General features: G+C 38.5%; 3 protein-coding genes across 3 annotated transcripts; all 3 read left to right on the top strand.

Annotated features, from left to right (window-relative positions):
* Positions 1–30,611: 30,611 nt before the first annotated feature.
* LOC143027421 (uncharacterized) lies at positions 30,612–31,757 on the top strand. Its single transcript, XM_076188706.1, has one exon. The coding sequence runs from the start codon at positions 30,612–30,614 to the stop codon at positions 31,755–31,757; it is 1,146 nt and encodes a 381-aa protein (XP_076044821.1).
* A 167-nt stretch (positions 31,758–31,924) lies between these two features.
* Positions 31,925–33,975, top strand: LOC143027420 (uncharacterized). Its single transcript, XM_076188705.1, has 3 exons — positions 31,925–32,804; positions 33,203–33,349; positions 33,710–33,975. The coding sequence occupies exons 1-3, from the start codon at positions 31,925–31,927 to the stop codon at positions 33,973–33,975; spliced, it is 1,293 nt and encodes a 430-aa protein (XP_076044820.1).
* Positions 33,976–34,032: 57 nt separating this feature from the next.
* Positions 34,033–42,574, top strand: LOC143027419 (uncharacterized). Its single transcript, XM_076188704.1, has 4 exons — positions 34,033–34,774; positions 34,964–35,756; positions 35,937–36,129; positions 42,518–42,574. Exons 1-4 carry the CDS (start codon positions 34,033–34,035, stop codon positions 42,572–42,574), a joined length of 1,785 nt encoding a protein of 594 aa, XP_076044819.1.
* The last annotated feature ends 29,515 nt before the right edge of the window (positions 42,575–72,089 follow it).

The raw sequence follows: 72,089 nt of genomic DNA, 5'->3' as shown, positions 1-72,089 counted from the left end.
TTTACCTAGTTGTATTTACCTAGTTGTATTTTACGGGAAGGGGAGCTATGCTCGTGGGGTCCCGTCTTCATATCTCATTTTATCTAAACTATTTTTAAATTCATGTATTGTTTTTGCACACACCACTTTCTCATCTAACTTGTTCCAACTGTCTATTACTCTGTGAGGAAAGCTGTTCTTTTTCAAATCTCTTCTATAGCTGTCTTTTTTATTTTCTTTCCGTGTCCTCTTGTATTTCTGTCATCCCATTTTATCAGATTCTCTCTATCAGTAATTTCTATGCCTTTCATGATTCTGTAAATAGCTATCAAATCTCCTCTCTCTCTTCTTTGCTCTAGTGTCTGTAGTTTAAGTTTTTGTAGTCTCTCTTCATATGATAGTTTTGAGAGTGTCGGTGCCAGTTTTGTGATTGCTCTTTGTATTCTTTCAAGTTTTTTTATACATTTTTTTGTACTTGGTGACCATATCGTTGCTGCATATTCTAATCTTGGTCTTATCAGGGTGATTAGGATTTTCCTCACCATTTCTTCATCCAGGTATGTAAATGCCACTTTGATTGTTCTTATTAAATTATAAGTTTCTCCAAAAATCTTATTTATATGTTTCTCAGGTGACATATTATTCATAACAATGACTCCCAGGTCCTTCTCATTTTCTACTTTTTTTATTCCTTCTTCTCCCAAATTATATGATCCTGTTATTCTATTTTTGCTTTTTCCAAATTCCATTATACTACACTTTTTTGTATTGAACTCCATCTCCCACTTCCTACTCCATTCTTGTACTTTATTTAGATCCCTCTGTAGTGATTCACAATCTTCTTCAGTTTTCACTCTTTTCAGTAGTTTTGCATCATCTGCAAAGAAGCTCATATAGCTTTCAATTCCTTCATCCATATCATTAATATATATAGCAAACATTATTGGGGCCAGAACTGTTCCCTGCGGGACACCGCTTATTACTTCATTCCATTTTGAGTGCTGATCTCTTATCACTACTCTCATTTTTCTTTCTTGCAAAAAGTCTTCCATCCAATTTAGCAATTTACCTTGTATTCCTCCTTCATATTCTAATTTCTTAAGCAACTTCTTATGTGGTACTTTGTCAAAACCTTTTTTTAGGTCTAGAAATGCACAATCAGCCCATCCATCTCTTTCTTGTATTATATCTATTAGCCTTGAATAGAAACATATTAAATTGGTGACGCATGACCGTCCTTGTCTGAATCCAAATTGCCTTGGATTTAGTACGTTGTTTTTTTCCAAGTATTTTACCCATCTACTTTTGATAATTCTTTCACATATTTTTGCTATTGTACTTGTTAGAGAGACTGGTCTATAGTTGGTAGGTTCTTCTTTATTTCCTCCTTTATATATAGGTACTATATTTGCTTTTTTCCAATCTTCTGGAACTTTTCCTTCTTTTAAGGAACTGCTTATTATGCTATGTATTTTGTCTGCCAGTTCATTCCTGCATTCTTTCAGAATCCAGTTTGCTATTTCATCTGGCCCATGCGATTTTCTGACATCAAAATTACCCAAGTGTGTCAATATTTCATTCTTTGTTACTTCTATTTCTTCCATAGGGGGGACTTTTTCTTTCCACTCAATCTCTTCAGGTTGTATATTTTCCCTTGTAAACACTGATTTAAAATGTTTGTTCATAATTTCTGCCATTTCCATTTCCTCAGTGTATTCAACTCCTCCTTGTCTCAATTTCTCCAAGTCTTGTTTGTTTTTCAGTTTATTGTTTACAAATCTGTAGAATAGTTTTGGTTGATCTTTACACTTTTCTATAACATCTTTTTCATATTTTCTTTTTTTCTCTCTGCACTTTTGTACATATTCATTTCTATAACCAGTATATATTTTCCATTTTTCAGGTCTTCTGTCTTTTTTCCATCTGGTCCAGGCTTTGTCTCTTTTGTCTTTTAACTCCCTACAACTTTTGTTGTACCAGCATTTTACATATTCTTTTTCTTGTTTTTGTCTTGGGACATACTTTTCCACTCCTTTTTTGTAAATTTTTGTCAAAATATTCCATTTCTCTTCCACTGATGTTTCTTCTTTGTATATTTCTTCCCAGTTTTCTTGTTGGAAGAATTCTCTTATTTTATCAAAGTTTGTTTTTTCATACATCATTCTTCCTTTTCTATATTGTTCATTTCTTTTCACATATTTTTCTTCATTAAGTTCCAGTTCAATCAATATGTGGTCACTTTTACCTATTGGTGTTTTATATTCAATCTTGTCCACTATTCTAGGTTCAGATGTAATTATTAAGTCTAGCCTCGATGGTTCTTCTTCATTTCTATACCTAGTGTTCTCTTGTATCCATTGTGTCATTGAATGGTCAGTAATCATCTCAAGTAGAGCATTTCCCCATGAGTCATCACCACTCTTTACTGTCATTTCTTCCCAGCAGATTTCTTTGCAATTAAAGTCGCCCATCATAACTATTCTTCCTCCGTCTTCCATTATTTTAGTTAATGCTATCTTTGTGTCCTCTAGCATACTTTTATATTCACTCTCCTCCCATGAGGCTGTTTTCGGAGGCACATAATTGATCACAAATTTTCTGCTCTTCTTATCTCTGTCTTCCACTTCTATCATAATCATCTCTACTGTATTCTTTCCATATATGACACCTTTCACGTTTATATCCTTCTTAGTCAGGAACATAACTCCACCCCCTTGCTTTTTCTCTCTGTTTCTAATCCAATAATTGTATGCATCATGTCCTACACTGTTGGGTGGTAGTGGGCCTTTTAATTTTGTTTCTACAATTCCCATTATGTCCGGTTCTTTTTCTTTCAAATAATCATTCAGCTCATTCAATCCTGTTATTAATCCATCTATATTTGTGTAAGACACTCTTAGTTTTCTGCCACTTCCATTGTGTTCTCTGTTTCCCTTATGTTTTTCTTTTGTATGTCGAACTTCCTTAGTTTCATGTTCACTACTCTCCAATAGAATCTCTCTTTCTCTGACTCCGTTCTGTTCTCGTTTTTTGTCTTAGCTTCCAGTCTTTTCTGCTTTTCTTCCTCTCTTTCCTCTTTATTCATTTCTCTTTTTATCCATATCTTTTTGTGTTGTTCACTTGTTGCTAGTTTCCCTGTTTTGGATAAGATATTCTCTGCCGTTGTTTGTGACTTGAATTTAATCTTAATTGGTCTGGTCTTGTCTGTGCTATACTTTCCGAGTCTAAATTTCTCTTCGATTTGTTTCATAATTCCTGGTTCATCTTCCTGAACTGATTCTAGTAATTGGCTTACTTTTTCATTTTCCTCTTTGATTCTTGTGGTTCTATCTGTGTTGTGTTTCTCTTCCATTCCTAATATAATTATACATTTCTTCTTGTCTGCTAAATCCCTTACTATATTCTCCTTTTGTCTCATCACTTTAATAACTGAGTCTTCAGTATGTTCTTTCAATTGCTGTTTGACTATGTCAGTGAATGAAATCTTATTTCCTTCTTGGGTTTGCTTCCAATTTTTACTTTCTTTAGCTATTGTTTCTCTGTTTTCTTTACTATTCTTCTTCAATTCCTCATTCTCCCCCTTTACCTCTCTTAACTGTCTTTTTAGTTCTTCTATTTCATCAGTTAAGTTTTTATTCGCCTTTTCCAGTTCTTCCAATCTTTCAACCCTTTTTAAAATGGTGTTCATATGACCTAACCTACTCTCCAAGTCCTCGATCACCTTATCAACCTTCTTCTCTAGTCTTGTCAGTCGGGGGGGGTTTGTGTCCCCCCCACTCTCTTTAAATCCCTTGAAAATATTCTCATCACTTTCTGCTATATTGCTCCTATCTATACCTCTAATCTTCACATTCCTATTAGACATGTTATCATCCAACTCGTCTTGGGGTCGTTTGTCTACCTTACGGCGGCCCGTCAGGGCCATTTCCTCCACCTCCTCATTACCTTCCATTTCCCCAGCAATCCCTCCCCCTCTCCTCTTTCCTTACTTTCCCACTACCTCACGAGCAATTTCCCCCCCCCCCCTGCAAATACAAAAAGGCACTTCTCTTTGCGTTGGTATCCACAATCTGCACTTTTCTTCAGAGCGTTCTTCAAGCCGTCCGTTCGTTGAAAGTGTGTGTGTGTGTGTGTGTGTGTGTCTGTGTGTTTTCACCTTTTTGGATCACGTGTAGGACTCGTGATCGACAGCTATTTCCCTCCCGGAGGAGAGTTCAGAGCTCGTATGACCGATCTATGGGTAATGCTATGACCTTTCACACACACACACACAATACATGAATTTAAAAATAGTTTAGATAAAATGAGATATGAAGACGGGACCCCACGAGCATAGCTCCCCTTCCCGTAAAATACAACTAGGTAAATACAACTAGGTAAATACACATTATTTAAAAATAGTTTAGATAAAATGAGATATGAAGACGGGACCCCACGAGCATAGCTCCCCTTCCCGTAAAATACAACTAGGTAAATACAACTAGGTAAATACACACACACAACTCCCCGCCCATGAGAGTCAGAGTAACGACCCGAAGCACAGCGATACCGAAATAATTTCGGCCCTGGGCAGGATTCGAACCAGGCACTGCAAGCACCACCGTCCTTCCAAGTCCAGCGCTCTACCAACCGCGCCACCGAGTCGTGTGTGTGTGTGTGTGTATTTACCTAGTTGTATTTTACGGGAAGGGGAGCTATGCTCGTGGGGTCCCGTCTTCATATCTCATTTTATCTAAACTATTTTTAAATTCATGTATTGATTTTGCACACACCACTTTCTCATCTAACTTGTTCCAACTGTCTATTACTCTGTGAGGAAAGCTGTTCTTTTTCAAATCTCTTCTATAGCTGTCTTTTTTTATTTTCTTTCCGTGTCCTCTTGTATTTCTGTCATCCCATTTTATCAGATTCTCTCTATCAGTAATTTCTATGCCTTTCATGATTCTGTAAATAGCTATCAAATCTCCTCTCTCTCTTCTTTGCTCTAGTGTCTGTAGTTTAAGTTTTTGTAGTCTCTCTTCATATGATAGTTTTGAGAGTGTTGGTGCCAGTTTTGTGATTGCTCTTTGTATTCTTTCTAGTTTTTTTATACATTTTTTTGTACTTGGTGACCATATCGTTGCTGCATATTCCAATCTTGGTCTTATCAGGGTGATTAGGATTTTCCTCACCATTTCTTCATCCAGGTATGTAAATGCCACTTTGATTGTTCTTATTAAATTATAAGTTTCTCCAAAAATCTTATTTATATGTTTCTCAGGTGATATATTATTCATAACAATGACTCCCAGGTCCTTCTCATTTTCTACTTTTTTTATTCCTTCTTCTCCCAAATTATATGATCCTGTTATTCTGTTTTTGCTTTTTCCAAACTCCATTATACTACACTTTTTTGTATTGAACTCCATCTCCCACTTCCTACTCCATTCTTGTACTTTATTTAGATCTCTCTGTAGTGATTCACAATCTTCTTCAGTTTTCACTCTTTTCAGTAGTTTTGCATCATCTGCAAAGAAGCTCATATAGCTTTCAATTCCTTCATCCATATCATTAATATATATAGCAAACATTATTGGGGCCAGAACTGTTCCCTGCGGGACACCGCTTATTACTTCATTCCATTTTGAGTGCTGATCTCTTATCACTACTCTCATTTTTCTTTCTTGCAAAAAGTCTTCCATCCAATTTAGCAATTTACCTTGTATTCCTCCTTCATATTCTAATTTCTTAAGCAACTTCTTATGTGGTACTTTGTCAAAAGCTTTTTTTAGGTCTAGAAATGCACAATCAGCCCATCCATCTCTTTCTTGTATTATATCTATTAGCCTTGAATAGAAACATATTAAATTGGTGACGCATGATCGTCCTTGTCTGAATCCAAATTGTCTTGGATTTAGTACGTTGTTTTTTTCCAAGTATTTTACCCATCTACTTTTGATAATTCTTTCACATATTTTTGCTATTGTACTTGTTAGAGAGACTGGTCTATAGTTGGTAGGTTCTTCTTTATTTCCTCCTTTATATATAGGTACTATATTTGCTTTTTTCCAATCTTCTGGAACTTTTCCTTCTTTTAAGGAACTGCTTATTATGCTATGTATTTTGTCTGCCAGTTCATTCCTGCATTCTTTCAGAATCCAGTTTGCTATTTCATCTGGCCCATGCGATTTTCTGACATCAAAATTACCCAAGTGTGTCAATATTTCATTCTTTGTTACTTCTATTTCTTCCATAGGGGGGACTTTTTCTTTCCACTCAATCTCTTCAGGTTGTATATTTTCCCTTGTAAACACTGATTTAAAATGTTTGTTCATAATTTCTGCCATTTCCATTTCCTCAGTGTATTCAACTCCTCCTTGTCTTAATTTCTCCAAGTCTTGTTTGGTTTTCAGTTTATTGTTTACAAATCTGTAGAATAGTTTTGGTTGATCTTTACACTTTTCTATAACATATTTTTCATATTTTCTTTTTTCCTCTCTGCACTTTTGTACATATTCATTTCTATAACCAGTATATATTTTCAATTTTTCAGGTCTTCTGTCTTTTTTCCATCTGGTCCAGGCTTTGTCTCTTTTGTCTTTTAACTCCCTACAATTTTTGTTGTACCAGCATTTTACATATTCTTTTTCTTGTTTTTGTCTTGGGACATACTTTTCCACTCCTTTTTTGTAAATTTTTGTCAAAATATTCCATTTCTCTTCCACTGATGTTTCTTCTTTGTATATTTCTTCCCAGTTTTCTTGTTGAAAGAATTCTCTTATTTTATCAAAGTTTGTTTTTTCATACATCATTCTTCCTTTTCTATATTGTTCATTTCTTTTCATATATTTTTCTTCATTAAGTTCCAGTTCAATCAATATGTGGTCACTTTTACCTATTGGTGTTTTATATTCAATCTTGTCCACTATTCTAGGTTCAGATGTAATTATTAAGTCTAGCCTCGATGGTTCTTCTTCATTTCTATACCTAGTGTTCTCTTGTATCCATTGTGTCATTGAATGGTCAGTAATCATCTCAAGTAGAGCATTTCCCCATGAGTCATCACCACTCTTTACTGTCATTTCTTCCCAGCAGATTTCTTTGCAATTAAAGTCGCCCATCATAACTATTCTTCCTCCGTCTTCCATTATTTTAGTTAATGCTATCTTTGTGTCCTCTAACATACTTTTATGTTCACTCTCCTCCCATGAGGCTGTTTTCGGAGGCACATAATTGATCACAAATTTTCTTCTCTTCTTATCTCCGTCTTCCACTTCTATCATAATCATCTCTACTGTATTCTTTCCATATATGACACCTTTCACGTTTATATCCTTCTTAGTCAGGAACATAACTCCACCCCCTTGTTTTTTCTCTCTGTTTCTAATCCAATAATTGTATGCATCATGTCCTACACTGTTGGGTGGTAGTGGGCCTTTTAATTTTGTTTCTACAATTCCCATTATGTCCGGTTCTTTTTCTTTCAAATAATCATTCAGTTCATTCAATCCTGTTATCAATCCATCTATATTTGTGTAAGACGCTCTTAGTTTTCTGCCACTTCCATTGTGTTCTCTGTTTCCCTTATGTTTTTCTTTTGTATGTCGAACTGCTTTATTTTCATGTTCACTACTCTCCAATAGAATCTCTCTTTCTCCGACTCCGTTCTTTCCTCGTTTTTTGCCTTAGCTTCAAGTCTTTTCTGCTTTTCTGCCTCTCTTTCCTCCTTATTCATTTCTCTTTTTATCCATACCTTTTTATATTGATCATTTGTTGCTAGTTTCCCTGTTTTGGATAGAATTTTCTCTGCCGTTGTTTGTGACCTGAATTTAATCTTAATTGGTCTGGTCTTATCTGTACTATATTTTCCGAGTCTGAATTTTTCCTCAATTTCCTTTATAATTTCTGGTTCATCTTCCTGGACTAATTTTAATAAACTGCTTACTCTTTCATTTTCCTCCTTGATTCTTGCGGTTCTATCTGGGTTATGTTTCTCTTCCATTCCTAATATAATTATACATTTCTTTTTGTCAGCTAATTCTCTTACTATATTCTCCTTCTGTCTCATCACTTTAATAACTGAGTCTTCATTATGTTCTTTCAATTGCTGTTTGACTATGTCAGTGAATGAGACCTTATTCCCTTCTTGGGTTGTCCTCCAATTTTTAGCTTCTGTATCTATTTTCTCTCTGTTTTCATTACTATTCTTCTTCAATTTCTCATTCTCCTCCTTTACATTTCCTAACTGTCTTTCTAGGTCCTCTATTTCTTCAGTTAAGTTTCTGTTTGACTTCTCTAGTTGTTCCAACCTTTCAATTCTTTGGAAAATGGAGTCAACATTACCTAACTTACGTTCCAAGTCCTCTATCACCTTATCAACTCTCTCCTCTAGTCTTATCAGTCGGGGGGGAGGGGTTGTGTCCCCCCCACCCTCTTTAAATCCCTGGAACATATTCTCGTCACTTTCTACTGTATTGCTCCTCTCTATACTTCTAATCTTTACATTTTTATTAGACATTTCATCCTCACTCAGCCTTTTGTTTACCTTTCGCTTGTCTGGCTGGGCCAAGTCTACTCCCTCCTCATTTCCTTCCATTTCCCTCAGTAATCCCTCCCCTTTTCCTCTTTCCCTACTTTCCCACTACTCCACGAGCAATTTCCCCCCCACCCTGTAAAAACACTAGGCACTTCTCTTTGCGTTGGGATCCACAGACTTCAGTTTTCTTCAGAACGTCATCCAAGCCGTCCATTCGCTGAAGTGTGTGTGTGTGTGTGAATGTTAATTTTTGTATAGAAAATTACTGATAAGTATATTTTGCATGCACACAAACTGTTTGAAGATTTCAGTACATTTAAGAAGAAAATATTGCTATACCACATTATCGTTTTTAACATATACATATATTCGAATCACGTTGACAACACATCTATTGCCCAAGTTCCTCTCATGAACAAATCAGTGCGATGGCTCAGTATCAATATTGGTGGGCGTGGCACGAACAACAACAAAATCCTACACACCGGTATGAAAAAGACGATAAGAAAAACTATCGAAGCTGCATATATCAATACTTTTAAATCAACCAATCATAGCAAAGGATTTGTAGATTTAGCACACACAACAGCAGGATTAATCATCGAGGGGGCACAAACGGTGGACTCTATCCCAAGGTGACCAGTGAGATGACCCGCTTAGTATATCAACAATGTATTCCAATTTGCCTGTACCATGATCTCTCTGAAGAAGACTCTGTCGAATCTTTAAGGAATAAAGTACTTCTGCTCCTTCCTGGAATTTACCTATACCACACTTGCCATAAATATATGATATAATATATAATATGTAGTATATTATATACAATAATATGATATACATAATATGATATAATGCTAATACGATATATATATACAATATGATATAATATTAATAATATGATATTTATATGATATATATAATATAGTATAATATATAGTATATAATATATTGTATAATATATAATAGTTATTATATAATATATAATATATAGTACTGTATATATTATATAATATTTTATATAATATATAATATGTAATATATAATACATAATACATAATATACAACATATAATATATAATATGTAATATATACTATATAATACATAATATATAATATATGATATATAATATGTAATATGTAATATATAATATACAATATATAATATATAATACATAATATATAATATATAATATGTAATTTGTAATATATAATATACAATATATAAGATATGATATATAGGATACAGAATATATGATATATCATATATGATATAGGATATAGAATATATGATATAGAATATATGATATATAGTACATAATATATAACATATGATATATAATATATAATACATAATATATAATATATAATACATAATATATAATATAAATATATAGTATGTAATTTTAAAAGTACAATATACATATAATATATGTAATATAGTATAATATATAATATACAATATATTAAATAATATATAATATAAAATATATAATATAGTATAATATATAATATACAATATATCAAATAATATATAATATAAAATATATAATGTATAATATATAGTATATAATATATAATATATGATATATAATATATAATATGTATTAAATTATATATTGTATAATATATAATATACAATATATAATACATAACATATAATATATATTATATAATATATAATATTTAATAAATAATATGTAATATATAATATATAATACATAATATAGAATATATGATATATTATATATAATATATAACATATAATATAGAATATATAATATGTAATATATGATATCTAATAAATAATATATAATATGTAATATATAATATATAATACATAATACATAATATAAAATATATAATATATAATTTATATTATATAACATATTATATGATATGATATATAATATATAATATATGATATATAATATATGATATATAATAAATAATATATAATATATAATATATAATAAAGAAAAAGGTAAAGGAGGCAAAGAGGAGAGCAGATGTAAAATGGGGTAAGAGTATGACAGAAAATTTTGAAAGTAATAAAAAGATGTTTTGGAAAGAAATTAAGAGAGGAAGAGGAGGCAAATCAAGTAGAGAAGAAAAGGTAAAAGGTGCAGATGGAGAGATGATAATGGAGGAGAAGGCAGTAAGGGGAAGATGGGCAGAATATTTTAGGGAGTTGCTTAATGTGAAGGAGGATAGGGAGGGAAAGATAGCTGCAGTGGGAAATGCTAAGAAAATGAGAGTGATGAGTGAGGAAAATGGAGGAGAAATAAGGAAGGATGAAGTGAAGGCAGCAGTTAAGATGATGAAAGCAGGTAAGGCACCTGGTATGGATGGATGCCATGCAGAATGTCTTAAAAAAGGTGTAGTGATGGTGGACTGGTTGGTGAGGTTATTTAATGTTTGCTGGAGAGAAGGTAGAGTGCCGGAGGACTGGAGGAGTGCTTGTATAGTTCCACTTTACAAGGGAAAGGGGGACAAGTGTGAATGTAGTAGTTTCAGAGGGATTAGCTTGTTAAGTGTAGTTGGGAAGGCTTATGGGAGGATCTTGATTGAGAGATTAGGAGAGGAAGAGAGGGAGTAATTGGTGAGGAACAGTGTGGGTTTAGGACAGGTAGAGGTGGTGTAGATCAGATTTTTGTGGTAAGACAGATATGTGAGAAAGCTATAGGAAAGGGGAAGGATGTTTTCTGGGCCTTTATGGATCTGGAAAAGGCTTACAACAGGGTAGACAGAAAGGCACTGTGGGAGGTTATGCGGATATACGGGATAGGAGGAAAGCTTCTCGGAGCTGTCAAGAGTTTTTATGAGAGTAGTAGAGCTTGTGTCAGGATTAGAAATGGAGAGAGTGAGTGGTTCGAGGTAAAGGTGGGACTTTGTCAGGGATGTGTTATGTCACCCTGGCTGTTCAACTTATACATGGATGGGGTGGTGCGAGAGGTGAATGCAAGGGTAGTGGGTCAGGGATTGGAGATGGTTAAGGAAAATGGAGAAAAGTGGGAGGTGAGCCAGCTGTTGTTTGCGGATGACACTGCGCTTGTGGCAGGATCGGAGGAGGGATTGAGGAAGTTGGTGACAGAGTTTGGGAGAGTGTGTGATAGAAGAAAGCCGAAGATAAATGTGGGTAAAAGTAAGGTGATGAGATGTACAAGGGGTGAAAGTGGCAGTAATCTGGAAGTGAGCATCAAGGAAAAGCAACTGGAGGAAGTGGATAGTTTTAGATACTTGGGTGCAAATGTGGCAGGAAAAGGAGGAGTGAAGGTGGAGGTAGAATGTAGACTGAGAGAAGCGAGGAAATGCCTTGGTGGATTAAAAAGTGTAATGAGGAATAGAAATTTGGGAATGGATGCTAAGAGGAGACTGTATGAAGGAGTGATTGTGCCAACAGCACTGTATGGAGCAGAAACATGGAACATAAGAGAGGAAGAGAGAAGGAACTTGAATGTGTTTGAGATGAAATGTCTGAGAAGTATGATGGGGGTTACTAGGCTAGATAGAGTGAGAAATGAGTAGGTGAGGAGGAGAACAGGGGTGGAAAGGGAGTTGGGAGATAGGGTTGATGAAAGAGTATTAGGATGGTTTGGACACATGGAAATAATGAGTGAAGAAAGACTAGTAAAGGAGGTATGGAAGGCAGATGTGGAGGGAGTGAACATGAGGGGACGTCCTAGGATGAGATGGATGGATGGGGTGAAGGGGGCTTTGGGGAAGAGGGGAATGTCTGTTGAGGAAGGACGGGAGAGGACAGAAGACAGGGGTAAATGGAGAATGGTTGTATATGGAAAATGTTGTGATGCATGGGGTGAAATGGACGGGGGAATGGGGGGTGAGGTAGTGTGTGTGAGCAAAAATTTTGACGCAGCCCGAAGGGATTTCTCCAAGTCCTCTCCTTTATATGGGGGGACGGAGAGGGGGGGTCGCTGATTTAATGAAGTGGCCTTGCTGCGGATGTGCTGTGTCCTGCGACACTGCTTCTGACCCAGGGCAGTGGACAGGGTGCAGGGATGACCCGTCATCTAGGAGGTGCTAAGATGGGAGGGAGGGTGGAGGGGTGTGGAGTGTTTTCGGGGATGGAATGGGTGGGAATGATTTTATGCCTTGTCCTTTTTGGCTACCTCCCTGGTAAGGGGGAAAAAAGCCTTGGTATATGTATGTATGTATATATATATATATTCCTCTTTTCATTTGTTTGGTTTTCTTCGTCCATTCCACCTACCTTCCCGTACCACATCTTTAGGTTCTTGTCTGCTTTCTAAATTCACGTTTAAGTTTTTTTTTTTTTTTTTTTTTAATTTTCTTTCTCATTCTTCCTCTCCATCCTCCCCCTCCTCCTTCTCTTCCTCCTCTTTTTCCTTGTCCTCCCTCTCTTCCTTCTCCTCTTCCTATTCCCTCTCCTCTTCCTTCTCTTCCTCCTCCTCCTCCTTCTCCCACTCCTCCTTTCCCTCCTCTATCTCCTTCTCCTCCTCTTCATCCTTCTCCTAAACCTCCTCTTCCTTCTCCTCCTCTTCCTCCTCCTTCTCCATCTCCTCCTTTTCCTACCTCTTCTTCACCTCCTCCTCCTTCTTTTCCTTCTCGTCTTCCTCCTCCTCTTCTTTCTCCTCCTCCTCCTTCTCTTCCTTCTCCACCTCCTCTTCCTTCTTCTTCTTCTCCTCCTTCACTTCCATATAACCAACCGTTGCAGATGTATAACTTATTGTTGCCTATTGTATTTCTACATACAATAGTACGCTGACAAGGAAGATGATGCTTCGTAAGTAGAATTGTATTAATACTATAACAACAACTAAAGATGTATTTGCATGTTTCTGATATGGTCTGTGTCTAGGAGACGGAAAGGAGAGAGAGAGAGAGAGAGAGAGAGAGAGAGAGAGAGAGAAAGAGAGAGATAGTGAGATAGGTAAATAGATACATAGGCAGAGATATATAGACATATAAAGATAGGTAGATCGATCGATAGATAGCTAGATAGAGAAAGAAAGAGAGATAGATAGATAGATTGATAGATATATAGATAGAGAGAGAGAGAAAGAGAGACAGGCAGAAAGAGATATAGATAGGCGGAGGAAAATATAGATATAGATAGATAAAGAGAGAGATAGATAGATAGATAGACAGATAGAGAAAGAGAGAGAGAGAGATAGATAGATAGACAGATAGATAGATAGATATATAGAAAGAGAAAGAGAGACAGGCAGAAAGAGATATAGATAGGCGGAAGATATAGATATAGATACAGATAAGATAGGTATATCGATAGATATAGATAGATAGATAGAGAGAAAGAGAGACAGAGAGGGAGACAGACAGACAGAGAGAGATAGTGAGATAGATAGGTAAATAGATACATAGGCAGAGAGATATATAGACAGATAGATAGATTAAGATAAGTAGATTGATCGATAGATAGATAGATAGATAGAGAAAGAGAGAGATAGATACACAGATAGATAGATAGATAGATAGAGAGAGAGAGATATAGATAGGCGGAGGAAGATATAGATATAGATAGAGATAAGATAGGTGTATCGATAGATAGATAGAGATAGATAGAGACAGAAAGAGACAGAGATAAAGAGAGAGAGAGAGGGAGACAGACAGACAGACAGAGAGATAGTGAGATAGGTAAATAGATACATGGGCAGAGAGATATATAGACAGATAGATAGATTAAGATAAGTAGATCAATCGATAGATAGATAGAGAAAGAGAGAGATAGATAGACAGATAGATAGATAGAGAAAGAGATATAGATAGGCAGAGGAAGATATAGATATAGATAGAGATAAGATAGGTGTATCGATAGATAGATAGAAAGAGACAGAGAGAGAGAGATAGAGAGAGAATGGTCACAGAAGAATAAAGGAGGGGAAAATGGGCAACAAAGGTTAAGAAAAGAAAAGGAAAGAAAAGACAAAGATGGTGAGAGAGAGAGAGAAGGAGAGAGAAAGAGAGAAACACCAAGGATTTAAACTCTTCATTCTTGTGTCACATGTTACGTGTGCATACACGCAAGCACGTACGTACGCACACACCGGACCTACTAATTTGAGACAACTGACAACATGCGACAACTTCAGACAACAACATTTTTTATTGCGACAACTAATATATTTTCCACTTTTTTCCTCAAAATTGTAATGTAGTGGGGGATTTACATCTATGTTGTTAATTCTGTGGTATTTGGAGACCAGAAATTTAGCGATTTCCCTCAGACTCGCACTGCCGAATATGCGTCAACAAATCGAGCCATTTCTAACATGACCGCACGAGGTGTCTGTAAAACGGAGCTGCGGTCGGCACATGCATTTGGGCGGGGAGTTTAGAGTTTAATAATACATTATAGATTCCCAATATTGGAGAAAACCTATAAAAGGAGGACCTGTGGCCGAAAAATCGAAATCAGGAATAAAATTAATTGAATTGAATTGTCTCCATTTTGTTTTTATTAATTTGTGTCATATTGTGCCCTTCATCATCATCATCCTAAAAGGCGCCGTGATCCTGTTAACTTTGAGCATGGAGCATAATTCAACAGTTGAGATGACACTAATTACTGAATTCGCATCACTTCGCAATCGACAGTTGATATACCTAACAGATTTCTCATCACTTTTTCATGTTCATCAATTCATCATCGCCCTGACATAGGTTATGCAATTCAAAAAGTGAAAATGAATTTTATCAGACGGCTGAAAAAGAAATATCGCCTAATCAACAAAGCACTAAAACGGGTGAATGTAAGAATTCGCAGTAAACCACTTGGAAAATAAGACACTTAGATCCGAACGTTTTCGTCAAATCAGACATTTTCAAGGAATACAGAATGATAGAAGGAATGTTTAATCAAACTGGATTCAATTATGTTTCTATCTAGTAAAGAAGTACAAGAGACAATTTCTAACGTGTACAAATATTCCACTGGACAATTGACCCGATCTCGCACTATACCTGTGTTGATTGAACGTAAGTTTAGGTTTATACATGATGTTATTAAAGGAATGTTTAATCAAACTGGATTCAATTATGTTTCTATCTAGTAAAGAAGTACAAGAGACAATTTCTTTTGAATTTTTCCTATCAATGGAATGGTTGTGATCTCTAACGTGTACAAATATTCCACTGGACAATTGACCCGATCTCGCACTATACCTGTGTTGATTGATCCTGGTACCTAACTATTTTTCAGTTTGACCATTGATTGGAAAAATTCAAAGGAACTACAAGAGACAAAAATTTTTTTTTAAATTTTCCAATCAATGGAATGTTTGTGGTCTCTTAACGCGTACAAATATTCCACTGAACAATTAACCCGATCTCACACTATACCTGTGTTGATTGATCCTGGTACCTAACTCTTTTCCAGTTTGACCATTGATTGGAAAAATTCAAAAGAAATTGTCTGTTGTAGTTCTTTACTAGATAGAAATATAATTGAATCCAGTTTGATTAAACATTCCTTTAATAACATCATGAACGTAAGTTTAGGTTTATACAAACTTGATAATTTTATTGTTAAGAAAATTGTTGATCATGTAGCAACTCACGGTATGTCACCGCCTTGATACTCTCGGAAAATTTGTCATGTGTGACCTCACATATTTCTGTCTTGTCTACTACCTTTCTATATATATATTCTCACCTATCTGTATTCCTTGAATATGTCTGATTAGACGAAAACGTTCGGATCAAAGTGTCTTGTTTCCCAAGTGGTTTTCTGTGAATCGCCTAATAAATATGCCAGCTAAAAGGAAGATGAAAGTAAGGTGGCCATGTGGTGACTGTGGTAGGACGACCTGTGCTTCTGATGCCATATTTTGCGAAAGCTGCAGGGTGTGGTTTCACTGTAAAACAACGTGCCAGAATATATCGCCAGAAGATTTCGAATTCCTAAGGAATACAGAATTGGGGTACTGGTACCAAGGCTGTCTGTACACTGGAGACAAGTTTCACTACATTGTAGCACAGCAAAGATTGATGGATGCAGCCGAAGACAAAGACAAAATTCTAACAGCCGCAGAGAACAAGTGTTCCTGAGAACAGCCAAGAAAGAAATGGCCTACTACGACGGCACAGCGAAGTTTGATTACAGGATATTAAAGCCAGATCACAACTCTAGGAATATAATCGAACATCTTGGAGGAAAGTGCCAAAGACGGATGCCTGTACACGTGACTGGCGATGGAAGTTGTCTTTTCAATTCCATTTCCACAGCAATAACTGGCACAGAACAGATTGCGGATTAATTACGTTTCCGATGCAGTCTCGAAATGATATTGAATGCGGACATCTATCAAAAGAATCACGAGGGCGACGAGGAATGGCATGCGTTATGTCCATCATATGATGATGCAAAGATGGATTGTATTCGGAAGAAATATTCATCAGCTTGGACGATGGAGGCAGCAGCAACAGTAATCAAGAGGTCGATAATTTCCGTGTATCCAGCAATGAATGGACCAATGGATCCTGCAATCCGTACATTAAATGTTGAATTTAAGTCACGAAATATGCCAGGAATAAAACAATCTGCAATCAACATCATGTGGACATCTGTGGCCGCTACTGGATTAAAACGCGCAACATGGACACCGGATCATTTCGTGCCCCTTCTTGTTAACGAATCGACGATCGACTCACGATACGTAGTGGATTTCCCACCACTAAGGCCAACACCAAATCACCCCAGGTCATTCGCGGAAGAGGATACGAGAGAACCTGATGTATTCGAAGTGGGGAACAACCATTTAATAGGGCAAAAAGAGCAGGAAACACTCGACCTTGAGGATACTGAAGCAGTTGTGGATACATCGTGTAACGCAGAAAAAAAAAAAATATTGGAAAGGGTGGGAAAATACGATTCAGATGCTGTTGGATTTGTGGATTTGTGTACGGCTGATAATGGTACAGAGTCGGACGATGATATCGAAACAGATGGAGAATGTATAACAGGCGATGAACAAGAAACTCGCGCAACAATCGGGACTCCCATTACAAACTTCATCGATCAGGATAACCTGTTGTGGATATTGTGTTCTGAAACTGAGAAACCATTAGATTCAATTCCATCCGGTCGGAAGGAGAATGTTCGTATAGTGATAGACGATAAGGATAATTATGAACGAAGGAAAAAGGGGCAGCGTAGTGTTCTCACGGATAATTGTGGTGTGTGTGAAGCGTCGGGAATGTTGACAAAAACGACCTATTTCGTTTTCAACCATGGTCGACTGGATTTTACCCTTAAAAGGAAAGGTGTTTATGGAAAAATTCTTAAAAAGACATTTACACCATTTGTGCCACAGCCAAACGAGGATGATGTCGCCATAATGAAACGGTACTATACAACGCTAAAACGAGATTCAAATTACAAACGTAGGATTACTTGGTTTGAAAAACTCCCCTGCGGTATACCAAACGCAGACATCGGTGTAAAACGTGCATAAGCAGAATACGTCGGGAAATGGCCACATACAACGTCAACACACAGGAAATTCGAATCGAACGAGGAACGAATACACGAAAACACAAGAGAAAACAATGAAAAGGATAAAGGACTTAGTAAAACACGTGCCGCCACGTGAGGCATATACGCAAATGGTTTTGGAGGACGCTGACTGTGCGCCAAGAGATTTGAAGCAAGTTCAGAATTTAAAATACAACAGCAACAAAGAAAAGGGATCACACAAACAAAATGACGCTGACGATATCCTTAGTGTTCTCAATAGGATCGACGATCACGCGTTGATTCAAGAAGTTATCCGCACCAAAGGGAAGCCGCCTTCAATTGTTCTATACACTGACTCTCAAATTAGGGATATAAATAGCATGTGCGACAAAGAAATTAAATTCGCAAGTGCGCTCGGTGTGGACAGAACATTACAACAAAGGATTACAAAGGCGGAGCATGCCGACAGAAGACCTTTTGGTCCATATCTAGGTCGGATGCGAAAAAAATCGTAATAAAATAATAAATAAAAACTATAATAATGTAAACAACAAATAAATGCATACAGTCGAATAATAAACAAACAGGTAAATAGTAAATAATAATAAATTAACATATAACTAATAATAAATGAAAATCAGACTGACAAATGATAACAAAACAAAAACAAATAATATAAAATAAATTATAATCATTACAGTATCTTGCTTAGGTGTTTATGTAAATGATTCTTAAAGCTTCGAACTGAATTACATTGCACTACCTGTGCAGGAAGTTTATTCCATTCACTAACTACACGGTTGGCAAAGTTGTTTCTACCTACTTCCAAATTGATTCTATTTCTGGACAGTTTGAGACCATTGTTTCTTGTCCGATTCTCATTCAATGTGAAAATTTGGTCACTTTTGATGTCAATTCCCTTTAGAATTTTAAAGACCTGTATCAAGTCACCTCTGAGTCTACGCTTTTTTAGGGAAAACAGATTCATATGTTTTAGTCGAATTTCATATGATTTATTTTTTATATTTGGAATCAGTTTTGTGGCTCTCCGTTGTACTTTTTCCAGTCTGTCAATGTCTTTAATGAGATTCGGTGACCATGCGGAAACAGCATATTCCAAATGTGGATGAACTAACGATTTATATAGCTTGTTAATGAGTGATGGACTTTTGGAATCAAAAGATCATGCAATCAGTCCTAGAATCTTATTTGCTTTCTCAGAGGCTGAAATACACTGCTTAGATGATTTGAGGTCGTTACTGATAATTACACCGAGATCTTTTTCACTATCCACTTTTGTTAACGAATTTCCGAATAACTTGTAATCGTACTTACTGTTATTTTTACCTATGTGCATTACCTTGCATTTACTTGTGTTAAATTTCATTAGCCACTTTTCAGACCATTGCTGTAATTGATCTAAATCTTCTTGAATATCTAATTGGTTTGAGTGATCATTTGCCACTCCGCACAGTTTTGTATCATCAGCAAATTTGGAAACAGTAGATTTTAGTTCATGGTCTATATCATTTATATATACTATGAATAGAAGTGGCCCAAGAACGGAACCCTGAGGAACTCCACTTGTAACATTTTTCCATCTAGAAGTTTTTCCATATAAAACAACTCTCTGTTTTCGACCATTCAACCAATTACTAGTCCAACCTAATAGGCTACCACTTATTCCGTGTAAAGCTAATTTAGTAAGTAGTCTTTGGTGTGGGACGGTATCAAAAGCTTTTGCAAAGTCTAGATATATTAAATCTATATTGTTTCTTTTGTCATAATTCGAGATAACTGTGTTGTAGAATTCGAGTTAGTTAGTCACGCAAGAACGTTTCCATCTGAAACCATGCTGGCTATCATTTATCAAACGGTTACTTTCTAAATGATGTTCGATAGCATCTCTGATGATAGTTTCCATTATTTTTCCTACGATTGAAGTCAAACTTATAGGCCTAGTTATTTGGCTTCTTTTTGTCACCTTTTTTGAATATGGGAGTAACGTTAGCTAGCTTCCATTCTCTTGGGACATCTCCAGATATGATGGAATTCTTGAAAATAATTTCTAATGGAACAACAATCTCATTTTTCATTTCCTTTAAGATTTTTGGATGCCAACCGTCAGGCCCTGGTGTTTTATTAATTTGGGGCCATGTTACGTCACAACTATGGTGTACAAAAAGTTGAAACGAAAAACAACACAGGAACCACCAGTGTTTCTCGGACCTATGTTATTACATTGGGATGGGGAATACTTTACATATCAATTTTTTTTTTTTCGCATATTCAGGCCAAGCTGAGTTCCAGAATTGATCGGGCTTCATTAAGATTTTCCGAACTTGTAGTAGGGAGTGATGAGGAAAAGGCAATTGTCAAAGCGATGAAGGAATGCTTTCCAGGGGCAACTTTCATGTTATTCGCTCAACATCTGGAAGAGAAAACAAAAAGGAAACTCAATGCAACTGGGATAACAAAAGCAAAATGTGTAATTCAGGATATATTCAGAATAAGTGGACTATTGACACAACCCGATGATTTTGCATTTGAGCAACGAGCCTTAGAACTTAAAGCAAAATTAAATCAGATAGCTCCTTCCTTTATGGATTACTTTGAAAACAAACTCTTACCTGCTCTTCGGGACTATGTGCATAGACCAAAGGCTCAGAACGATTTCTTGCCGTTCAGTTGGACAAATAATAACTGCGAGTCTATGAACAATATACTGAAGCACTGTATTAATTGGAATCCTCGAAAACTACCCGAGTTAATTGATAAATTGCACGGGGTTGTTAAGCTTCAAGAACTTGATACCAAATGCGCTCTGTACCAGAAAGGAAATTACGAAGTAGCTGGATGGGTAGAAAAATTCCGTGCCAACGATATGGTGTGGAATTCAAAAACGGAGGATCATATGCATGCAATTTACGAAAAGTTTCAAATGTACAAACAGAAGAAAGCGCAGAGTACCCACATCGTTTCAACTAATGGACTTTTAAAAATTTCGAAAAACCCCACAACCGCTAAGAAGCCGGGTCAACGCAAACGAGTGAGAGGAGAGCGGGCAAGGAAAAGGATGAAATTAATGCATGATTAACAGGGAACCCTAGATATTTTTTTTCTCCAAATTGATAATCCTCATCGGCCATGTAATGCGACAGTACCAAAATGTGCTCTGTTTGTCCAGTCTAAGAGGCATGTGCTCGGACTTTATTTTGTTTTATTGTAACTGTCCATATAAACCTGTGTTGCGCATGTTGTGAATAAGTGTATGTACGCTTTTATATTTTATAATGCAATGTTCAATTTTTAAAATACTTATTGTACCTATCACTATTGTGAATAAATGACAAATTTGAACTACATGATTTTTATTTATTTTTTCCTTCTCCGTGCTTGCAGACCTTGCAGTAGTAAAATAAAAAAAACCTGCAATGAAAGGAAATCCCCGCCCAACTGCATGTGCCGACTGCAGCTCCATCTTGCAGTTCTCGTTTTACAGACACCTGCTCGTGCGGCCATGTTAGAAATGGCTCGATTTGTTGACGCATTTTCGGCAGTGCGAGTCTAAGGGAAATCGCTAAATTTCTGGTCTCCAAATACCACAGAATTAACAATATAGATGTAAATTCCCCACTAGATTACAATTTTGAGGAAAAAAGTGGAAAATATATTAGTTGTCGCAATAAAAAATGTTGTCTCAAGTTGTCAGTTGTTGTCTCAAATTAGTAGGTCCCCGCACACACACAATCACACACTTCAACGAATGGACGGCTTAGAAGACGTTCTGAAGAAAATTGAAGTTTTGTGGATCCCAACGCAAAGAGAAGCGCCTATTGTATTTACAGGGTGGGGGGGGAAATTGCTCGTGTAGTAGGAAAGTAGGGAAAGACAAAAAGGGGAGGGATTACTGAGGGAAATGGAAGGAAATGAGGAAGGAATAGACTTGGCCCAGGCAGACAGGCGAAAGGTAAACAAAAGGCCCCCCGACGACGATGAAATGTCTAATAAAAATGTAAAGATTAGAAGTATAGATAAGAGCAATACAGTAGAAAGTGATAAGAATATTTTCCAGGGATTTAAAGAGGGTGGGGGGGACACAACCCCCCCCCCCCCCCCGACTGACAAGACTAGAAGAGAAGGTCGATAAGATGATCGAGGACTTGGAGCGTAGGTTCGGTCATGTTAACAATATTATACGGAGAGTTGAAAAATTGGAAGAACTAGAGAAGGCGAACAAAAACCTAACTAAGGAAATTGAAGAATTAAAAAACAGTTAAAAGAAGTAAAAGATGAGAATAAAGTCTTAAAGGAGAATAATAAGGAGAACAAGGAGGGTTGGAAAAAAATTCAAGAAAATAGCAAAGTTGCATTCACTGACATAATCAGACAGCAAATGAATGAACAAACTGAAAACTCAGTTATCAAAGTGATGAGACAGAAGGAGAATATAGTAAGAGACTTACCAGACAAAAAGAAATGTATAATTATATTAGGAATGGAAGAGAAACATAACCCACATAGAACCACAAGAATCAAAGAGGAAAATGAAAAAGTAAGAAATTTACTAGAATTAGTTCAGGAAGATGAACCAGAAATAATGAAACAAATCGAAGAGAAATTCAGGCTGGGGAAATATAGCACAGACAAGACCAGACCAATTAAGATTAAATTCAGGTCACAAACTACGGCTGAGAATATCTTATCCAAAACAGGGAAACTAGCAACAAGTGAACAATATAAAAAGGTATGGATAAAAAGGGAAATGAATAAAGAGGAAAGAGAGGAAGAAAAACAGAAAAGACTTGAAGCAAAGGAAAAAAACGAGATAAGAACGGAGTCAGAAAAAGAAAGATTCTATTGAAGAGTAGTGAATATGAAATTAAAGAAAGTCGACATACAAGAGAAAAACAAAAGGGAAACAGAGAACACAATGGAAGTGGCAGAAAACTAAGAGTGTCTTACACAAATATAGATGGATTAATAACAGGATTGAATGAGCTGAATGATTATTTGAAAGAAAAAGAACCAGACATAATGGGAATTGTAGAAACAAAATTAAAAGGTCCACTACCACCCAACAGTGTAGGACATGATGCATATAATTATTGGATTAGAAACAGAGAGACAAAGCAAGGGGGTGGAGTTATGTTCCTGACTAAGAAGGATAAAAACGTGAGGTGTGTCACATATGGAAAGAATACAGTAGAGATGATAATGATGGAAGTAGAAGATAAGAAGAGCAGAAAGTTTGTGATAAATTATGTGCCCCCAAAAACAGCCTCATGGGAAGAGAGTGAACATAAAAGTATGTTAAGAGGACACAAAGATAACATTAAACAAGATAATGGAAGAGGGAGGAAAAATAGTTATGATGGGCGACTTTAATTGCAAAGAAATCTGCTGGGAAGAAACGACAGTAAAGGGTGGAGACAGCTCATGGGGAAACGCTCTACTTGAGATGGTTACTGACCATACAATGACACAATGGATACAGGAGAACACTAGGTATAGAAATGAAGAAGAGCCATCGAGACTAGACCTAGTAATTACATCTGAACCTAGAATAGTGGACAAAATTGAATATATAATACCAATAAGTAAAAGTGACCACATATTGATTGAAATGGAACTTAATGAAGAAAAATATATGAAAAGAAATGAACAATACAGAAAAGGAAGAATGATGTATGAAAAAACAAACTTTGATAAAATAAGAGAATTCTTTCAAAAGGAAAACTGGGAAGAAATATACAAAGAAGAAACAACAGTGGAAGAGAAATGGAATATTTTGACAAAAATTTACAAAAAAAGGAGTGGAAAAGTATGTCCCAAGACAAAAACAAGAAAAGGAATATGTAAAATGCTGGTACAACAAAAGTTGTAGGGAGTTAAAAGACAAAAGAGACAAAGCCTGGACCAGATGGAAAAAAGACATAAGACCTGAAAAATGGAAAATATATACCTGTTATAGAAATGAATATGTACAAATGTGCAGAGAGGAAAAGAGAAAATATGAAAAAGATATCATAGAAAAGTGTAAAGATCAACCAAAACTATTCTACAGATTTGTAAACAATAAACTGAAAAACAAACAAGACTTGGAGAAATTAAGACAAGAGGGAGTTGAATACACAGAGGAAATAGAAATGGCGGAAATTATGAACAAACATTTTAAATCAGTGTTTACAAGGGAGAACATACAACCTGAAGAGATCGAATGGAAAGAGAAAGTCCCCCCTATGGAAGAAATAGAAGTAACAAAGAATGAAATATTAACACACTTGAGTAATCTTGATGTCAGAAAATCACATGGACCAGATGATATAGCAAACTGGATTCTGAAAGAATGCAGGAATGAACTGGTAGACAAAATACATAGCATACTAAACAGTTCCTTGAAAGAAGGAAAAGTTCCAGAAGATTGGAAAAAAGCAAATATAGTACCTATATATAAAGGAGGAAATAAAGAAGAACCTACCAACTATAGACCAGTCTCCCTAACAAGTACAATAGCAAAAATTTGTGAAAGAATTATCAAAAGTTAATGGATAAAATATTTTGAAAAAACAAAGTGTTAAATCCAAGGCAATTTGGATTCAGACAAGGACGATCATGCGTCACCAATTTAATATGTTTCTATTCAAGGCTAATAGATATAATACAAGAAAGAGATGGATGGGCGGACTGTGCATTTTTAGACCTAAAGAAAGCTTTTGACAAAGTACCACATAAGAAGTTGCTTAAGAAATTAGAAACTGAAGGAGGAATACAGGGCAAACTACTAAATTGGATGGAGGACTTTTTGCAAGAAAGAAAAATGAGAGTAGTGATAAGAAACCAGCACTCAAAATGGGATGAAGTAATAAGCGGTGTTCCGCAGGGAACAGTTCTGGCCCCAATAATGTTTGCTATATATATTAATGATATGGATGAAGGAATAGAAAGCTATATGAGCTTCTTTGCAGGTGATGCAAAACTACTGAAAAGAGTGAAAACTGAAGAAGATTGTGAATCACTACAGAGAGATCTAAATAAAGTACAGGAATGGAGTAGGAAGTGGGAGATGGAGTTCAATACAAAAAAGTGTAGTATAATGGAATTTGGAAAAAGCAAAAACAGAATAACAGGAGCATATAAACTGGGAGAAGAAGGAATAAAAAAAAGTAGAAAATGAGAAGGACCTGGGAGTCATTGTTATGAATAATATGTCACCTGAGAAACATATAAATAAGATTTTTGGAGAAACTTATAATCTAATAAGAACAATCAAAGTTGCATTTACATACCTGGATGAAGAAATGGTGAAGAAAATTCTAATCACCCTGATAAGACCAAGATTGGAATATGCAGCAACGATATGGTCACCAAGTACAAAAAAATGTATAAAAAAACTTGAAAGAATACAAAGAGCAATTACAAAATTGGCACCAACACTCTCAAAACTATCATATGAAGAGAGACTAGAAAAACTTGAACTACAGACACTAGAGCAAAGAAGAGAGGAGATTTGATAGCTATTTACAGAATCATGAAAGGCATAGAAATTACTGACAGAGAGAATCTGATAAAATGGGATGACAGAAATACTAGAGGACACGGAAAGAAAATAAAAAGACAGCCATAGAAGAGATTTGAAAAAGAACAGCTTTCCTCACAGAGTAATAGACAGTTGGAACAAGTTAGATGAGAAAGTGGTGTGTGCAAAAACAATACATGAATTTAAAAATAGTTTAGATAAAATGAGATATGAAGACGGGATCCCACGAGCATAGCTCCCCTTCCCGTAAAATACAACTAGGTAAATACACACACTTCAACGAACGGACGGCTTAGAGGACGTTCTGAAGAAAAAGTGAAATTTTGTGGATCCCGAAGCGAAGGAAGTACCTATTGTATTCACAGGGTGGGGTGGGGGGGAATTGCTCGTGGTGTAGGGGATAGTGAGGAAAAAGGAGAAGGGGAGGGATTACTGAGGGAAATGGAAGGAAATGAGGAAGGAGAGGACTTGGCCCAGGCAGGCAGACGCCATGTAAACAAAAGAGATCCCGACCAATTTAGTGACGACGAAATGTCTAACAAAAATGTAAAGATTAGAAACATAGATAAGAACAATTCAATGGAAGGTGAGGATAACAATTTCCAAGGATTTAAAGAGGGGGAGGCGGATACCAACCTCCCCGACTAGCAAACCTGGAGAAAAGGCTTGAACAAATGACTGAACATTGGGAGGTTAGGTTCGGTGAAATGTCAAAAATTGCAGAAAAGTTAGAAAGATTAGAAGAACTAGAGGAGGCGAACAAAAACTTAACTGATGAAATAGAACTAATGACATTTAAGAGAAGTAAAAGAGGAGAATAAAGAATTAAAAAGGAACAATAAAGACAATAAAGAAACAATAGCAAAAGAGGCACAGGGGTGGAGAAAGATACAGGAAAATAGTAAAGTTGCATTTACTGATATAATCAGACAGCAAATGAAAGAACAAACTGAAGACTCAGTGATCAAAGTGATGAGACAGAAAGAGAATATTGTAAGAGACTTAGCAGACAAAAAGAAATGTATAATTATATTAGGAATGGAAGAGAAACATAACCCACATAGAACCTCAAGAATCAAAGAGGAAAATGAAAAAGTAAGCAGTTTACTACAATTAGTTCAGGAAGATGAACCAGAAATAATGAAACAAATCGAAGAGTTCAGACTCGGAAAGTATAGTACAGATAAGACCAGACCAATTAAGATTAAATTCAGGTCACAAACGATGGCAGAGAATATCTTATCCAAAACAGGGAAACTAGCAACAAGTGAATAATATAAAAAGGGAAATGAATAAATAAGAAAGAGAGGAAGAAAAAAAAGAAAAGACTTGAAGCTAAGGAAAAAAACGAGAACAGAACAGTCAGAAAAAGAAAGATTCTATTGGAGAGTAGTGAATATGAAACTAAGGAAATTCGACACACAAGAGAAAAACAAAAGGGAAACAGAGAACACAATGGAAGTGGCAGAAAACTAAGAGTGTCTTACACAAATATAGATGGATTAATAACAGGATTGAATGAGCTGAATGATTATTTGAAAGAAAAAGAACCAGACATAATGGGAATTGTAGAAACAAAATTAAAAGGTCCACTACCACCCAACAGTGTAGGACATGATGCATATAATTATTGGATTAGAAACAGAGAGACAAAGCAAGGGGGTGGAGTTATGTTCCTGACTAAGAAGGATATAAATGTGAGGTGTGTCACATATGGAAAGAATACAGTAGAGATGATTATGATGGAAGTGGAAGACAGAGATAAGAAGAGCAGAAAGTTTATGATAAATTATGTGCCTCCGTAAACAGCCTCGTGGGAAGAGAGTGAACATAAAAGTATGTTAGAGGACACAAAGATAACATTAACTAAGATAATGGAAGATGGAGGAAGAATAGTTATGATGGCGACTATAATTGCAAAGAAACCTGCTGGGAAGAGATGACAGTAAAGGGTAGAGACGTCTCATGGGGAAACGCTCTACTTGAGATGATTACTGACAATACAATGACACAATGGATACAGGAGAACACTAGGTATAGAAATGAGGAAAAACCATCAAGACTAGACCTAATAATTACATCTGAACCTAGAATAGTGGACAAAATTGAATATAAAACACCAATAAGTAAAAGTGACCACATATTGATTGAAATGGAACTAAATGAAGAAAAATACATGAAAAGAAATGAACAATATAGAAAAGGAAGAATGATGTATGAAAAAACAAGTTTTGATAAAATAAGAGAATTCTTTCAAAAGGAAAACTGGGAAGAAATATACAAAGAAGAAACAACAGTGGAAGAGAAATGGAATATTTTGACAAAAATTTACAAAAAAGGAGTGGAAAAGTATGTCCCAAGACAAAAACAAGAAAAAGAATATGTAAAATGCTGGTACAACAAAAGTTGTAGGGAGTTAAAAGACAAAAGAGACAAAGCCTGGACCAGATGGAAAAAAGACAGAAGGCCTGAAAAATGGAAAATATATACTTGTTATAGAAATGAATATGTACAAGCATGCAGAGAGGAAAAGAGAAAATATGAAAAAGATGTCATAGAAAAGTGTAAAGATCAACCAAAACTATTTTACAGATTTGTAAACAACAAATTGAAAAACAAACAAGACTTGGAGAAATTAAGACAAGGAGGAGTTGAATACACAGAGGAAATTGAAATGGCGGAAATTATGAACAAACATTTTAAATCAGTGTTTACAAGGGAGAACATACAACCTGAAGAGATCGAATGGAAAGAGAAAGTCCCTCCCATGAAAGAAATAGAAGTAACAAAGAACGAAATATTGAAACACTTGAGTAATCTTGATGTCAGAAAATCGCATGGACCAGATGAAATGGCAAACTGGATTTTGAAAGAATGCAGGAATGAACTGGCAGACAAAATACATAGCATAATAAACCGTTCCCTGAAAGAAGGAAAAGTTCCACAAGATTGGAAAAAAGCAAATATAGTACCTATATATAAAGGAGGAAATAAAGAAGACCCTAACAACTATAGACCAGTCTCCCTAACAAGTACAATAGCAAAAATTTGTGAAAGAATTGTCAAAAGTAGATGGGTAAAATATTTAGAAAAAAACGTGTTAAATCCAAGGCAATTTGGATTCAGACAAGGACGATCATGCGTCACCAATTTAATATGTTTCTATTCAAGGCTAATAGATATGATACAAGAAAGAGATGGATGGGCGGACTGTGCATTTCTAGACCTAAAAAAAGCTTTTGACAAAGTACCACATAAGAAGTTGCTTAAGAAATTAGAAACTCAAGGAGGAATACAGGGAAAACTACTAAATTGGATGGAAGACTTTTTGCAAGAAAGAAAAATGAGAGTAGTGATAAGAAACCAGCACTCAAAATGGGATGAAGTAATAAGCGGTGTTCCGCAGGGAACAGTTCTGGCCCCAATAATGTTTGCTATATATATTAATGATATGGATGAAAGAATTGAAAGCTATACGAGCTTCTTTGCAGATGATGCAAAACTACTGAAAAGAGTGAAAACTGAAGAAGATTGTGAATCACTACAGAGAGATATAAATAAAGTACAGGAATGGAGTAGGAAGTGGGAGATGAAGTTCAATACAAAAAAGTGTAGTATAATGGAATTTGGAAAAAGCAAAAACAGAATAACAGGAGCATATAAGCTGGGAGAAGAAGGAATAAAAAAAGTAGAAAATGAGAAGGAACTGGGAGTCATTGTTATGAATAATATGTCACCTGAGAAACATATAAATAAGATTTTTGGAGAAACTTATAATTTAATAAGAACAATCAAAGTTGCATTTACATACCTGGATGAAGAAATGGTGAAGAAAATCCTAATCACCCTGATAAGACCAAGATTGGAATATGCAGCAACGATATGGTCACCAAGTACAAAAAAATGTATAAAAAAACTTGAAAGAATACAAAGAGCAATTACAAAATTGGCACCAACACTCTCAAAACTATCATATGAAGAGAGACTAGAAAAACTTGAGCTACAGACACTAGAGCAAAGAAGAGAGGAGATTTGTTAGCTATTTACAGAATCATGAAATGCATAGAAATTACTGATAGAGACAATCTGATAAAATGGGATGATAGAAATACAAGAGGACACGGAAAGAAAATAAAAAAAAGACAGCTATAGAAGAGATCTGAAAAAGAACAGCTTTCCTCACAGAGTAATAGACAGTTGGAACAAGTTAGATGAGAAAGTGGTGTGTGCAAAAACAATACATAAATTTAAAAATAGTTTAGATAAAATGAGATATGAAGACGGGACCCCACGAGCATAGCTCCCCTTCCCGTAAAATACAACTAGGTAAATACACACTTCAACGAACGGACGGCTTAGACGACGTTCTGAAGAAAAAGTGAAATTTCGTGGATCCCGAAGCAAAGGAAGTACCTATTGTATTTACAGGGTGGGGGGGGAATTGCTCGTAGGGTAGTGGGAAAGTAGGGAAAGAGGAGAAGGGGAGGGATTGCTGAGGGAAATGAGGAAGGAGAAGACTTGGCCCAGGCAGACAGACGTAATGTAAAGAAGAAACGGCCCCCCGATCAGCTGAGTGACGACGAAATGTCTAATAAATATGTAAAGATCAGAAACACTAAGATTTTATATGTGTACTTGATATAGAGCGGAAATGTTCTTGTGCCCATGCGTGCCACATACTTTAAAGTAGTGAGTTAATCAGATAAAGTATCATTAATAATAATAATTGTTAAAGATACGACCATCGCCAAGTCGCCTTGCTAGGTGGTCTGTTGTCTGCTTCCCGCCATTTCTATATTTACTTGTTTTGAATTGGTTAGATTTGATTAATACTACCATTATCATTATAATGGTCTGCTATATATTTTTGATATGATTATGTTTGTACATATATTTGGATCCAAGGAAAGAAGGTAATTATTTACCATCTTTGAAATATCTTGTTTTTGTAAGCAAATAAACAGAATCGACGCCATACCTTTTTGATTTGAACCCGCTCGACTTTTCTCGTAAGGCCGGCAGACATTGTGAGTTTTCAAACAATAACAATTTGGTGCCCAGACCCGGAAAACCCTATCTAAGCCCTTTAAGAATAAGATTAACCCGTTTTAAGCTTAGACACGATGTCTCCCAATTTACAAGAAGCAAAGAAAAAGAGAGCGTCAGCCAAAGGCTGGGTGACACGAAGCGTCAATGAATTAGAAGGTTTAATGAGTGATGACGCTACCAGCCTCGAATTATTAGAAGCTGCTATTTGTATATTTGACCACAGGCTTGCAGATCTTGAGAAGCACCAGACGGCAGTGGAGTTGGAATTGAACTCTGACGAAGTAGAGTCAGATATGGATGAAACTGACAAGTTTCAAAGATCTGCCAGGAAAATTAGAGCAAAGGCTGCCAAGCACCTGAAGGATATGACTGCCAATGTTGTAAGTGATTCTATCTCCATTTCTTCTAAGGATAGATCAGAGGTTAGGTTACCTAGTTTAGAGCTCCCTAAATATGCTGGCGAAGCTATAGAGTGGCAACCCTTCTGGGACTGCTTTGAAGCTCTGGTTGACCAGAGTGACTTGCCTGTTATAAGCAAGTTCTCATACTTGCAGTCCCTCCTTCGAGGAGAGGCACTTTCTGTCATTCAAGGTTTGGCGCTTACCGCTGCAAATTATAAGATAGCATGTGATCTACTCAAAGAAAGATTTGGCAGCACTGAAAGAATCGTATTCGCCCATGTGTCGGGCTTAATGAATGCTTCTTTGACGTCTAGAGCTAAAGGAGCTAATCAATGTGACTCCCTATGGAAGTTACGAGACCAATTGTTGCGGCATATAAGAAGTTTGGAAGCCCTTGGATTCAGCGGCAACCAGTATGGCATGGTGTTGACTCCTATCATTGTAGCTCGCCTACCACAGGACATTCGTCTGGAATGGTCGAGGGAAAGTGCTGGACGTGAAGGCAATTTAGAATGGCTGATGAAGTTTCTGCAAACAGAGATCCAGCGTCGTGAACGATTGGAAATTTTTAAGGATTTGTCCATGGAGAAGAGCAACGCACCACAAGATATCGAAAGAAGAAAAGTTAGTTCGGCTTCAGCCCTGCAGACGTCAGCTGAAGAAGGATCACAACAGTGTGTTTTTTGTCACAAAAGACACAAGTCTGAAAAGTGCAATCAGATATTGAGATTGGATATCCTTAGATGTGAAGAGAAAGTGAAATCCTTAGGACTTTGTTTTAAGTGCCTCGTCAGAGGACATATGTCCAAAGGACTGTAGAGGAAAAGTGAAGTGTGTGCAGTGCTCCGGTTATCACAATGTGTTATTTTGCAGAACAGGCAAAACAATTTGTGTCATTAATAATTCACTAAGTAGACAGGGTGTCGCCCACACCCCCAGTGAACAAGTTAATAATGCAGTCAATACTGGTAGTGGTACTGTTGAGCATGTTGGCATCTCTCATGACCAGAGTTAAAAGGTCCACTGTTTTGCAAACTGCTAAGATCAAGACTCTAACTAATGATGGGAAATCTGTTGATGCTATTGTTATGTTTGATTTAGGGGCAGACACTACTTATGTGAGCCATGATATTGTTAGAAGAATCAAACCTAAGTGGGTTACATCTAAGTACACTTCATACTCAACCTTTGGGAATAAGAAATCACAAAATAGAAAAGAACGGAATGTATATGATGTGAAAGTGATTGACACTCAGGGTAATCCTCACTCAATATTAGCGGTCGAAGTTGAGACCATTTGCCCACCCTTAAGCCGTCAAAGGATTCCCTCTGATGTTTTGCGGTCCCTTTCACATCTACAGTTAGCTGATGACTATGGAAGTGATCGTGACCTCACTTTGGATATACTGATTGGTGTGGATAATTACTGGCGTTTTGTTTCCCCAGAGAACCTTATAAGATGTGAAGATTTAGTAGCCTTTGAGTCTTTGTTTGGTTGGATATTGTCTGGTTCTTGTATGAAAACCCAAGAAGAAAATGTATTTCACCAGATGTTATGTATAAGTACTGCTAAACCTGTTAATGAATCTGAGCTCCATGAATTTTGGAGCCTTGAAAGTATTGGAATATGTGCTGGGAGGGATAAGCCTCCCAAAAACCCAGTGTTAGATAAATTTGAGGATTCAGTTAAGTTTGTTGATGGCAGGTATGAGGTTGCTCTTCCTTGGAAAAGTGATGTTTCTAAATTGAGTCTGCTTAAAAATGAGACTGGAGCAAGGAAGAGGTTAGCTACGCTTAACTCTAAGTTTGAAAGGAACCCTAGTTTAAGAATTGAATATGATAAAGTTCTCAAGAGTTATGAGGACAGTAATATCATAGAAGAAGTACCTCAATCTATCTGCCTCATAGACCTGTAATTAAGGAATGTGTTTCCTCAAAAATTAGGCCTGTGTTTGATGCTTCAGCAGTGGGATCTAATGGTGTTTCTTTGAATGACTGTTTGGAATCTGGGCCTTCACTAATCCCAGATCTAGTTCAAATATTACTAAGATTCCGAAGATGGAAAATTGGCTTGACTGCTGACATAACCAAAGCTTTTTTGCAGATCGTTCAGCACTCAGATCAGGATGTTCATAGGTTTTTGTGGCAGTGCGGACAATCCTTACGTGTAATGAGGTTTGTAAGGGTACCCTTTGGTAACACCAGTAGTCCATTTTTACTGAATGCCACTATTAGACATCATTTGAATTCATATCCTGTTTCAGTGACAGTGCAAGAGCTTCAGGAAAACTTGTATGTGGATGATTGGCTCTCAGGAGCAGATACTGTTGAAGAAGCCAATACAATGTTTCTTGAAGCTCAGAGTATATTATCAGATGCTGGCATGACTTTGTCCAAGTGGAATTCTAACAGTAAGAGTTTAACTCATCAACTTAACCAGTTTTTTGAAGTTGGGGAGACTACAAATTAATTGGGAATGCATTGGAAAGCCTCTAAGGATGTGTTTTCATTCAAGGGACTTAATTTGGATTGTAACTTTGATTTGAATTTCACAAAGAGGAACTTCTTGAGTTTGATTGCTCGACTGTTTGACCCACTTGGTTTAATAAGTCCTTTCACCATGTATGCTAAAATACTGTTTCAGGAAATTTGGCGTCTAGGACTTGGATGGGATGAAATCCTATCACGTGACTTGCAGCTGAAATGTCAGCTGTGGATTGATGGTATTCAAAGTATTAAGACATTTGAAATCCATAGATGTTATTACCCAGATTCTTCTTTAAGTTCATTAGTAGGATTAGAGGTACATGCTTTCAGTGATGCTTCTGAAAAAGGTTATGGTAGCTGTGTATATCTACGTATACCTAAATCAGATATGGAGTTTCATGTATCATTTGTTATGGCTACGACAAAGGTTGCTCCCATCAAACGGGTTACGTTACCCAGGCTGGAACTTCTTGGAGCCTTGTTGAGTGCTCGTCTCAGTCATTTTGTAAAATCTGCCCTACGTTTGAATAATTGTGTAAGATTAGTTTGATGGACAGATTCTAAAGTTGCTCTGTCTTGGATAAAAGGTAATCCTAATAGGTGGAAGATGTTTGTTGCTAACAGAGTAACTGAAATTCAAACATTAACATCTCCAAGCAATTGGTTCCATTGCCCTGGTAAAGGCAACCCCGCTGATTTGATGACCCGAGGTCTTTTGGCTGATCAACTAATTTCAAATAACATGTGGCTCGGGGATCCCAATTGGTTATCTAGTTCCTCATGTTTCCATGCTGGAGCTAATATTGATGATGAGACACACATTTTGGCTCACACCTGTAAAGAGAGTAAGGGAGAGGAAACAGCCTTGACTGTTAATGAGAAAGCCACATCTGTATTTGACTTTTGTAGATATAGTGAATTTAGCAAAGTTATGAATATTGTTGCTTGGGTTAAGAGGTTCATTAATAATTGCAAACCTGATGGCACAAAACATTCTGGCCCTCTCACTTATGAGGAGTTGATCAAAGCAAAGGACAATATTTTAGTCTGTGTTCAGAAAGAAAGTTATGAGAATGAAAGAAATGCTTTGTCTCAAGGGAAACCCATTCCTAGAATTTCTTCCCTGATAAGATATGACCCCTTTCTAGATTCTAATGGACTGCTGAGAGTCAAAGGTAGACTTCAGTATTCTGACTTAAGTTATGACAGCAAGCACCCCATTATAATTCCTAATTGTCATGTGGCCAAACTTATAGTACAGTTTCAGCATAACCTTTTGAAACATGCTGGTGTTCACACCCTCATGTCCATTAGAAATTCTTACTGGATTAAGACAAGTGGCCAAAAGAGTTTGTAGAGAATGTGTTGCTTGCAAAACATCAGCGTCTAGACTTTAAACAAAACCTGAAAGTTTGAACAACAAATATTGAAAACTTTTTTTTTAATAAATATTTTAACTTTATTGTGGAGCCTCCCCTTAAGTTATGACAGCAAGCACCCCATTATAATTACTAATTGTCATGTGGCCAAACTTATAGTACAGTTTCAGCATAACCTTTTGAAACATGCTGGTGTTCACACCCTCATGTCCATTAGAAATTCTTACTGGATAATTGGATTAAGACAAGTGGCCAAAAGAATTTCTAGAGAATGTGTTGCTTGCAAGAGATTTGATTCTAGACCATGTAGTCAGTCACCCCCTCCTTTGCCAGAATTGAGGATTAAATCTACCTTCCCCTTTGCAATAACTGGATTGGATTACGCGGGTCCCTTGTTTGCAGTTGATCAACTATATCAGAAATTGTATTTTTTGTTGTTCACTTGTGCTGTTACAAGATCTGTTCATTTAGAGTTAACAGACTCACTTTCAGTGCCTGATTGTCTTTTAGCACTACGCAGATTTTCTGCCAGGCGTGGACTTCCATCAGTGGTGTATTCAGATAATGCCAAGACCTTTAAAAGTGTTGCCAAAGCTCTTCAGCAATACTTTAGTGTCTTGAGTCCCGAGTGGAAGTTCATTGCTCCCAGATCCCCATGGTGGGGAGGCTGGTGGGAACGACTTGTGAGGTCAGTTAAATCTGCATTGAAGAAATGTCTTGGCACTAGATGCTTGACTAAATGTGAGCTTGAAACAACCTTGTTCGAAGTAGAGGCTTGTATCAATTCAAGACCTCTGACTTATGTAAGTGATGATTATGATGCAAAGAACCCTTTGACACCCTCACATTTTCTGATTGGTCGAGTAGCTGGATTTCAACCTCATATTTCTGATGAGCATTTGGGTGTTGTTAGCCATAAAGACTTAAATGAAAGAGAACATGTTCGAGAAAGGCAACTCGACAGATTCTGGAAAATGTGGAGTGATGACTATTTGAGAAATTTACCTCCCACAGTGAAGGGATCCAAACCCAATTGTAACTTGAAGAATGGTTCTGTTGTGTTGTTAAGAGAAGATAATGTACCTAGAATGAGTTGGCCTTTAGGTGTGATTATTGACTTACTCCCTGGTAGGGATGGTATAGTCAGGTGCATCAATGTCAAAACTGCCAAGGGAATTTTTTGTAGGCCTGTCCAGAAATTGCATGATCTGGAAAGTTGTTTTGAAACGAACAGTGTTAAAGAAGATATTGCAAACCCCTTAGAGTGTTCTATGCCCGATGAGAAGGAGGTTGCAAGGGATGAGGATGTGGAAAGTCTTGAAAAGGTGAAAACCTCTCGGAGTGGACGGGTAGTTAAGCCCCGTGTTCTGCTTGATTTGCAAGACCTGAGTTTGAGAATCGAGTCAGCCTTATATTTGATCAAGGACTCTATGTATAGGACTCATTCTTATTGTTACTTGATTCGATTGTGATTGTCTAGTTTAATAGGAGATTGAATGCTCCTATGGTGGGGAGTATGTTAAAGATACGACCATCGCCAAGTCGCCTTGCTAGGTGGTCTGTCGTCTGCTTCCCGCCATTTCTATATTTACTTGTTTTGAATTGGTTAGATTTGATTAATACTACCATTATCATTATAATGGTCTGCTATATATTTTTGATATGATTATGTTTGTACATATATTTGGATCCAAGGAAAGAAGGTAATTATTTACCATCTTTGAAATATCTTGTTTTTGTAAGCAAATAAACAGAATCGACGCCATACCTTTTTGATTTGAACCCGCTCGACTTTTCTCGTAAGGCCGGCAGACATTGTGAGTTTTCAAACATTAACAATAATAATACTGCAAAGGCCATGTGACTTCGAATGGTATTAGGGAAACGAAAATGCTGAAAACTGAAGACTTAAGGAAATGCTTTTCCAGAACATAAATAACCAATTCAGCATGACATCGGCTTGACCTTTCTTCAATAATTCTCTTCCTTATATGGTTGATAAGACAAAAGGCACCCCTTCCACCCCACCTCACCCTTCACCTCCCCCGCCCTTCCCCCCAGGTCTGGGGGTAAGGGGCGGGGAAGGGGGTACTTACATGCGCATCCACGGCCTCCCCGTGTTCATCCAACACTTGTACTTTTTCAATATTATAAAGAGAGAAAGAGAGAGAGAGAATTTTAGGAATTTATGAAGTTTGTGGCTATTTGCCACGCGCCGGAGCCAAAGGCCATTCAGCGCATATATGTCAACCAGTTATCTATACATTAAAATACTAATATACAATCTATTTTAGTTATAAAATCATAAAAGTTATTCTATATATTTAAAATATGTAGATGCTATTTTTCACATTCATAACAAGTAAGGTTTACTTCTCTACTCATCTACAACAAACAGAAGTATATCCTAATCATTTACAACAAACATAAACTATATAATTAAATATCATCAAATAAAATCGTCTCTTTTAAAAATTTGCAAACCTTTCCTACAGGAGTATCCATTCATAAAATACTTGTTAGCGGTTTACTGGCTAAACTGAATTTTCTTCTTTGATCAGAATAGAGAGGACATTCAGTAAGTGTATGCCTCACTGTGATGTTAATATTACAATTGGAGCACTGGGGGACCTGTCTCTCTGCTCCACTAGTTAGGAGGTACTTGTGGGTTAGGTATGTGTGCCCTATACGTAGGCGTGTTAAAACTATGCTGGACCTTCTGTCCATCCCTGTATAGGTCCAGGGGCTGACAGAAGGTCTGATTGACTTTAGTTTAAAATTGTTGTTCGTGTTGGACCATTGGTCCTGCCACCTGATCCTACAGTATGATCTAATAAAAAAAATTTAGGTCTTCGCAGGGAACCTTTATAGAGCGGAAACCCGGGGTGGAAGCTGCCTGTTTGGCAGCTGTATCAGCTTGCTCATTTCCACCAATTCCCACGTGTGAAGGAACCCAGCAGAACTTTATGTCAACTTGTTTTCGAGAGTGCAGGAGGACCAGCCAATTCTGCACCTCTTGGATAAGTTGATTAGAGGCTATCAATCCTTGTAGCGCTGTCAATGCACTTTGGGAATTGCAATAAATAATATATGAATCCTCATTTCTGCTTGTATTAAAAATAAGTTTTAGACAGCTATAGATAGCATCAATTTCTGCATTAAAAATTGAGAATTGATTGGGAAGGCTATTTTAATTATTTTTTCTCCAAGGATGATAGCACATCCAGTTCCAGTAGCCGTTTTTGACCCATCAGTGTATACAGCAATCGAGTTTTTGTGTTCAGAAATATGGGCTAAGAAGTTACTTTTCAGTTGAGCACTTGAGTTGATCTTTTTGCTTTCTTTCATTTGGCAAATGTTTATAGGTGGCCTACACCACGGAGGGTATTTTGCAAAAGTGATTTCCATAACTAGAGGAGGAATAAGGCCTACCTCTCTTGTACTATTGTTTAATCTCACTTCAAGGGGCTTAGGCAAAGTAGGTTTAGTGGGTGCTCTGTCGATAGGTTGTTTTATATACTTGTAGTCTGGATTAGAATGTGTAGTTAGTGCTCTTGACATATATCTGAGACCCTGTTCTTCCCTTTGAATGGAAAGAGGGGGAAAACCAGAGTCCACATAAAGACTTTCAACAGGAGAAGTCTTAAAAGCCCCAGTACAAATGCGTAGCGCCATGTTGTGTACTACATCCAGTTTTTTCAATAGTGTCTTACATGCTGAGGCATAAACCTAAAGCCATAATCAATCTTACTTAGGCATATGGCTTGATATAATCTTAATAGTGTAGTACGGTCAGCTCCAAAATTCATGCCACTAACAACTTTAAGAATGTTACATCGTTGTTTGACATTAACTGCTGTCTCATTTATATGGTCAGCAAAAATTAATTTTTTGTCAAAAACATTTCCTAAATATTTAACTTTGTCTTCATATATTATAATTGAGTCTTCTAAAAATAATGTTGGGATTACTTCCCTTTTTTGTGTTCTACAAAAGCGTATAGCTTTAGTTTTTTCGGTAGAGAATTTCAATCCTTTATTATTTGCCCATTTAGTAGCAGCATTAATTGCATTCTGAATTTTGATACAGGCTTCAACTGCAGTAGATTTACTACATATAAAAACAATATCATCTGCGAATGCTTGGCCAATTACTCCGACAGGGCGTTGTTCAAGTAATCTATTGATGGCAACACTAAAGAAGGTTGGGCTAAGGACACTTCCTTGTGGAATACCTTCTTCCTGTAGATATTCTGATGATAGGGTAGAGCCTATTCGCACTTTTAAATATCGATTTGATAAAAAATCTTTGGCATAGTTAAAAATATTGCCACCAATATTCCAATCTGCTAGCTGTTTTAAAATACCGGCTCTCCAGGTAGTGTCAAAAGCTTTTTCCAAATCGAAGAACACTGCAATGGTCTGATTTCGGATTGCAAAAGCATTTTGTATCTCATGTGTGAGATATAATAGGGGATCCAAAGTACAGTACTTCTGTTTTTGCGGAAGCCATATTGCCTCTCTGATAATAAATTCTTTGATTCTAGGAGCCACACCAAACGAATATTCACCATTCGTTCATAGATCTTAAAAATACAGCTGGTAAGAGCTATAGGCCTGTAACTTTTGGGATCACTAGGGTCTTTTCCAGGTTTCAAAAATGGAACTATAATAGAGTTTTTCCACAACTTATAAGAGGTTCCTGAACACCAAAATTCATTAAAAACATCAATAAAGAATTTTTTAGACTCCCGAGGTAGATGGGAAATCATTGCATATGTGATATCATCTTCTCCAGGTGCTGTTGGTGAAGATAAAGATAAGGCATGTTCAAATTCGATGATGTTAAATGGAGTGTTATATTTACCTAGTTGTATTTTGCGGGAAGGGGAGCTATGCTCGTGTTGTCCCGCCATTGTATCTCTCAGTGTCTAGTTTGCTTTTAAACTCGTGAATGGTTTTTGCGCTTACTATTTCATTATCCAGTTTGTTCCAAGTGTCTAAAACTCTATGTGGAAAACTGTTTTTCTTCAGTTCTCTTCTATAGCTATGTTTTCTTAATTTCCTTCCATGTCCTCTTGTGTTTCTCTTGTCCCAGTTTAGTAATTCTTCTCTATCAAGTATCTCTGTGCCTTTCATGATTCTGTAGATGGTCAGTATCTCCTCTCTCTCTTCTTTGCTCCAGTGTCGGTAGCTCCAGTTTAGCCAATCTCTCCTCGTATGATAGGTTTGCAAGTGCAGGTGCCATTTTTGTAGCTGCTCTTTGGATTCTTTCTATTTTCTTTATGTTCTTTTTGGTACTGGGGGACCACAATGTCGCCGCATACTCTAGGCCTTATCAATGTAACCAATATTTTTTTTTATCATGTCTTCGTCCAGGTAAGCAAAAGCCACTTTTATTGATCTTAGCAAGTTGTAAGTCTCCCCGACAATTTTGTTAATCTGTATCATAAGACAAGTCGTTTGTGATAATAACTCCCAAGTCTTTTTCGGATCCTACTTTCTTTACTTCCTTGGTTCCAATTGTATATTTTCTTGATATTCTGTTTTTGCTTTTTCCAAACTCCATTATGCTACACTTCTTAGTATTAAAATCCACTTCCCATTTCTGACTCCAGTTCCATACCCTATTCAGATCTTCTTGCAGTGCTTCACAGTCCTTATCAGTTTCTACTTTCCTATATGCCTCAGCATTAGTGCAAACAGGTGGAGTAACTACTGTTGTGTTCCTTATACTGTGGAATTCAGGGGAGTAGTGACTGGCACTTGAGATATTTGAGTAGTGCTGTGCAAATGCCTCTGCCACTTCTCTTGTATCTGATATAACAACCGAGTTGATTTTTAGAATGGGCAGGGGGGAGGGGGAAAATTTCCCTGATAGTTTGTGTATTCTGTCCCAAACTAAAATAAGTGGGGAATTATACTTTAGTTCTGATATGTATCTTATGAACGTCTCTCTCCTTGCTTTTTTGAAAATTTGCTTTTGTTTAGCAAGGTTTCTCTTGTATATCAACCTGTTTATCACGATTGGACGTCTTCGATAACATTTGTAACAGGCTCTAGTAATTTTTCTGCTCTTGGCACAATTACTATTCCACCATGGTATCAGTGGACGTCGAGGTTTCCCTGTTGTTTTGGGAATTGACAGCATAGCTCCTCAAGTCATTATACTAGTTAAATATTCGTATGCAGCTGAAGGACTAGGGAAATCATTAGCTTTACGAGTGACTTTGGTGGATCTTTCATAGTGTTGCCAATTTGCTTCCTTTGTCTTCCATTTGGGCAAACATGGGGAGGGTATATTTTGGACATACTTAAGATGTATGGGAAAGTGGTCACTTCCATAGGGATTATCATCCACTGACCACTGATAATCTAATCTTAAAGATGATGAGCATATTGTAAGATCAATTGCAGAATTGGAGTTGTGGACTACATCAAACCTTGTGGGGGAACCATCGTTCATTAAAACTATATCATTATAGTCTAGTAGTTCTTCAATTAAAAGTCCACGATGGTCGCATCTATTTTCTCCCCATAATGTATGCTTTGCATTAAAATGAAAGGTTCAGGTAGTTGGTTTAAAAGTGATTGTAAATTGTTAACTTCTAATTGCCTTGGATTACCATCTCTGTCCACTAATCGAGATTCTAAGTCAGGTTCTAGATATAGGGAGCACAAAGTGATCCATTTATTAATGAAGATTTGTGCTGCACAAGCTTGTAGTATCGTGTTTAATTGTACAGCTTTTTGTGGTAATGACTTGGTCAAAATAATACTTGTGCCACCATGAGCACGTTCACCTACATGTGGAGATTTGTAGAATGTAAAGTTGTGTCCACAGTTGGGTATAACATTGCCCAGTTTAGTTTCTTGTAGACAAATGGCGGCTAAATTATGTTCTTTAAAAAGAACCCAGATCTGTTCTCTATTTGAATGGAAACCTCGCATGTTCCATTGACATAGGGCCATTATTTGTTATTGGATGGTTTTTTATTTGGTTTTCCAGGTATGGAATGGTTTGTTTTGGGAAGATTCGGTTTATGTTTTGTAGAGGAATATGACAGGTTCTCGAGAGTTCTGCTATTTCCTTTCTTTGGTGTCCTACCATGATGTGAAGATTTAGTTGATGGTGAGGGAGTACGGGGTCTCTTTTGTCTTTGAGGCTACATCTCCACATCTTGCACCTGAGCTGTACGAGTTGCTTTGATCAAGGTGTCATTCTGGGAGTTATCCAGATCAGGTGGTAAAGCTGTCTGAAAGGTCTTTCGTGAGGCCTGAGAAGTTCCCTGGAGAGGGTTTTTGGACAAGGGGTTATTCTGGGAGTTACCCAGATCAGGCGGCAAAGCTGCCTGGGAGGTCTTTAGTGAGGCCTGAGAAGTTCCCTGGAGAAGGGTTTTGATCAAGGGGTCCTTCTGGGAATTACCCGGATCAGGCGGTAAAGCTGCCTGGGAGGTCTTTAGTAAGGCCTGAGAAGTCCCCTGGAGAGGGGTTTTGATCAAGGTGTCATTCTGGGAATTACCCAGATCAGGCAGTATAGCTGCCTGAGAGGCCTTCTGAGAGGCCTTTGGAGTCCCCTGGAGAGGGGACGAAGAAGCTTTCTGAGATGAAGTCTGAGAAGTTGAATGCACTTCAAGCTCAGAGGGGGAAGGCTGAAGTTTTGGATTGGGATTGGATTTTATAGATTGATTCTTAATTGAATTTCCATTTTTAGAACATCACTATATTGAGGTCTACTGAACAGAAGTCTTTTTGCCTGGCCAATGCTTAGATGTTCTGCTTGAGCTTTCTCTATAGCTGCTTTTTCCTTTTTAAATGACTCACATTCTTTATATCTAGCACTATGATTTCCCTTACAATTTATACATAATGTAGGATTAGAACAATCATCTTCATGTTTTTGTAATGAACAGGTTGCACATAGCTGATCTTTTGTGCATACCTTTGATGAGTGACCATAGCCAAAACACTTGAAGCATTGTAATGGTCTATGCTTAAGGGGGTACGCAACACCTGGAGGTCATTTTCTAAAATATTTAGAGTAAAGAGCTGAAACTTCTCAGGTAAATAGGTATCCATGTTGCCTACATTTTAGGTGAAGCAGAATGATGTATGTACACATGTACATATGTACACATGTACGTATACCAGTAGCGACATTTAAAAGTGCACAGCACCATAATACGTGGACCAATTTGTTTTATATTTTGGCTATGATTAGTCAGTAGGCACACCTAGGGCCGGTCATTGAGTAATTGAACAATTTCCTTTATACTTTTGCATACAGGCATTTCAATTTTAATGGCTGGCAAAAATCGTGAAAAATAAATATTTTTTGTCTTGTTTCCATTATTACTCCGAACTCTTTCATCCTATTCAAAATATTCGAACAATCGGCCCTAGCAGTTACTAAAAGTAATATTCCCTGTAAGTTTCATCTAAATCTGATGTATTTTAGATTTTTTATGATTAAAAAAAAGTAAAAAAAATATTGAACGGAGATATGGCAACTTGAAATATAGATATATCTGTACCTTGCTTATAGTTTCACCACTTTGACTGATTTTTTCATGGCTTAATTCTTATTATATAATGAGTAAGTACAGTAAAAATCATTAACATATTGTGATTATAAGTACTTTAAATACTGAAAAACTAAAGTATAAGTATATCACAGTAGTGACGACGCACAGCCGACACCATCATATAATTTGCTTTTTTTGCACCTTTGGCGGTTTCTTCATATGAAACCTCACTGCTGGGGGTCTTCAGGGTATCTAAATCATTGGAAAGAGGTTTATTTTCCAGCAGTGGGCGCCTTCTCTTTCCTCATCAGATTCCCCTCACCAATCTATGTTGGTAGGACACCCCCTCCAGCATCATATGATGTCCATTCTTCTCTCTTCTTCCTGTATAGCCTTGATCTTTTTCCTCTTGCTTTCTTCTTTGGATTTAATCTTCCTCTTTAATTTAGTCTAATGTTGTCCTCTACCTCTGTCACTGTCACAGAGGTGCAGGTGAGGGCGGTGGTGGAGTGAGAGGTGGTGAGGACTTGGCTAGTCGTCTTTGACTGCTTGCCATCTTTAACTGCTGTTTTTTGTCATTGTGGATGTTCTTTTGTTCTTTTTGCTACCCATGATGACTGTACTAAAGAGTAATATGTACTAGCTAAAGTAATAGATTGCAATGAGAGCTCATGAGACATGCGCACTTTTCCTTTCAGAGCTAGCCGGTAACTGACGCTTAGCTTCGCTCAAAGTTGGCAAAACTTCTCCCTCCACCTTCCTCCCTTCCCCTCCACCATCGTATTGGCCATTGAAGCACTGGGCGAGTGTAAATTCAATCAAATTTCAATGTTATTCGATGCGCCTGAAGGTCCTAAATGGCACGCCTCTGTCTAGTGTGGGTTGCGCCTTTAACTGTCCCTTTAAACCTCACCCATGACCTTTAAATTGCGCGCGGCTGGAAAATTATTTGTCGGGATTTCTTTCTAAATGGTATACGAACATTTTGAACACATTTTTTAAAAATGCCATATCTTGACCAAATTCACTCCCCCAGGTGTCGCGTACCCCCTTAATACGTATTCATTTTAACTGTTCTTATCAATTTTAAATGTGTTAATATAGTACATATGTAGTTACTTTTATTTATTTTCATATTTTTGATATTTTATAACCTTTTAGTATAGAAAAAAAATTAATTGCATTATCCAAATCAATTTCGGATAATCCCGTTTTTCGGATAATCCGCTTTCGGATAATCGGGGTTTTACTGTACTTTATAACTTTAATTTCTCCAAACTTTCCAAACATCTCCAAAAATTTGGAACAATTCAAGTCTGAGGGGAGAGAATTAATATAAAGAATTCTCTCGTCTCCATTTGGTACAGTACATGGTAGGTTATCTTCAGGTTTTCTAGGAGCTCCTACTCCTGGGGTGGCAATGTTAGGAAAGGGATCGGGGGGTTTAGGAGGAGGATCAGGTAGTGGTGGAGGTTTAGAATGTGTAGCGTCAACAGCCGCCATGATCGTATATATTTATAAGCCACACCATATATTGAGAAGGAAGGATCAGTACATAGAAGAAGATACTGCAGTTGCCTGATGCCTCAAGCAATAAAAGAAAAGTCTCTGCAGAGTCGGGAGGTTCCAGAAACGACTATTTACACATGCAGAGTCTCGGAGGCAAGTTAGAGACTTTGTCAACCCAGAAATCTGTCCTCTTTTGTTTTGTCCCATTTAGGATGGGTCCGGCGTAGTCGCTCTGCATGTGTACTGGCTAGGGAGAAAGGAAGTCGGCAGCCTAGTACATGCTTCACAAACATGCATTCCCCAGTCGGTGAGCTTTCGGCCCTCGCAGGGAGTAGTGACCTAGCGGTATACATCCCCACTTGACTGGGTTCAGACATGTAGCTTGGGAGGCACCAAGATACCAGAACCCTCCTTAACAAGTATTAGACAAAGATGGTGAAAAAGGAGAGTAGGGTAGCAAATATGAAGGATAGGGATAGGGGAGTTCACAAAGGAAAAGGGTGAGGGACCCCCTATCTATTCACTACCCAAAAAAAAATCTTTTGGCTCAGTTTTCGTCTGGTAGCTCGGGGCTGACCTCTCCAGTAGGGTTGCACCTGGCTGGGACAGCTCAGCCCGTCCTTACTACACGGAAGCCCCCCCACTTTCATCAGGATAGAAACCACAAGAAAGGTGGGGGTGTTCTATTGTACGTTAAAAACAATGTTCATGCTTGTGTTTTAGAGAAAGTGAAACAGGATGCATATGATAGTTTGTGGGTTGAGTTAACCCAAACAAATGGACAAAAAATGAATATAGGTGTAATATATAGGCCAAAGACATTATCATTAGCAGACGACAAACTGTTATTTCAAGAACTGTCTAGTTTCTGCAACTGGGATTTATTGATAATGGGTGATTTCAATTTCACTGACATTGATTGGATGACCCTTGAACATGGCCATATAGGTAGTCGCTTGTTTGATTTTCTTGGTGACAATTACTTAATTCAGCATGTAAAAGAGCCCACAAGATATGGAAACTTACTCGATCTTTTGATCACTAGCCGCGAAAGCATGGTAACTGATGTAGAAGTCGGTGAATCTGTTGCAAATAGCGATCAAAACCTAGTTAGATTCAAACTCCTAAACAATTTTAGAATAGATACTTGTGTTTCTAAAATACCCGATTTCAGTAAAGCTCAGTTCATAGAACTACGTCAGGAGCTTCAGCTTACAGATTGGGAGGCAAAATTAAACGAAAGACCTGTAGATCAGATGTGGGAAATATTTCAAAATACGCTCACTAAGATGATTCAAACTTACATTCCTTTTAAGGACAGACGTCCCCCAAATCAGGCTCGCCCAAAGTGGCTCGACAAAGAAACTGAAAAAAGAATTGCTAAAAAGAGACAGGCTTATAAGAAATATAAGTGCTCGGGTGCATCTAATGACTAAGAAAGTTATGTATCAATACAGAGAAATTTAAAAAAGACAATAAGAAATAGAAAACGACAATACGAAATGAACATCGCTGAGAAATCCAAAGAGAATCCCAAAGAATTCTATAGTTACATTGGAGATAAAAAGGTTGTTAGGAATCACATTGGTCCACTATTATCTGCTGACGGTCAACTTGAATATTCAAATGAAGGAATGTGTAATATCTTAAAACAATTATTTTAGCTCGGTATTTGTAAACGAAACACCTCAAGGTGAATTCCAAACTGAAACCTGTGAAAAGTCTAGGGTAAACTTACTCGGTACGGTAAATATAACAAAAGAAAAAATTAAAAGGTGTATAGACAAACTCAAAGTTAATAAAACACCAGGGCCTGACGGTTGGCATCCAAGAATCTTAAAGGAAATGAAAAATGAGATTGTTGTTCCATTAGAAATTATTTTCAAGAAATCCATCATATCCGGAGATGTCCCAAGAGAATGGAAGCTAGCTAACGTTACTCCCATATTCAAAAAAGGTGACAAAAAGAAACCAAATAACTACAGGCCTATAAGTTTGACTTCAATCGTAGGAAAAATAATGGAAACTATCATCAGAGATGCTATCGAACATCATTTAGAAAGTAACCGTTTGATAAATGATAGCCAGCATGGTTTCAGACGGAAACGTTCTTGCGTGACTAACTTACTTGAATTCTACAACACAGTTATCTCGAATTATGACAAAAGAAACAATATAGATTTAGTATATCTAGACTTTGCAAAAGCTTTTGATACTGTCCCACACCAAAGACTACTTACTAAATTAGCTTTGCATGGAATAAGTGGTAGCCTATTAGGTTGGACTAGAAATTGGTTGAATGATCGAAAACAGAGAGTTGTTTTAAATGGAAAAACTTCTGGATGGAAAAGTGTTGCAAGTGGAGTTCCTCAGGGTTCCGTTCTTGGGCCACTTCTATTCATAGTATATATAAATGATATAGACCATGGACTAAAATCTACTGTTTCCAAATGTGCTGATGATACAAAACTGTGCGGAGTGGCAAATGATCACTCAAACCAATTAGATATTCAAGATGATTTAGATCAATTACAGCAATGGTCTGAAAAGTGGCTAATGAAATTTAACACAAGTAAATGCAAGGTAATGCACATAGGTAAAAATAACAGTAAGTACGATTACAAGTTATTTGGAAATTCGTTAACAAAAGTGGATAGTGAAAAATATCTCAGCGTAATTATCAGTAACGACCTCAAATCATCCAAGCAGTGTATTTCAGCCTCTGAGAAAGCAAATAAGATTCTGGGACTGATTGCGCGATCTTTTGATTTCAAAAGTCCATCACTCATTAACAAGCTATATAAATCGTTAGTTCGTCCACATTTGGAATATGCTGTTTCCATATGGTCACCGAATCTCATTAAAGACATTGACAGATTGGAAAGAGTACAACGGCGAGCCACAAAACTGATTCCAAATATCAAAAATAAATCATACGAAAATCGACTAAAACATATGAATCTGTTTTCCCTAAAAAAGCGTAGACTCAGAGGTGACTTGATACAGGTCTTTAAAATTCTAAAGGGAATTGACAACATCAAAAGTGACCAAATTTTTACATTGAATGAGAATCAGACAAGAAACAATGGTCTTAAACTCTCCGAAAATAGATTTTTTTTTCACATCCGACCTAGATATGGATCAAAAGGTCTCCTGTCGGCATGCTCCGTCTTTGTAATCCTTTGTAACATCAAAGTATTGGGCCTCCAGGGGGTTGGCGGGGGGGGATGGCAGATTGGGGACCCTAGAGACTAAAGGGATAAATTTAGAGGGAAAAATTGCATCATGCGATATAGTAAAGAAGGATAGTGTGGTGGATACCTCAAAGGAAAACAGAAACACTGGAGGCGTAAGTCGAGGATTAAGTGAAACCTATCAGGAAATCAGTGATTTGAGGGAGAGAGAAAATAATTTTGTGATATATGGGGCACCTGAATCTACAGCAAATGGAGATAAAGAATTGAACATGACAGGGAATTTGTCAAGAAGATACTTGTAACATGTAATGCAGAACAACACCAGGACAGGCTGTTTAGAGTGTATAGGATGGGTAAACAAACCGGTAACAAGCCAAGGCCTCTTCTTGTAAAGCAACATGACAACTCAATAAAAACCTGCATATTCAGAAATGTAAAAAGATTGCAAGGCAACATAGAATATGAGAATGTGAGGTTGGCACATGATCTAAACAAGAGGGAGAGGGAACAGGAGGTAAAATTATGGAGAGAGGCAAAAAACTTGATAGCAGCGGGGAAAGGCAAACACACAGTGTAGGCGGGTCGATATATGAAAAAAAGTACCATGACCCCAAAAAAATTATACAAAAATGTTTCTCAGTGGTTTTTACCTCTAATGGCTGTAATGTGTATGAGAAAAAAAGTCTACCAAAATCTGACCCCCGGAAGTGGGTCAAAACTGGGTCATTTCCAAGATGGCCGCCGCTGACCAAAAAATCACTGAAACTGCTGTAACTTTGTTAATATTTGGGATAGAACAGCAACTTATACGTCTATTTTAAGGTTTTAAGGGTCAAGAAATGCATTGGTTACAAAAAAAATTAATTAGGCCATTCAGTTAACGTTTTTCCCAGCCAAATGTCTTACCAGATTAGTTATGAAGGCGGTCATAGATGAGAAACCTGATCTTGCATCACTAGTAGAAGAGACTGAGAAAATGTACTTATCCATGCTAAATGGTGACACCACACTTGAAAGTATTCTGTCATCAACTGCACTTTCTGATATTAGTGAAGAGCTCACTAAGAAGAGAAGTGAACTTAGGGCTCACTCGAAAACAAGTCAATTATGGTTAGAATACCAACACATGCTTAGTATTGCTCGATCAATGATTAAAGCAGATCGTACTGGATCTTGGGAAAATCACCTGCAATCATCCTAATGTATACAAGAAGTTTCAAGATGGTTTCCATGTCATCTGCCAAACAAATAAGTTTTGGGCTGGCCTCAGTTGTGATTAGTCATTGAGCAAACACTGATGAGGTCACTAAAAGGGGCAGGTGGTCTGACACATGGCAGTAAGATGACAGAGGAGCAGCCAGCATGCTTTGTGGACAATGGCAGCCCCTGTAATGTCAGAGGTTAACAGTGCTATGCAAGAGTTCACTGATCTCATTTATACAACAAATGAGCAACACAAAGAGGCAACAAGTACTAGAATTGAAAGAGATGCAGCAGACCTTTCAAAGGTCAGTGAAAAATTGTCAGCTTGCTCTCCTTTCTCTTCAGAGCCTACCCTAAGAAATATCATCAATGGAATTGTTGCTGATGAAAATGTCAATGTCCATGAATTTGATTCTGTTGGAAGCCATATCATCAAAAGAATGACTGAACAACCCATATTTTCAATCACTTTCAAGAGGAGTGATAAAGCTGTAACACTAGGAAGTTCCTCTACTGTCAAAGTTGCCGCTGACAGAACCATTGAACCAAGCATGTTATTCCAGCGATTTCTGGTAGTGTCAAAAACAGGAGACCTTTCCCTGGAGGATGTTATGGCATATGAACTGAGCCCTTACCCGCCATCCCTTTTTGAGAGCAAAAAAATCTTGAGAAAAGCTGACAAACCTCAACTGGCTCATGCAATCACAGAACACTGTAACAAGCAACACCCAAGTGGAAAAATGTCAGATGACATTCCCGAAACTGAGAGATATGTACTTGATGGTGGATCGTTGCTGCACAAGCTGAAATGGGAAAAAGGAGATACATATGGTGAAATCGCCAAGATATATGCGGACTTTACTGTTAGGCATTATAAGGAAGCAACTGTTGTGTTTGATGGTTATGGGGCAGGTCCTTCTATTAAAAGATAACACTCATCACAGACGGAGAGAGATCAGAAATTACCCAGTTGTTAATGTCACAAAGGAAACTGAATTTGAAGGAAAGAAGGAAGAATTTCTATCCAGGGGAACTAACAATCATCACCTGATCAGTTTAATAAGTGAAGAACTGAGACAGATGGGTTGTGTTGTAATCCAGGCAGACGGAGATGCTGATGTTGACATCACAATGGCAGCAGTTAATGCTGCAAGCACACATTCAACCACTTTGATTGGAGAAGACACAGACTTGTTGGTTCTTCTTTTGCACCACACACCACCAGACAGCAAGCCACTTTATTTTAGATCAGGCAATAAGACAAGAAGTACAACCAAAGTGTATGACATTAACCACATAAAGCATCTTCTTGGCAGTGATCTATGCACACAGTTGTTATTCCTGCATGCATTCACAGGATGTGATTCAACATCACGTGTTTATGGCACTGGAAAGATATCTGCTTTCCAAAAGCTTGTGAAAGGTGATGTAGTTCTCAAGTCCTGTGCCGAAGAGTTCTGTTTGAAAGACAAGACACATGCTGAAATTGAAAACTTGGGGACACAAGTGATGATCACTATGTTTGGTGGGGAGAACGCAAGTTCCCTTGCAGCCTTGCGATATGATATGTTTACAAAGAGGGTTGTCACTGCAAAAACATTTGTTACTCCTGAGCGTCTTCCCCCAACACAGTCTTCTACTAAATACCACTCTTACAGGGTATACTACCAAATCATGACATGGATGGAGATGCAAAGTGACATTAATCCTGTGGACTGGGGTTGGGACCTTCACAATAATCAGTATATTCCAGTAATGTCAAATATGAATGCCGCTCCAGATACTCTTCTGAAAATGGTCCATTGCAACTGCACAACTGCTTGCAGTACTGCCAGATGCAGCTGCAGAAGATATGGACTTTTTTGTTCAGCAGCTTGTAGACCCTGTCAGCTTGACTCATGTGAGAACCAGGACACTGAGGAACTCGAAGATGATGAATGTGATGACTATGAGACGGAATGTGTAACTGACTTCTAAGAAACTGATGAGGCTTATATTCACAACTACTGTTATCAATATATTGCTAGTTACTAGAATTATGAAATTATTCAAATATGAATATTAATGTACGGAAAATAAATTATGCTGACACATGGTGACCTTTATATATAGCAGCTAAGTCCTAAGCAGGTGTCTAAATGACAATTTTATTGTTACCAATGAATTCCTTGACCCTTAAAACCTTAAAATGGACGTTTAAGTTGTTGTTCTATCCCAAATATTAACAAAGTTACAGAAGTTTCAGTGATGTTTTGGTCAGCAGCGGCCATCTTGAAAATGACCCAGTTTGACCCACTTCCGGGGGTCAGATTTTGGTAGACTTTTTTTCTCATGTTCATTACAACCATTAGAGGCAAAAACCACTGATAAACCTTTTTGTATATTTTTTTTGGGGTCAGAGTATATATCGACCCGCCTAGTGGTTGGCCCCCCATGGAAACGAAGGGTAGTCAAAACCAGGGAACTTCCAAACTAAAATTTAGAGGGAATCCTTGCAAAAGTGTAGTGTAAACAGGAAGGATTTATATGTTATGTTTAAGCAATGTGGACATATTTAGTTTTGATAAAAGGATAGAATTAAGTAATAGAATAAGTGAATTGGAAAATACACATCATATCATAGCTCTGCAGGAGGTCAAACCAAAAAATTTTAGATATGAAAGGACCAATGCAGAATAGTGCAGCGGATTAGCTAACATATTGTGCACTTTTTGATAAAAGTACCAATTTTGGCACAAAGGTAGACTGATATATTATTAACAAATTTGGATGTGGAGCCATCGGCCAACTGCCCCCTGGCGACTGTGGCGGCCATTTTCCAAAATGGCCGCCAGCGGACACCCGAAAAACGAAAGAAGTTAGATAAAGTTTGCTGCTGAAGGTTTTAGTGAATGTTTATTGAATGGTTTTTAATCAAAACATGCCAGATAGTTATTAAGTCATATTTTAGGAGATGCTCCTATATTAATTTACATATTTATGCTAATTACAGATGAAATGGCGACAGGCAAACCCATAATCAAACAATACTAACATTACTAACACTACTGCATATAATCATCATGTTAATTAACGCATCAGTAATGCCGAAAAGTTCACTATTATACAGTTCCAATATACTGCCAAAGTTACGTAAGTTATGCAAAGTTCAGAACCTTCGTCTTCATGCGACTTCAGTTCTGAGAGCACTCCCCGTCACAAGCACACAGTGGTGTGCATTGCAGACTGGCCTTCTTGCACTTGCACTTTTTCACGCAGCCCTCCTTGCATTTGCAAGAGACGAGCTCTCTACAGATCTTGGATGCTTCGGGTAGCATTGTCCTCAAAGGTTCATACACGCTGCTGGTCTTGTTCCAACCCCAGTCGTTTGGTGATGGCAGTGTTGGTGAAGGAACCAGGGCCTGACCCCAGACATGTCCGCCCTGGTACACTGCTCGTCGGACGTGCTGCTCCAGGGCCGCCCTGGTACACTGCTCGTCGGATGTGCTGCTCCAGGGCTGCCCTTGTCGGTGGAATCAGCTGGACGTTGCTTTTCTTTGCAAACAGTTTGCGACGTGCCTTGTCGATATCGGTTGCGGTGCTTGTTCTGTCGTAAAGCAGTATGATGAACCTCTCAATGGTGTGCATGGCGTCTTCATTAATATGATCCGGTGCAGTTGAGAGAAGAGTGAGTGTCTGGGTCAGCTCAGGTAGAGCTGTCCAAACTGCCCATGCTGTCCTCTTTCCATGTCCGGCGAAGCTGGAGACCGTGTCGCAGCCCGTCAAAACATCGGTAGTGCCTGAGCTTTTTCAGGACCCAGAGCCCGAGCAATTTCATGGGCTGCCAAGAATCGGAAAGTCTTCCCCGTGCCGAAGGACACCCACACTTCTGTTTCTTCATTCTGGGTGCGTGCCAGAGCCACTGCTAGGACAACCACATCAGTGTCAACTGTGCGGATAAGGATCTTCTTGTGGCCATTGTGAGCAGCGTGGGCGGCATGCAACATCATGCGGCTGTCAGCCTCCTCGTGGTTGCAAGGAGCCAGGGCTGAAGTATCCAGATGCAGTGGCTTTCTCAAGACATCATCTCCTTTAGTGATGACGAGCTCCTTGTCTGCAACCTGGAGTGAGTCGTAGAGGACGCCAGAGAGGAAGTTGAACAACTCGGTCTTGTTCTCGTCGACTGAGGAAGCTGGCCCAGTCCCCGGGTATAGTTGCACTACCCACCACTCGTGTTCTAACCCCTTTTCCCCGCTTGGCTCTTGTCGTACCCTTTAACGAGTCTGTAATGTAGCGGTCCCACACCAGGTCCAGTCGCGTGGATTGATGAAGTTTTGAGAGTATGTAAGGCACAAAGACTTGCTTGGCATACTCGTTGAAGGTTTTTGCTGTAGCAGGCTTCAGTAACTGGATGATGACTGCTCCATCTAGGACAATGCAGCTGGTTGGGGGAACCTCAGAACAGGGCTGACTGAAGTCTTCTAGACAAGTGAGAAGATCACTCTTTACACCAAGCCGGATGCCACCGTCGTCTGATAGTGCAGGCGGGCAGGCTTGGTTTTCATGTTGGAAGAATTCATCTAGATTCCCATCCCGGTTCTGGCACCCGATATACAGACGAGAGAAGAGGTCCATGTCGTTCTTGAGGGATTTCATTTGCTGCTTGCCCTTTGCCTGAGGTTTTGTAGCAGGCTGACCGAATATTTTGAGCTTGTTTCTGTGGATGGCATCTTCTATGGGTTTCGTTCTCTCCATCAGGCGTTCTCTGACGAATTTGTCAAACTGCTCCTGTCCCAATTTATGTGCACGACGGAGGGCGTCTACAGCTCCAGGTGGCACGATCTCCTTGGTGTCGAGTACCAGCAGATCTTGACTATCCTCCTCAAATGGATTCCCAAAGTCTTCCATCACTTTGATCATTGACTGTACGTCTTTTAGGAAAGCAGTCTGCACACTCGATGACTGGTCATGATGCTTTGTGTCTTGTGACCGGTCTTGCTTTGAGTCCTGGAACTCTTCGATGAGCCTGGCAACCTCTGGTCCTGCCACCATCCACCGTCGTAGTGCGCTGGGATTGTCAGTCAGGCCTACTGCGCCTCCGTCTCCTTTGATGGCTGCATTGTTCTGGACGAATTTGTATGAAATTTGCACCAGGAATCCGACTGAAGGGATACAATTTAGTTGGAACATTTTAATTGATGTTTGTCAGCATTGTTCATCAAATTCGAATCGGTACCTAGACGATCATGAGATTCTAGTCGCTATTTCATCTGTAATTAGCATAAATATGTAAATTAATATAGGAGCATCTCCTAAAATATGACTTAATAACTATCTGGCATGTTTTGATTAAAAACCATTCAATAAACATTCACTAAAACCTTCAGCAGCAAACTTTATCTAACTTCTTTCGTTTTTCGGGTGTCCGCTGGCGGCCATTTTGGAAAATGGCCGCCACGGCCGCCAGGGGGCAGTTGGCCGATGGCTCCACATCCAAATTTGTTTATAATATATCGGTCTACCTCTGTGCCAAATTTGGTGCTTTTATCAAAAAGTGCACAATATGTTGAAATTTCCTAGCTAAACCGCCGCACTAGAATATAACTTGGAAGGATACGATCTTATTGAACAGAACTTACATAATAACATAGGAAGGGGACTTATTATCTATGTTAAGAAAGGTACAAAGTTATCTAGTCGATCTGAAAATCAAATATTGTGAATACGGTGGTGTACTGATAGAATGTGGAAATGAGAAATTAATGGTCATATCTATATACAGAAGCCCAAACAGCGATGAAAGCAATAATGCTGGTCTGCTCCAACTGATGCAAGAAGTCAGTGATATGAATGTGCAATATAAACTACTACTAGTGGACTTCAACCTTCCTAACATCAATTGGAGCAACTATACAACAGAATCTAGTCACATGGATTATAATAGTCAATTCATTGAGAAAGTGAGAGATTGTTTTTTTTCCCAGCATATACTTGATATCACCAGAATAAGAGGGAACAACACTGGAAACACATTGGACCTAATATTTACTAATGATGAAACAATAATTGGAGAAATCAGTGTAGAAAGCCCACTGGGAAAAAGTGATCATGCAAGCATTCTGTTCACTTGTGACACTCAGGAGCAGATAGATACCAGTACATACATACATACATATACCAAGGCTTTTTCCCCCTTTCAAGGGAGGTAGCCAAAAAGGGAAAGGCATAAAAACACTCCCACCCATTTCATCCCTAAATACACTCCACACCCCTCCCACCCTCCCTCTCATCTGAGCACCTCCTGGATGACGGGTCATCCCTGCACCTTGCCCACCGCCCTGGGTCAGAAGCAGTGTCGCAAGATACCAGTAAGCGACAAATTAAATGTATGAGAAGGCAGACTATCAGCACATGGAAAAGAGGGTTGAAATTGACTGGAACCAGTATCTACAGGACTTGGGTACAGAGGAAATGTGGAAGAAATTCACCAATAAATTACATGAAGTGATTGAGGAAGGTGTTCCCAGGAAACATATTAGAGGGGTAAATAATAATAGTACAAGAATAAATGAAAACTTACCAATGACAAGAAAACTACGGGCTAAGATTGAAAGGAAACAAAGAATGTGGGAAAAATTGAAGAAAATGAAACAGGAAAATGATGGAACACTAAACAGGAGATACCAGGATACAGAAAGAGAGTACAGAAGAGTCAATAACCAAGTCAGAAGACAAACTAGGAATGCTGTGAAATCAAAAGAGAGGGAAATAGCAAGGTATGTGAAGGAGAATCCAAAAGTGTTCTGGAAGTATGTAACATCAAAGATGAGAACAAAGGCCTGCATTGGAGAACTGTATAAAAATGGCTCCTAATCTCAGTGAGACACACCACAACACCCTTCAAATCATACAAAACAAAGCCCTAAAAACAATTACAGGCTGCACAAATACATTACCTACAGACCATTTACACCATGAAACAAAAGTCCTCAAAGTCAAGGACCACCTCGACATGAGAGGCACACAAACACTTGCTGCAGCCACCACAAACACATCACACCCGCTACACTACATAGCAGAACACCCACACACACCAAGAAACATTAAAACTACACCCAAAGACCTTTATTACGCACAGATACTCTCTTCTCTTCCTCCACAACCACCAAATACCAGCCTCCGGAAACATATTCATAATCATATCACTCACCGCTCCATTAACACACTGAAAGACAACACACTGCTGCATGCCAGACCCCCTCATATCCACCCTTCTGAATCCTCTCTCCCACGAAAGGACAGAGTCCACTTGGCCAGACTGCGATGCGGTCACCACCCAGCACTTCTAAGCTACCAGAAGAGGCTGGACGACCGTGTTGTGAACAGCTGCCCAGGATGTAACACTTCACCCCATACCATACAACACATAATGGAAGACTGCATTATACACAATCATGCACGCAAACAACACAACATACACTCTATAAAGGATTTGTGGGAAAACCCAGTTTCGGCTGTGGCCTTCCTTGGGGAGACGGGACTGCTCGGACAGACAGTCTAGGGAACGACAACAACAACAACAACAAGGGAGGCAACAACAGTGGATAGTATGGAAATCACTGTAGACAAAATAAGGAATGCCCTGCAAAAGCTCAAGAGGAACAAATCACCTAGACCCAATGGGATACATCCAAGGGTAATTAAGGAACTGATGGAGGACTTACTGGAACCACTGAGAATTCTATATAACAGCTCATTGCAGGACAGAGTGGTACCCGAGGACTGGCGTATTGCCCATGTCACAGCCATCTACAAGAAAGGCAACAAATGCGATCCAGGAAACTACAGACCTGTCAGCCTAACAAGTATCCTATGCAAGGTTATGGAGTCACTGTTGCATCCGACCTAGATAGATATGGACCAAAAGGTCTCCTGTCGGCATGCTCCGCCTTTGTAATCCTTTGTAAACATATGAAGGAGAATAAGTTATTTAGTAAGAAACAGTTTGGCTTCATTTCTGGGAGATCAACTACATTACAGTTAATAAAGGTACTGGATGACTGGACTGAGGCAATGGATGAAGGGTTGGCTGTGGATGTGGTATATTTGGACTTTATGAAAACCTTCGACCGAGTACCATGTAAACGTCTGATGGAAAAAATCTCAAGCTACAGGGTAGAGGGTAAAATATTAAGATGGATCCAGAATTTTCTAACAGGAAGAAAACAGAGGGTGTTGATAAATGGAGAGGCTTCTAGATGGAAGGAAGTAACAAGTGGAGTCCCGCAGGGCTCTGTTCTTGGCCCCACAGTCTTTGTAATATTCATCAATGACCTGCCAGAAGCAGCAGTGAATGGAAGTAAAGTGTTTCTATACACAGATGACACTAAGATATACAGGACAATACAAGGCATTGAAGACTATGATAGGTTACAGTGGGACGTGGACGAACTCAAAGAATGGACAGAGAGGTGGCTCCTAAGTTTTCATCCTGAGAAGAGCAAGTTTATGAGGATAGGGAGGACCATGGTGGAAGAAAAGGGTTATAGCTTGTATGGCAGCATCAGTAAGACAAGAAATGTAAAAGACATAGGGGTGATCATAGATGATAAACTAAATTTCTCCAGCCACTTGGCAGAAAAGATCAATAAAGCCAATATGATAGTAGGGCTAATCAGAAGGACCTTCCAACATCTAGAACCAAACATTCTCAGGCCTCTGTACACGGCTCTAGTAAGGCCGCATTTGGAGTACATCAACCCATTATGGTGTCCCCATCTGGTGAAGGATTTGGAGGCTGTGGAAAATGTACAGCAGACAGCTACTAAATTAATGCCATCCCTTAAGGAATTATCTTACGAAGAGAGACTGAGGAAGTTGAACTTGCCCACCTTGGCATACAGGAGATCCCAGGGGACCAAATTGAGACCTACAAAATCTTCACTGGTGTATATGATAGAGACTGCACTGAGGGTATCTTTGAATTTAGAGAGGGGTCCAGTACAAGGGGAAATAGTTGGAAAATATTTAAGCCCTGAGAAAGTACTCCTTTAACAATAGAGTCATTAATAAGTGGAATGAGCTGCCAGAGTGGGTGGTAAATGCAGACTAAGTCAAAAAGTTTGAGGCAAGGCTAGACAAATTCTGGGAGGAACAAGAGCAAATATCTGAATATAGAGCACAAACTAACACTGCACGCAGCCAACGCCATACTAGAAATCAGGCTGCTACACTGGAGTCACAGGCCACATAAGGCCTCTTCCAGTAAACTTCAACTGTAATCAAGATGCTACCATCATCTCCTCTTCATCATTTCCCACCCTCCAGTTGTGTAAATCTGAATATGAAATTATTTTAGCTACATTATCTCCAAGTACAGTACTACGTTCAACCTCTCGCTTTTAATACAATCATACAAAACGCAGACAAGAGATACATCCCTAGAGGCAACAGAAAATCACACAACCCCAACTTCACACCAGAAATCCAAGGCCTCATCAGACAACGTGACACACTTAAACACGATACCCCCACACCTATCCCTCAAAACATAGCAGACCAAATACAAACACTAAACACTGTGATTGCCAATAAAATACATGAACAAAAAACACAAAATTGGCAAAACTTTATCAATACACTTGATCACAAAACAAACACCAGCAAATTGTACAAAACACTCAACAGCATCACACTATCCAACACTAACACTACACGCTCTCACGCAGCAATAATCACAACAACAGATAATCTACCCTCAAACAGACAACAAGCAAACGCTCTCATACGTCATTTTGCACAGACGAGCCATCTTACATCTCACCCTGACGACCGACGCACCATTCGACGTAAGAAAGACTTCTCCAGACTCAGACTATACACCCTTCATAGACAGTCAGACAAAACTCATAATGCATAATCTCAAGCACTCATCTGCCTGTGGCCCTGATAACATAAGCAACATCCACCTAAAACACATTGGACCACAAGGTATACACGCACTCACAAACATTGCAAACTACAGCTATTCACACAACACTATACCCGACATCTGGAAGCATGGTAAAATAATCACCATTCCAAAACCGAACAAAGACCCAACAATCCCAACATTGCACCGCCCAATCACACTTCTCTGCACCCCCTCTAAAGTCATTGAACGCCTAATACTTAAACTTGTCACACCATATATTCCCCTTGCTGACTCACAACACGGTTTTAGGCCACTACACTCCACAAACACTCTTCTGACAAACCTCACACAAAGAATTTTAGATGGCATCAATTCAGATAGGCCCCACCACAGAACACTTCTTATAACATTGGACATTAGTAAAGCTTTTGATGCTATCCCCCGCCACAACCTAACAAATAAAATATATAACACAGACATGCACAATAACACCAAAAGATGGCTGGCCAATTATCTGGCAGGCAGGAATGCTCATGTGTCATATAATGGCCAATCATCGCACATCAGAAACATTAAGAACGGAGTACCACAGGGCTCAGTTCTATCCCCCACATTATTTAATCTATACATGCATGACTTACCCACGCCAGACACCTCAGAAATACAAATCTCTTCCTACGCAGACGACATAACAATCACATGCACACATCGTAACACAGACAAAGCTGCAGAAATAATCCAGCCTTACCTTGACACACTCAACACATGGTTCATCACAAACAGACTCAAAATAGCTCCAACCAAATCTACAGCAACACTTCTCACCAACTGGACAAAAGAACACAAATACATACCTCATCTCTACATCAACAACACTCTAATACCACACACAAACACACCCAAAATTCTTGGTGTAACATACGATACATCCATGTCTTTCAAACAACACCTCACAAACATAAAAAACAAATGCACACCTAGACTTAACGCACTTAAGTCAATCACTGGAACAACATTTGGACAAAACAAAGAAACTAATATAACAATATACAAACAATGCATACGCTCAGTGATGAATTATGCGAGTCCTGCATGGGCTCCTAATCTCAGTGAGACACACCACAACACCCTTCAAATCATACAAAACAAAGCCCTAAAAACAATTACAGGCTGCACAAATACATTACCTACAGACCATTTACACCATGAAACAAAAGTCCTCAAAGTCAAGGACCACCTCGACATGAGAGGCACACAAACACTTGCTGCAGCCACCACAAACACATCACACCCGCTACACTACATAGCAGAACACCCACACACACCAAGAAACATTAAAACTACACCCAAAGACCTTTATTACGCACAGATACTCTCTTCTCTTCCTCCACAACCACCAAATACCAGCCTCCGGAAACATATTCATAATCATATCACTCACCGCTCCATTAACACACTGAAAGACAACACACTGCTGCATGCCAGACCCCCTCATATCCACCCTTCTGAATCCTCTCTCCCACGAAAGGACAGAGTCCACTTGGCCAGACTGCGATGCGGTCACCACCCAGCACTTCTAAGCTACCAGAAGAGGCTGGACGACCGTGTTGTGAACAGCTGCCCAGGATGTAACACTTCACCCCATACCATACAACACATAATGGAAGACTGCATTATACACAATCATGCACGCAAACAACACAACATACACTCTATAAAGGATTTGTGGGAAAACCCAGTTTCGGCTGTGGCCTTCCTTGGGGAGACGGGACTGCTCGGACAGACAGTCTAGGGAACAACAACAACAACAACAACAACCTCTCGCATATCCCATTGCTCCAGGGACTTTCTGATGCTGTACACATCACTTTCAAATTGTAATTCTCTCCCATATTCTGAAAATCTTCATTATTAAATTCCCAGCCATTATCAGTCAAAATCTTGTGAGGTACACAGAATCTGCTAATCTATTGTGTTATTACCTCTCAGATCTCTTGCTAGCAATGACTGATGCCACACAGTATATTGTTGCTAAATCCACCATCACCAGAAAATATACCTTTCCCCAGGTTTTCAGATCCATTCCAGCTGCTTCATTAAACTTTCTACCAACAGGAAGACTTACTACTGGGCGCACTGGAGTTTTCTTAAATTTCTTACAAATTTCACACCTGCCAGACTTTCTGTATCTCGTTTCCATGCTTCATCCAGCATGCCAGCCTCTTCAATCAACCTTAATAATCTATCAGCAGTGGGATGTGCAAATTGTCTGTGTAGCTTAAGCACCTTCCTGGGTATGTCATTTACTTGCCCTGTAAATAGCACTAATTCCACAGCCTTTCTATTTGGTGCTCTCACAATCCGGACGCAGCCCGAAGGGATTTCTCCCCGTCTGCTCCTTTTACATGGGGGGACGGAGAGGGGGGGGTCTCCGATTTACTGAAGTGGCCTTGCTGTGGATGTGCTGTGTCTTGCGACACTGCTTCTGATCCAGGGCAGTGGACAAGGTGCAGGGATGACCCGTCATCCAGGAGGTGCTAAGATAAGAGAGAGGGTGGAGGGGTGTGGAGTGTATTCAGGGATGGAATGGGAGGGAATGATTTTATGCCTTTTCCTTTTTGGCTAACTCCCTTGTAAGGGGGAAAAAGCCTTGGTATATGTATGTACAATCCGGAAAACATAATGTCCAGTTTAAGTTATTCCCAGCTTACTTTCCCAACCGAAAATTTGCATTGTATCAGTTTTAAAGTTCAAGATCATTCCTCCACCTTTCATTGCTGATCTACTCATTAGTGGTATACGGCAATCTACCGCTTCAGTACAGATCATGACCTTTTTTCGGTGTATGACCCGTGGCTTTTTGCCTCAGAAAGGGGCCAAAATTCGGGGGTGCGGGTGATATAAAGGTGCGGGTCATTTGTGGATTCTGGTAAGAAATTGCCCTCTTACGCAGTCAAAAAAAATTTGAACGATTAGTTTAGCTGGGTGCCCTCTCGGATCGGGGATTTGCGGGAGGACCGACCGGGTTCGTCGGATGAAAGTTGATCAATGTCATAATACATCGCGCACGATCGAGACAAACGACAAAGAGAAGGTAGGATTTGTCAGTATCTTACCCGCTTTACATGCTCTTGTTATTAATAAAGGCATTATCACAAATAAAACAGGCCTAACAAAACAGCATGAACATACAACACTGACTGGTACCAACACCAACATCGTGTGTCGCGATCAAACAAAAACAAGCAGGCGGCCATTTTCGCAATTACAAATTACAAACTGTACCTGATTCCTTAATGCTAAATTTGTGCATTACATGTGCATAATACGTTTAGGTCTATCCTTGGAGGAATATTCCTCTAAGGCCTCTATCTAAATACTTCTACAGTCAAACCTCGGTTATCGAACGCTTGTTCTCGACCAAATCGGTTTTTGACCAAAAAGTTCGAGAATTTTACGTCTCAGAACTCGACCAAATTTCGGCTCTCGAACAAACCGAAAGAAGCCGAGCGTACCCGAACGCGGCTCACTCGCGAGCCGAGAGAACTCGAATGCTAAGGACGCTTCCTCCGTAGCGCATTTGCGATCAAAGTTCATTCCGAGCAGACGTGTTCGTTCTTATTTACGTAAATCTGACTTTTTTTCATCTTTGCATCGTGTATTAGCCCCTAATCATGGGTCCAAAGAAAGTAGTGCGCAAAACTATTGAATTTAAAAAAGAATTAATAGCGAAATATGAATCTGGCGTTCGTGTGTCTGCGTTGGCTAAGGAGTTTGGGATGGCGAAATCGACGATAAGCACCATCCTAAAAAATAAAGACCAGGTTAAAGCAAGTGATGTGGCTAAAGGATCAAGTGTTTTTAGCAAACAAAGGCCACAGGTATTGGAGGAAGTGGAGAAACTTTTGCTGATTTTCGTAAATGAGAAACAGTTAGCAGGTGATACTCTTAGTGAAGATGCAATTTGTGCCAAAGCAAGACAATTGTATGAAGATTTGATAAAAAAAGATCCTAGCATTATTCCGGAAGGGTTTGATTTTAACCCTGAACAGGTAAAGTGGGGTCAGACAGACCCCATACTTTTTTGTTTTTTAATTTTAATATACTAATATATTGCATACAGATATGTACTCCCATATACCTTCTTGATCAATGGAGTAGTTTAATGGGGTGATAGGGTCATTCCTGAATCTTGCTCTATATAAGCTTTATAGAGCTTTTGAGCCCGTCTGACCCCACTTTACCTGAGGTGTGAGTACCGTGGGGTCAGTCAGACCCCACTTTACCTGAGGTGTGAGTAGCGTGGGGTTTGTCAGACCCCACTTTACCTGAGGTTTGTTCATGTCATATAAATGTTTTATCATTTATACTTATGGGTAAATAATAATTTCTTCTTTTTTATCAACAGAAAAACATACATCCGAGTTTGATTTTATTTATTTATTTAATTTATTTAATTTATTTATTTAATTTATTTAATTTATTTATTTAATTAATCCATTTTCCCTCTTGATTACATAAATTTTTATCACAATGTTTAATTTCTGTTCTGGTAATGTGAGTTTCTTTTCATATCATGGTCACACTATACTCGTATTATCATAAAGCATGACATTCCGCCACATTTTATTTGATTGATTTATCCTTCCCTCTTTTGTTCAAATTTAATTTGTATCACATGTTTTGTATCACATATGAATGCTTAATATTTTCTGTTCTGTTAATATGTTTCTTCTCACAACAAGATCACACTATTCTCATATCATAAAATGTGACATCTCGCCACATTTTAGGGCACCTCAGTCACTCTATTCCCACACATACAGCTGTAATTTATTTCATCCTTCCCCTATTTTAGTTCAAATTTAATTTGTATCACATATAAATGTTTGATATTTTCTGTTCTGTTGATAATATGTTTCTTCTCACACTATTCTCATATCATCATAAGATGTGACATCTCGCCACATTTTAGGACACCTCAGCCACTCTATTCCTCCACATGCATCTGGTTCTCATCTATTCCCCTTGTACAAGATCATTTGAAAAATTATGGGCTCACATATGTAGGCACACTGAGGGACAAGAAGCCACAAGTACCAGCTCTTATGACAGACAAGACGGTCATCAGAAAAGGGTGCACGGCTTTCCTCTTTGACACAACCATGGCACTTGTGTCACATTTACCTGACAAGAAGAAGAAAAAATTTGTGCAGTTGATCTCCTCAATGCACCAACAACCTGTTATGGATGACTGTGGGAAGCCAGAAATCATCTTGTATTATAACAACACAAAAGGAGGGGTTGACGCGTTTGATCAAATGTGTGCCCGATATACGTGCAGCCGAATAACCAAACAGTGGCCTTTGTGCATAATGTACGGACTGGTCAACGCCGCCGGTGTCAACTCCTATATCACCTGCAATGAAATGAGGAAACGTGATGGACAGGCGGAACTTTCATCACGCCGGAAGTATCTGATTGAGCTGGCAGAAGAGATGATACGGCCATGGGCAGAGGAGAGGATGAACTTCAAGGGGATACACAAAAGTACTTTGATGACCATCAGAACGGTCTTTGGCTTGAACATGCCCCATCAGCAAGCGGATACCTCTTCTATGAGAAAGCGATGTGCCTTGTGTGACCGGAAGTCTGACAGGAAGACCAAAAGCTACTGCCTACACTGCAAAAGACCAGTGTGTCAGGACCATTCAACCCCCATCTGCGATGACTGCAATTAGATTCTTCAGTATCACAAATTCCACTTTCAGTATATCCAATAAGATATGTTCTTCATTATCACTAGCATTATGTGTGAATTGCTCGACTAATGTCCTCTCAAGAAAACTCAAAACCCTCTGAGACCACAAACTTCCGTCAATGAAGGATGGGGTTTTGCTGAGTCAGGGTAGGAGTGCTTAGAGCCATAAAAACTTATAAATAATAAACTTAGATACCATTAAAAACTTATAGATTGTTTGCTGGACCTAGTATCAACCTTCCCTGAAAATTTCATTAAAACCAGTCCATCATTTTTGCATAAAATTGGTCAAAGTCAAAATAATCACCTCGTTTTTTTTCTTCAGATTTCATGGTTTATGAAACACATTTATTATTCATTTGTTGTAGCTCTGCTTTTCCTTAAAGATAGTTGGGACATTGGTCTCTACAAAATGATGATGACCAACAGCTTCATGTTTCATGCTTTCAGTCAAGCACCCTCTGAAGTCAACAATATCTTATTTTTCATATTTTTTTTTGTAATTTTCATTAAAATATATGTCTAACAATAATAGTCACTTTTAAGCATGTAAATGAAAGAATATAAGTTGAAGTACATATGTTTTGATTTCTATGTTAATAAATGCAGTAGAAGTATTTTATTTTTATTTTTTGTGTTTGGGGTCTGTCAGACCCCGCTTTACCTGAATCGTTTGTCAAAAAGACCTTTACCTGTTAAGGGTTAAAGCAAGCAGAGGGTGGTTTGAAAAGTTTAAGAAAAGAAGTGGGATACACTTATTTATGGTAAACAGTATACAGTGCAGTTTATGGTGTAAAATAGTAAAAAAAAAAAAAATTAGAAAAAGTTGTTTTTTAGACTTGGAACGGATTAAAATTATTTACATTGATTACAATGGGAAAAATTGTTTCGGTTTTCGAACAAATCGCTTTTCGAACAGCCTTCTCGAACGGATTATGTTCGAAAACCGAGGTTTGACTGTATCTCTAAATTTTATTCTTTGGCAAAAAATCACTACAGAACTTCGCTATTCTCCTAATAATGTTTTCTTCTGCTGACATAAAGAAAAATAAAAGTATTTTCTTAATTTAATCTATCTATATTGGGAGACTGCATTTTTATTTCATTAATCATTTCAGTCCTGGGTTTGACTAAGGATGGACAAATTTTTGTCACCACAAAAATCGACATCATGATCCAATTAAGAGGGTATAAATACCACAGTTTTAAGCAATTAATCATCATTTCACAAGCTTACAATGACGACGCAGAAGAAAACAACATCAAGATGCCACCAGTGAAGAAGAGGCTAAAAAGTTACGATGCCAATTTCAAGTTAAAGGCAGTCCAGTTTGCGAGGGAGCATGGCAATCGTGAGTATGGAATCGATGAATCGTTGGTACGGGCATAGAAAAAGCAGGAGGACAAACTAAAACAGGCGGAAAAAAAAAAAAAAAAAAATCATTTCGGGGGCACCAAGCAAGATGGCCCAGCCTTGAAGATAAAGTTGAATCATGGGTGAATGAACAGAGGGCGGCAGGACGGGGGGTGTCTACATTAAGCATCCAATTAAAAGCAAAAACCATCACTAAAGATCTCGGCATTGAACAATTTCAGGGTAGACCATCTTGGTGTTTTAGGTTCATGCGCAAGAAAGAATTGGCGATCCGCACCCGCACTACAATGGCACAGAAACTTCCCAAAGATTGGCAAGAAAAGCTCGACACTTTTAGGGGTTACAAAAGGGACAAGATAAGGCAGCATAGAATCAGTCTCGATCACCTGATCAATATGGACGAAGTTCCTTTAATGTTCAACATCCCGATGACGAGAACTGTCGAGCATGTTGGTGAGAAAACAGTACCCATCAAGACAACAGGCAATGAGAAATCGAGTTTCACTGTCGTGCTTTCATGTACCGCATCGGGGAAGAAACTCCCACCAATGATGATCTTCAAACGAAAAACTATCCCGAAGGAGAAGTTTCCATCTGGCGTCGTGGTTCGTGCTAATCCAAAGGGGTGGATGGATGAAGGAGTCATGAACGACTGGATTGACTCAGTGTATGTCAAGCGCCCCGGTGGATTCTTCCACACAAAGACCTCGCTACTCGTTTTGAACTCTATGACTGCCCATAAAACCAAATCCGTTAAACAACACCTCGAGAAAGTCAACTCAAAGATCGCGATAATCCCTGGCAGTCTTATGAAACTTCTCCAGCCACCTGATATTTCGGTCAACAAGCCATTCAAGGACAGACTGCGTGCTGCCTGGGAGAAGTGGCAGAATGGGTCATTCAAGCATGGAAGAAAATTAAAGAATTGACTATTCAGAACGGTTTCTGTAAATCAGAAATGTGCTATCCTGCACTGTTCGATGCATGCTACGACTCGGAAAAGGAATCGGACGAATCCGAAATCGAAATGGAAACGGATGAGGTCACTGCATCAGAATTGGCCGATTTATACCACAACCTCTTCCATGACGATACAGAGGATGAGGAATTCGATGGCTTCGTGAGCGATGATACGCCTTCATAAACATTATTGACTGTCGTCTGTGATCAATGACTGCTTTTTTTTTTTCTAACAACGTTGTGCTCCATTGACTCTGTTCATAACAGTTCAGTAATGTGCTCTATTATTGTTCTATTCTATTGAAAACTAACCATTGGAAATTGTTTGGTTTAATAATTAATTACCAGTCTTTGTATGGCATTTATAAACCAATTGATTGATTAATTACCGGTAAACAACCAAACAGGGTTTTATGGCATTATTTACACAAATTGATTAAGGTTCTTTGTAATATATATATAAGTGCAATAAAATATACTGTATACATCGTCGGATCTACACTGCCGTGCAAGCCATATGACTGCGGGTCATACAGTGGTGCAGGTCTTGTGTGGATTTTCACTAAGGTGTAAGGGGGTGCGGGTCATACAACGGTGCGGGCTATAGTCCAAAAAATATGGTATATAACATGGTATAAGAACACTACCTTGGGATATAATCTGTCTCCCATCACCAAATCAAAAAGTAATGTTAGATGCCTTTCTTGTTATACTTTCACTATCATTTGGAGATAATGACTCAATGTAAGAATGTAGCCAGTCTTCTCCACAAACTGTCGTTGCACATCCTGAATCTAAAACAATAGCACCCAGAGACTCCATTAGCAATTTCTCCCGCCTGTCAGCACTATCATCAGCTAATAGTGTTTATTGTACTTTATAATCATTTTCACCCTCATCTATTGCTTCTAACACATTACTGCTAAGACTAGGCCTTTCTCCCTTTTCAGTGCAGTCCCTAATCCAATGATCTGTTGATCCAAATCGAAAGCATTTTGATGAACCACCACCTTGTCCTCTAGGTCATTTTCCATGACTATTGGTCCACCTGCTTCCATACCTTGGCCTAAATCCTCGGTGGATGAGTGTCAAGTCGGTTTCCACTAGCTTGTAACACAGGTTCACTTTTGACAGGTTCACACTTTACAACTCCATTCAAAATATTTACACTCAAACGGTGATCCACAATACCATCACCAAACATCCTTTGTAATGTATTTCTCATTTCACTAAAAATAACTCTTGCTGTTGTGGACATTGCCAATTGAAATGAAATATCAGAAAGATAACAACTTTTCAGTAGTCAAAATGCCAGAACTTGGTCAGGCAATTCCATTTCATACTCCCTTAACTTGAAAAGTCTTCTGTCAAACTCCACCAAATACTTAGGAATACTCATTTCAATTGGGCACTTAAACATCTCAAACTCTGAATAAGCGATAAAAGCTCGTCTGTTCTTATCCAATAAAAACACTTCATCCAATTTATTCATTAGTTCCTGGCTAATTTACCTATTTCAGTTTCACTACTCACCTCTCTGGCTTTGCCAAACAATTTCAAATGCACAGCAAGAGCTTGCTTTCCTTCAGCAATGGTAGTTAACCTCTGCCAAATAACAATATCCTTCTTCCACCATTCATATTTTTCATCTACTAATTGAGGTGGATCCTTTATTACCGATGATGCCATTATCGCAAAAGTTTGCCAGCAACCACGCTCTGCTACCAAAGTGATTAATTGCACTTACTGGCAAATCTGCTCAATTACTGCTTTGTAAATTCACGTATACCTTAGCTCGCTTCTTCATAAACTTCTGCCTGGCCGGGTCTTATATTTTTCTTGAAATTCATTATAATGTCCCAAGTTCATACTATCTCTTTCCGCTTCCAATCCTTGCTCGTTCATAACTAGTTTCCCATTTTCAGTGTTGCCAATTTGCTTATTCGCCGATTCGTAGCCGATTCGCGCGCTTCTCAATGTATTTTGACTCCAATATTTATTTTCATTTCATTACCCTTTTTCCTCCATAATACATATCACAAATATGCATATATTTATTTATAATCTTAACAAACATTGATATATTTATAATCTTAACAAACATTAAAAGAATGAGTGAAGAAAGACTAGTAAAAGAGGTATGGAAGGTAGATGTGGAGGGAGTGAACATGAGGGGACGTCCTAGGATGAGGTGGATGGATGGGGTGAAGGGGGCTTTGGGGAAGAGGGGAATGTCTGTTGAGGAAGGACGGAAGAGGACAGAAGACAGGGATGAATGGAGAATGGTTGTATATGGATGATGTTGTGATGCATGAGGTGGAATGGGTGGGGGGATGGGGGGTGAGATAGTATGTGTGAGCAAAATTTGACGCAGCCCGAAGGGATTTCTCCCCATCTTCTCCTTTTATGCATGGGGGGACGGAGAGGGGGGGTCGCCAATTTAATGAAGCGGCCTTACTGTGGATGTGCTGTGTCTTGCTACACTGTTTCTGATCCAAGGCAATGGACAAGGTGCAGAGATGACCCATCATCCAGGAGGTGCTAAGAGGGAGGGTGGAGGGGTGTGGAGTGTATTCAGGGATGGAATGGGTGGGAATGATTTTATGCCTTTTCCTTTTTGGCTACCTCCCTTGTAAGGGGGAAAAAGCCTTGGTATATGTAATGTATGTAACAAACTGCATGCTACTTTGCCATAACAACATGCAGCCAATACCCCAGTTGGACACATGCTTTTACTCAAGATTAATAGAAATAATACAAGAGATGGATGGGCAGATTGTGTTTTCTTGGACTTACAAAAGGCTTTTGACAAAGTACCACACAAAAAGCTACTAAGGAAAATTGAAATAATAGGTGGAATACAAGGAAAGTTATTGGAATGTATGAAAGATTGTATGAAGGGATTTCTCCCCGTCCTCTCCTTTATATGGGGGGACGGAGAGGGGGGGTCGCCGATTTAATGAAGCGGCCTTGCTCTGGATGTGCTGTGTCCTGCGACACTGCTTCTGAACCAGGGCAGTGGACAGGGTGCAGGGATGACCCGTCATCTAGGAGGTGCTAAGATGGGAGGGAGGGTGGAGGGGTGTGGAGTGTTTTCAGGGATGAAATGGGTGGGAATGTTTTTGTGCCTTGTCCTTTTTGGCTACCCCCCTGGTAAGGGGGAAAAAAGCCTTGGTATATGTATGTATGTATGAAAGATTTCTTGAACAGAAGAAAAATGAGGGTGGCACTTAAGAGACAAGAACTTAAATTGGGAAGATATGATAAGTGGAGTCCCTCAAGGCTCTGATAATGTTTGCTATTTATATAAATGATATGGATGAAGGTGTGGAATGTTACATGAACTTCTTTGTAGATGATGTGAAACTACTTAAAAGAGTAAGTACAGAGGAAGACTGCAAATCTTTTCAAGAAGACCTAGACAACATCTGGAAATGGAGTCAAAAATGCAAAGTGAACTTTGACATAAAAAAAATGTAGCATGATGGAATTTGGAGAAAGCAAAAATAGAATATCATGTCAATATAAAATTAGTACAAAGGAAGTTAAAAAAGTAAACTCGGAGAGGGACCTAGCATTAACTATCTCAAATAATATGACACCAGATAAACACGTCAACGAATTAGTCTGAGAAACTTTCAACTTATTAAGATCAATGAAAGTAGCCTCTGATTATATGAAGAAATGGTTAAGAGAATACTAGTTACACTGGTAAGACCAAAATTAGAATACGTTGTGACATTATGGTCACCTCATTCAAAAAAATGTAAACTAGAAAGAATTTAAAGAGCAACGACAAAGATGGTGCCAACACTCTCCAATTTGACATACAAACAGATAGGATAAATTAAATCTACTAACCCTGGAACAAAGAAGAGAAAGAGGTGATTTGCTAATCATCTATAGAATTATGAATGGGGTGGAAATTTTTTATGGAGATGACTTACTAAAGTGGAACAGAAGAAAAACAAGAGGAAAAGAGACGAAACTTAAGAAGGGCAGTTACAGAAGAGATCTGAAAAAGAATAGCTTCCCACACAGTGATAGATTTCTGGAACAAACTGAATGAGGAAAGAGTGAGTGCTAATACTATACATGGCATTAAGAACAAACGGGGTGTGGAAAGATACAAAAGCAGGTTACTTTGAGCATAGCTCTCTTCCCATAAAATACAACTAGGTAAATACACCAACCGCAGTGTCTACGTCGTGGGACCACCCCCCAACCCCAAGAGTTGGGGGCCAAATGGCGGCAACCAGCCCTGGCCACCGGCTCTACACAGGTGGCACCGATCCCCAAGAGGAGCTACAACTGCATTGGGGAGTACCACAATCCTTTTTCTCAACATGCAATGTTACGTTTTTTCTGCACCGAGGGGTGATTTTCCGGTGATCACCCCTCTTCTACTTTTAGCCGGAGATGTAGAGAGCAATCCTGGGCCCACCACAAAATACACATGCCCAACATGCTCTAAACCCATTACTTCGAGCAGACAGACAAAGGGCTCACTTCAGTGCAATATGTGCAAAAACTGGGCCCACCTCACTTGTACAACACTTGCTGACACAAACCAATACACAAACACTTGGACATGTTCTACCTGCCCTCCAGTAACCCCACTCCCACCTAACCAACCACAGCCAGCACCCTTACCCACTCCCAATTTCCCTTTGCCCTTATCCCCAATCAGTAATCCCCTTCCTTTGTCCCCGTTCTCTCCTTTCCCACCCTCTAACCCAGATCCTATACCTTCCCCATTAACACCCCAACCTCAACCCCAAACAGCAACATACAACACATACAGAACACACATCAACATATTACAACACAACATTGACGGTATTAACATGTAAAAACATGAACT

Source organism: Oratosquilla oratoria, chromosome 8 (genome assembly GCF_046742065.1).
Source record: "Oratosquilla oratoria isolate Oo_2021 chromosome 8, ASM4674206v1, whole genome shotgun sequence".
Classification (NCBI taxonomy): Eukaryota; Metazoa; Arthropoda; class Malacostraca; order Stomatopoda; family Squillidae; genus Oratosquilla; species Oratosquilla oratoria.
Note: the sequence above shows the minus strand (reverse complement) of the source record. Positions and strands in the feature narration are given on the sequence as shown.

What these genes read in the sequence shown, in the direction of transcription:
- LOC143027421 (XM_076188706.1), top strand. Translation starts at nt 30,612, where the DNA reads ATGTCTCCCAATTTACAAGAAGCAAAGAAAAAGAGAGCGTCAGCCAAA.
- LOC143027420 (XM_076188705.1), top strand. Translation starts at nt 31,925, where the DNA reads ATGTTGGCATCTCTCATGACCAGAGTTAAAAGGTCCACTGTTTTGCAA. An exon ending in TCTCAAGAGTTATGAGGACA is followed by an intron (nt 32,805 to 33,202) that starts GTAATATCATAG and finishes ATCCTGTTTCAG; the next exon opens with TGACAGTGCAAGAGCTTCAG. An exon ending in GTCCAAGTGGAATTCTAACA is followed by an intron (nt 33,350 to 33,709) that starts GTAAGAGTTTAA and finishes GTTATTACCCAG; the next exon opens with ATTCTTCTTTAAGTTCATTA.
- LOC143027419 (XM_076188704.1), top strand. Translation starts at nt 34,033, where the DNA reads ATGTTTGTTGCTAACAGAGTAACTGAAATTCAAACATTAACATCTCCA. An exon ending in TAAGACAAGTGGCCAAAAGA is followed by an intron (nt 34,775 to 34,963) that starts GTTTGTAGAGAA and finishes CCAAACTTATAG; the next exon opens with TACAGTTTCAGCATAACCTT. An exon ending in AGAGAACATGTTCGAGAAAG is followed by an intron (nt 35,757 to 35,936) that starts GCAACTCGACAG and finishes ACTCCCTGGTAG; the next exon opens with GGATGGTATAGTCAGGTGCA.